General features: G+C 38.5%; 4 protein-coding genes, 1 non-coding gene and 1 pseudogene across 6 annotated transcripts; 4 read left to right on the top strand and 2 right to left on the bottom strand.

Moving 5' to 3' along the window:
- Positions 1–7431: 7431 nt before the first annotated feature.
- On the bottom strand, positions 7432–8783 carry LOC143608942 (F-box protein At3g07870-like). The gene is made up of 2 exons (XM_077083835.1): positions 7821–8783; positions 7432–7527 (listed from the first exon to the last, which is right to left on the bottom strand). Exons 1-2 carry the CDS (start codon positions 8781–8783, stop codon positions 7432–7434), a joined length of 1059 nt encoding a protein of 352 aa, XP_076939950.1.
- Positions 8784–12446: 3663 nt separating this feature from the next.
- Positions 12447–12517, bottom strand: TRNAG-UCC (transfer RNA glycine (anticodon UCC)). Its single transcript has one exon. It is a non-coding gene; the product is annotated as a tRNA-Gly (tRNA).
- A 26468-nt stretch (positions 12518–38985) lies between these two features.
- On the top strand, positions 38986–41696 carry LOC143608941 (amino acid transporter AVT1H-like). Its single transcript, XM_077083834.1, has 3 exons — positions 38986–39320; positions 39992–40602; positions 41157–41696. Exons 1-3 carry the CDS (start codon positions 39053–39055, stop codon positions 41694–41696), a joined length of 1419 nt encoding a protein of 472 aa, XP_076939949.1. The 5' UTR covers positions 38986–39052.
- Positions 41697–42939: 1243 nt separating this feature from the next.
- LOC143608946 (aspartic proteinase 36-like) lies at positions 42940–57291 on the top strand (annotated as a pseudogene). The gene is made up of 10 exons (XR_013149356.1): positions 42940–43247; positions 54060–54189; positions 54272–54519; positions 54591–54815; positions 55534–55696; positions 55807–55874; positions 55958–56051; positions 56351–56426; positions 56595–56666; positions 56757–57291. The product of XR_013149356.1 is annotated as an aspartic proteinase 36-like (transcript).
- A 5309-nt stretch (positions 57292–62600) lies between these two features.
- Positions 62601–66557, top strand: LOC143608950 (putative WD repeat-containing protein C2A9.03). The gene is made up of 10 exons (XM_077083842.1): positions 62601–62695; positions 63150–63282; positions 63367–63525; positions 63615–63701; positions 64107–64241; positions 64320–64430; positions 64534–64625; positions 65419–65524; positions 65853–65939; positions 66015–66557. Coding segments are annotated over exons 1-10 (1326 nt in total). The 5' UTR covers positions 62601–62693; the 3' UTR covers positions 66429–66557.
- A 740-nt stretch (positions 66558–67297) lies between these two features.
- Positions 67298–67768, top strand: LOC143608940 (uncharacterized). Its single transcript, XM_077083832.1, has one exon. The coding sequence runs from the start codon at positions 67298–67300 to the stop codon at positions 67766–67768; it is 471 nt and encodes a 156-aa protein (XP_076939947.1).
- The last annotated feature ends 4321 nt before the right edge of the window (positions 67769–72089 follow it).

The following is a 72089-nucleotide window of genomic DNA, read 5'->3' as shown; positions in this document are numbered from 1 at the left end:
TCCCCAGAAGCTATCCAACAATGTCGAAAAGAAGGATTATGTTTTCGGTGCCCCGAAAAGTTTTTCCCCGGCCACAAATGTTCTCCTCCACAATTCTTGTTGATTGTAGATAACGAAGATCAGTTCGCTTCCTTAGATGACCCACCCGATCAGCAGGAGAACAACGTAGATTTATGTCCTTGTCCGATGCCGCCTATTTTGGTATGTCCTCCTTGCAAACCCTTCGTATCACGGGATACATCAATGGGAAACCAGTTACGGTTTTAGTTGATTGTGGTAGTACCCACAATATTATACAACCACGGATAGCCTACGCCTTGGGTCTATCGACAAAACCATTACAACCATTTGCTGTTGTGGTTGGAAATGGCCAGCACATTTACTGTCAAGGACACTGTCCTGATGTCCCATTGCAATTGCAAAAGGCAGCCTTCCAGATTCCATTCTTCGTTTTTCCGGTTCACGGAGCCGATGTCGTTCTTGGTATCTCCTGGTTGGGAACTCTTGGTCCAATCACCGCCGATTTTTCAGTCCCAGAACTCTCCTTCACTATCAATGGCAAGCTAACAACCCTCAAAGGGGAGCCTAAGACCAAGCAGGTAACCTCCAGTTCCTTATCTTCTATGCTCCGCCACGGATCCATTGCTTCGCTTCATGCTTTAATTTTGGACTCACCTCCAAACACCCCATCCTCTACCGATCTCCCTCCTCACACTGACACCGTCATCGCCGACTTACTCACCAAATTTCAATTGGTTTTCGACATCCCACATACCTTACCACCTTCACGGCCTCATGACCATCATATCCCCTTACTTAATGATAACCAACCGGTGAATGTAAAACCTTACCGCTACCCTCATTTCCAGAAACAAGTAATGACCCAATTGATTGATGAGATGCTTCGTGATGGGATTATCCGCCATAGACAAAGTCCTTTTTCGTCACCTGTATTATTGGTAAAAAAAAGGATGGTACTTGGCGCTTTTGCGTCGACTACCGAGCTCTAAACACTGTCACAATCCGTGATCGCTTCCCAATTCCCACCATAGATGAACTCTTGGATGAACTTCATGGTGCAAATATATTCTCCAAGATTGACCTCTGGTCCGGCTATCATCAAATTCAAGTGGCACAACAAGATATCCACAAAACGGCATTTCGTACCACAGATGGCCATTATGAATTCTTAGTGATGTCGTTCGGTCTTACAAACGCCCCATCCACATTCCAAAATGCTATGAATGATCTCTTTCGCTCGGTTTTACGTAAGTTTGTCTTGGTGTTTTTCGATGACGTTTTGATATATAGTGCCTCCAAAGAAGGATCACTATGCTCAATTACAGTTTGTCTTTCAAACTTTACGTGACAATCACTTCCATGCAAAGGCATCCAAATGTGTCTTTGGGGTGACCGATATCACGTTTCTTGGCCATCGCATATCCGGCAAGGGGGTAAGACTAGAACCCGAAAAAATAATGTCCATTCAACAATGGCCAAAACCAAATTCTTTTACCACGTTGCGAGCCTTCTTAGGTATTACCGGGTAGTACTGACGATTTGTCCCTCGATATGCACACATAGCTACACCACTAACCGACATCCTCAAAACCAAAGATTTTGAATGGAATGATAAAGCTGACACCTCTTTCAACACCCTCAAAACTCACATGTAAAACCTTATCACATTGGCACTTCCAGATTTTTCTCAACCATTCGACCTCACCACAGATGCCTCGGGTTATGCCATTGGAGCCATACTTTCACAAAACAACAAACCGATTGCCTTCTTTTCAAAAAAAACTTTGCCCAACCATGCAAGCCCAATCCACTTACACTAAGGAATTGTACGCTATTACCGAATCCGTTCGAAAATGGCGTTAATACCTCTTGGGTAAACACATTTTAACTCAAACAATTCATACTCCGGAGCAACAAAAGTGGATCACAAAACTCCTTGGATATGATTTTGAAATTCACTTCAAACCAGGAAAGGAGAATACAGTGGCCGATGCGTTGAGTAGAGTTCAAATTCCGGCTCTGATGGAAATATCTCATGCAACAGCACCTTGGTTAAATGAGATAAAACAATATTTCACAAAAAACCCCATTGGCGTTGAATTAATCGATAAGATCACAACGGATCCAGCAGCGTTTCCTCATCATCTTTACAAAGATGGACTTGTTTATGTCAGTAGGAAGATTTTGGTTCCACCCATTGGTAATATTCGAGAACGGCTTTTACACGACTTTCACTCGTCTCTTGTTGGCGGCCATTCTGGAAGCACAGCCACTTTCAAAAGGTTGTCAACCTCTTTTTCTTGGCTGGGATTAAAGAAAGATGTGATAGCTTTTGTCAAGAACTGTCAAATATGTCAAGCTATCAAGTCACCAAATCATAAACCTTATGGTTTACTTCAACCACTTCCGGTCCCGGAGAACACTTGGCATGACATCTCGATGGACTTCATAACGAATTTGCCCGCATCTAAAGGTAAAACAGTGATATGGGTAATCGTTGGCCGCTTGTCTAAATTTACACACTTTATTGCTTTACCTTCTCATTACACCGCGGTATCCTTAGCAACAATTTTCATGAAAGAGATCTACAAACTGCATGGGTTACCAAAAACCATAGTGTCAGACAGAGAACCGATATTCATCAGCAGGTTCTGGAGAGAGCTGTTCAAACAAATGGGCACGAAATTGTTGCATTCAAGTGCTTACCACCCCAGACTGACGGCCAAACCGAAGTGGTTAACCGCTGCCTTGAAGCTTACTTGCGAGCGTTTGTTTTTGACACGCCTTCTAAATGGGAAAGGTACATGTATATGGCAGAATTTTCATACAATACTAATTTTCACAGCTCCATTAACATGACACCGTTCAAAGCACTTTATGGTCACGAAGCTACTTCCATTCATGATTATGTTCCGGGGACCAATTCCAATGCTTCTATCGATATGTCTCTCTCAAATCATCAAGAAGTCTTACCAACTTTAAAAAATTCTTTGGAAATTGCAAGGGCACGTATGGTCAAGCAAGCAAACAAACATCGGGTGGATAAAGAGTTTGAAGTCGGAGATTGGGTATACTTTAAGCTTCAATCTTACCATCAAAAAACTGTAATCGACCGTGCAAATCAAAAGCTTTCGAGAAGATTTTTCGGACCATACAAAATTCTTGAACGTATTGGAAAGGTTGCCTACAAGTTGGAGTTGCCACCATCGTCAAAGATCCACCCCGTTTTCCATGTTTCATTGTTGAAGCAAAGTTTTTGCCCAATAGCTTCGAAAACGGGTAATATTGAAGTATTCAATGAGGAGGCAGTGTCATTCTTACCTGAGGCCATTTTGGATAGGAGAGTTGGGCCAGAGGAACAGGAACAATTACTAATTCAATGGGAAAATCGTCCGTTGGAAGAAGCTACGTGGGAAGATAAAAGTGTTCTACAAAAACAATTTCCGTTTTTTTCCGACGATGAGGACAACGTCGTTCTTGAAGGGGAGAGTGATGATACGGCCAGCCCAACCACATGCAGGAGCAGGCCGGTCAATGATTAACAACCAGCCTATACGTGACAGGAAGAAGCAATTGGATTAAAAGTCAAGCCCACCATCATTTAGTATTAAGCCACGTTTATTTTGTTAGTTTGTTTATGTTGAATTGTTCAAGTTAATTGCATGCATGTAGGGTAAAGTAGTGGTAGATCATGGCTAAGAATAAGGGAAGGGACATAGTGAACATGTAAGCATGCATGGTGGACATGTATTCTCATGCATCTTTAAATACTTGTAATTGTTGCATTTTGAAAGATATCAGAAAATTGCCCCAAAAAGTCTTGTTCTCCCTCTCTTTTCTTTGGAGTGTTTGCCTACTAAAAAAGGCTATACCACTATCGATAAGTTTGGTCCTTCATTGAAACGTTTGTTTGCACTTTATTCACTTTTTTTGTTGTTCTAAGATAATAATCACATACAGAGTAATAAGACCACATAAACAAACATATATTGTGATTTCGAACTCCAAGTCGGTAAATATGAGGAATTAATATTGACAAGTAGATCAAAGTTGGTTATTTTCCTAATGACATTATGTTTCCTAATTGTTTTGTAGTCCTAATATTAATTATGTGAAATAAAGGTACAAAAATGTATTGGATTACATCGAAACAAAGGCAAGCGGGCAACAAGCTGTGCCGCTACCCCTTTTTGAATCGCAAAACCCAATCTTTTGTAGTTATAATTCGTAATGTCTTAGCTAGCAAGTTATGATTAGTCTACATAAACTGAGTTATGGTTTGACATTATAAAGCACGAGATGCAACTAAGTTATGGTTGATCAATAGAGAAACAGAGTTATGGTTTGAGAGATTGTAAACAATGTTTTGGTTATGTTTTCTAACTAATATACGTGAGAGTTTCGTCTTGGTGAGTTTTATTAATTCGTCATTGAATTGGTATCAAAACGGTTTCGCTCTTTGAGTTTATGATCAAAGTCTATCGATAAAAAGGGTTCAGTTAAGTCGTGATCGAGGAGGAGATCGGCAATCAAGAGTACGTTCCAATGGTTGTACCGCTTTGTCAGAGCAGCGCCGCGAGTACTGCTACAGCGGTAGCGAGTAGGCTGTTCGTGGGCAACAACTCTGATTGGAGTTTTGCAAATCCGGTTTTCGAAAGACATTAAAGACTTATTGACCGGGTGAAAGTAGCATTCTGATCTTGAATAGCAAAGAGCGGTCACAAAAGTCAAAGGGCTTAATTTTGTGGGGGCTACCATCGTAACCAGATTCGAAAAATAGAGCATGCACCTCAAGTAATCAAGCTATTGTGGTTTTATTCTTTACCTTTGTTGCTGACAAGAATTGTAAAGAAAAAAAAGTTGGTTTAATTTTTATTTTCTTTGTTTTTAATTTGGGTTCAACTAGCTTGGGGTGACCTTTGACTGTTTTTATCTGGGGTTAGACAGGCTGGTTCAATTCAAAGTTCCATATAGAGAATGTATGATCGACTCAATATTTAAGATCAGGTGTAACCACAAGAAAATATCTAAATATAAAACTCTATCCGATATGTTACGTAAAAGAAGCGTTTTATGTACAGGGATAACTGGATAAAATGATTAAACTGCTCCAAGTAAATTTAATAATCATCAAGAGTTCAGCATATGAAAAAACTCACGAAAAATGGATAAAACGAAGAATTAGTATATATACAACTATTATGAAATGACTGAATCCATCAAAGACAAGGACTAATGCCACATATTTCCCAAAACTGCAGGGCTTTAAGCATCCATGGTTCTGCTGATAAGATTTTATGAATAGAATACATCATGGAGTTCACAAATTAAGAATATCTTAAAGCACATATTGCACATCATGAATAGAGCTGATCATGAATACAGCCATCATCAGAATGAGCTAGCTTTATTTGTTCTTGATTTGGTAAAAAACAGTTCTAGCCATGACAGTGCAACTAAGCCTCAACATTCACACTTATACCCTTTTCTATCCTATGTATACTTTATGTATAAACGGAATTTTAATTCGATGATGACTGAAAAACCAACGGGCTGTTCTCTCGCAATTTACAGGAGGTCAGAAATTCGATCCATAAAGACACTGATCAACAACAGTTTGGCAGATATTTGATCAAATGCAGTGATGACTGAAATACCAGTCGGTTGTTTTCGTTAAGAAAATATTTAATTTGATCCCAACTAATAAAGTTGAAATCAAACTTAATCCGAAACAAGTAAAGTTGATAATAAATTCAATCTGAACGAGTAGAGTTGAAATCAGACTTGATCCCGACTCTTCAGGAGCTGAAATCAAACTAATCGATCAGAATTAGCTCACGTTTATGAAAGTGCGAGCACGCTCATTTGACTATCTGAGCCATCACATACAGATCATTTGACAGGCTGTGATGTGATAGTAGTTAACATATATGGATTATCCAGAGGGTTTCATGACTAATCGAAAGGCCACAAATGCCTTACAAGAAATGTCATTCCAAATGATCAAGGAGTTGTGAAAAGCGTAATATATGCCAATACACCAAACTCCACGTTACGAACCCTTTCATGAGTGCAGAAACTATCGGTAACAGGTGTGACAAAATCAACAACCAGATGTACCATCTAACAAAACTAATAGCCAAGGCAATATTCAGCTATGACACATCTGCTGCAAAGTGATCTAATAGTGAATTTCCAAATTAAGGCTTCTGATTGTTCGTAAATGATGAATTTAATTGTCATACAAAGGTGTAATAGGCGACCACATAACCAAAACTCAGTTTCTCATAGTATTGATTGTCTAGTTTGAGCAAAGATAAACATTAAACAAACTAGAACTGCAATACCAAAAAGAGTTCGAAAACTATATACATACCAACTTTAGATATATGAGCTAGGTACATTGTTCACTAAAATTTAATGATGCGACAACTGCTACTTTGTCTTAGATCTTTCCCAACAAATAATTCGATCATATAAGGAATGTACACTCGACCCAATAAGGCAATAATGATGATAATATGTAACCACAAGAAAAGATCCCAATAAAAAACTACATCAGATTGTTAAATATATGATTCATTTTGTTTGCAGGGATTCTTGGATAAGATGGTTAAACTGATCCAAGTAATTTTGTAATCACCAAGAGTTCAACATATGCTGAATATAGATAAAACCAAGAATTGAGATAATAGTATTACACAATGACTTAATCCATCAAAATGTAAGATACTAGGAAGCTCAATGAATTGGAAGACATAAACCCTGATAAGATTTTAACAGCTGCTATTTACATTGATTGGAGAATTTGGAAAGATATTTTAGTTGGTCGTCAAATAGAATGATGTGTCGAAGAGCGATTATAATGTATAGTTGTTCATATCTTAGTATTACTCGTTTTAGAGATGAAAGTGTTTCCTAAAATTAACTATTCGAATAATTACAAATGATTATAGCAAAGGAATAAGTCATTACTACTCAAAATCAAGATCAGGTGTAACCACACAATATCCCAGTATAAAACCATTTTATGCACAGGCCCGGATAACTGGATAAGACGGTTAAGCTGCTCCAAGTAAATTTATTAATCATCAAGAGTACAGCATATGCTGAAATTGTCTGAAAAGGTTTATAAACATAATACTGAATCTATCAAAGACAAGATACTAGGAAGCTCAAAGATAGATCCCTAATAAAATCACCACATCAAAATGACAAACTTGGTCCTCCAGCTGGATCTCCCTCCAATATCTGAACAAAAAAAGAGAGTTGAAGCGAGTGAGTGCCAAATATTATGCTTCATATAAGGATTTAGCGAAGGGTCGTGATAAACATAAGTAACAAATCTCAAAATATAATATATAGGTTTCGATATACTTATATATTGGCATGTCAAACTTCTAATTAAACTCATTTCAAAGATTTGTCATCGACTGAATATATTCTATGTTTCATGAATAAATCAACCAAAATAGCATCCCAGTCAATGATGGGCAACCCATTTTGCTACCAAAAATGTACCAATATTCCTTATTAACAAACCGTTTTCATCTGTTGTCAGCTGGTTCTAGCTAGTGTGGAACCCGTGAGCTTTTATGTATTGGGTCCAGGACTAGTAGAATTTCCCTGGATTAACTGCTGATGAGTTGAGAGTGAGAATGGAGTTAATACATAACTAATGCAAGAGAAGTAAATGAAGGTCAAATGCGGATAAGAAATCAAAAGTCAAAGTAAATCTAAATTCTCTACGAAATGATAAAAAGAAAAAACAATTGGAATATATAACTAAAAGAACTCACCATGGCACTCCTGTCGTTATCACTTGTCCCCTTCGGCCTCCCATTAACACGGGGAGATATGAGGCTCTGAAAAAATGCATGGGCTTCAATATAGTCCCAATGGCAATTATTTTGGCCTGATGTACCAGAATTCAGTGTGCTGAAGTAGTGTACAATGTCGTACTTCATCTCACGATTACGTCGCAGCAACACATCCCACGATTCTTTCACACCGTAGTCTTTCATTATCCACCTGTCAAGGCGAGAATGCTGGCATAGATAGATGCAGAGACAATCTTCAGCAATCCCCAGCTTGGTATTAGAGGTATACTTGTATCTTGTATCATCGGGTTGGGGGATTTCTTTAAATTCCTCTTTAGCTAAATCGAAAGCAATTATTTTGTACTTCTTTCCATCTCTTACGATCCAGTGAAGTGCACCATTGCATAAGATACCAACCTTAGTAACAAACCAGCTATACTTCACCTTTCCAATAACTCTCAATTCATTGGTTTTCAAACTCAACGCTTGAACACATTGTTTATTCCCGTCTATCCAGGTCCCTACGATGACCTTGTAATCATCTGTGGAAGAATCATAACCAAAACCCCAACATAATGGTGAACTCACCATTCGAGGAAATGTGAGTTGCACTACTTCTCTAGTTAACGGATTCCATACAGAAACTTTACCGTTATAAGTAGAGTCGAAGACGGAATCAAAAGTGATGACGCATACGAGGCCATTAGAAGAGCCAAGAAGCTTGTGATTATCATCATCATCTGTTAAGACAATTCTTTTTCCAAGCTCATTGTTGCAGCGGTCTTCACTATAATTATGGTTGAGATGAAGCATGATGAAACGAGGACTTGTGATTAAAGAATACCATGACTTACGCACGCTTTTCAAACGGAGCAGATCCTTCACATTTGATCGAACATGTATATGCTCAACCAAATCCATATCATGACCAATCACTACCATTGAAACCCGGCAAACACGAAATGAAAACCCTAAACTTGTCGGCAATTAGGGTAGAACATATATAGAGAGTAAATCCCGAGGTTCTTTATTTTCTACACTCAATTACAAGCAATTTACATTTTTGTTCTTGTAGTTTGGCTAAAATTCCGTATTTCGTCCTTCGTTGAAACTATTCAATTACTTTTGGTCCTTTTTTCTATAAATGAGGTTTAAGTTTGTATATAACTGTTTATTACATTAAGTGTGAAGATGATGACGGAACATAAATAATTAATACAAATGGCATATCAAGTCATTCATATTAAATCCAAAATTTTCACGATTTAAAATAGCGAATTTCTTTTTAATCTTTATGGTTTGTAGGACTTCAACGCAAGATTCCCCCCTCCCAAATTCAGATGTTTACAGGTTTTGTCTTTACCAATAGACCACCACCTCATTGATATAATACATATACAAAGTTAAAGGGTCTCAAAGAAACTGAAGGAAATAGAGGGGATAGTTTATAAATATTAAGGGTGGCAAAACAAACACAAATGGGTTATTTTGGGTCGATTTAGATAACTTTTAACTTGAAATGGATCATGATTGATCAAAAGAATTTTGCAAGAAGGTCAAGATGGTTTGGGAAAATACTAGTGGCTTTGGTTATGGGGTAGAATGGGTTTGTTTATAATTTAGAATGGACTAAAACAAACTTCATCCAATTTTATTTCATACAAAACTCTCGGAACCGAATAGAAACCGAAAAATCAAAACCGAAATCACTGAAACCGAACATATACCAAAACTGATCAAAATGAAAAAAAGCAAAACCGAAGCGGAAAAAACTGAAAAAAACCGAACCTGAACCGAAACAAAACCGGGGGTTTTTTTTTAGTGAGGTTTCAACCAGTTTGTTAGAAAATATATTTGGTTTAAATCTTGAGATTCCTTTTCTAAGTTTGACATACCTAAAATTGTGGCATTTTCGAAAATGTATTCAAATGATTTTAGTAATGAAGAAAAAGGGTGTGTTTTCGTGTGATCGTATGGCATTTTATCACACTTTAAAGGAAGATGATAATTTGCAAAATTGGGTGAATGTGTGACCTTGCTCATGTAATGATGAAAACCCGAAAAAACACCACTTTTCCTTCGGTTTATCGAATATTGAAGCTAGCGCGATTGCAACCGCAACTATTCAAATATCCTTTTTCTAAAATCAATACGGGTTTGCGTAATCGAAAGGGTGATAAGTATTTGAACAATGATTTAACTTGTGCAGTCAAAAGATAAGCGTTCGATTAAGTTAAAGAACAGGGTGTAATGGCTCGGTTTCAAGCTTTCAAAAACCGAATAGGAGAAATTTGCACCCCTAGTATCGTGTTTCTATTTTTATTTCGTTTACATTGTATGAAATACGGTAAAAACAAAATTTTTGAATGTACCTCTGAGATTCATGTCTACTTCGCCATTGAGTTAAATCATGTTGGAATTAGAACCTAGCTTGTGGATGGTTTTTGATTCAAGAGGTGCTGGCTTTACACAATTTTAAAGTTTAATCCGGTGAGGAATTTAAAGATTCTGCCTAAAAGGTTAACGAGGAAAGAATTTATGTTGGGAGAATCTAAGTGAAGATCAAAGGAGGACTGGTGTTGCTCAATCTGATGAACATAATAGCAACCAAGGAAGTGGCAATGCGAGTTCATACAGGGAAGCATTGGTCGGGGACGGGGTGGTTGAGGACTTGAGGTGGTCCAACTTGGGGTACCACAGTCCACAGCAACACAATCCACGGGGAGTTTCTAGGTAGGAAACAAGGATCGGTGTTTGTCGGGGATCAATGATGGGCCAATGTTTCAAGTTGAGTGGATCCATGTGTGTCTAGACTATAGTCAGGCATATAATTGTTGGCAGTAATTTCATGATAAATCCACTTTTCAAATTATTTCTTTTTCCAGTGAATACATGCAATAAATGTTTTATCAAGATAAAATGTTTTTGACGTGTATCTTGTTTAAATTAAACACATGCTAATCATTAAGTTTCTTAACTCGGGCATATATGCGTATAGTCATCGATACCGTTACTATATTTAAAATACATTCTTGCTTAGAATGAGGTGTAGAAGGGGGTGTGGTGTGTTCATGGATGTTGTGAACTAAAAGTATATATGTTAGCAAATATTCTTGCGGAATACGTTTTGTTTGTACTTTACAAGACGATACATTTAAACTCATCATCATCATCATCATACTCAGTAAATCCCACCGATAGCAAAATTATGGTAGGGTCTGAGGAGGGTAAGATGTTGACAGCCTTACCTCTACCCCATTGGAATAGAGAGGCTGCTTCCAGTGAGACCCCCGGCTCTATAGTGGTTTTGCATCAAGCATTGGACATAAGGCACATAACACTCAACCATCGAGACCCAGGCCGATTGATACATGTACTCTTGTCTTTCGGCTATCAACGCCACCACATGATGCCTGATTAACCTTCCGTCATTTTTAACGCTATTTTCACGAAATTAGTAAAATAACGTCAAATTAGTGCAATTTCACTTTTGTCCACCCAAGGGCCCACGCATATATGCATTATATGCGCACACCGCAAGCAGGGCTAACGATACATTTAAACTTTATGTTGACAAGGGCCCACGATACATTTAAACTGATTATTGTTTTTCTACTTTCATGAATTCAACAACTTTATGTTGACACAAATATTTTGAGCATGTATTTCAGGTTAATACTAGTACGTCTCGTGGAAGGCGTCAGGTAGTTATTTGGCACAAGCAGTATTTGGCGTAAGGAACTCTGATAAACATATATAGCCTTGTTCAAGTTTGTTGTACATTTGTTTTTAAAAACTTATGACTTCTGCTGTGATTGTCAATAAAGAGGCCTTGTTTTTGTGTATATCCAACTTTTCGTCGTGCCCCGGTTTTGGGGTGCCACGGCCACGTTCATTGGACACATATACATAAAACTTTCACCGCAGCACATGGGCGCGCAACCTTGTTCTAATAAAACTTGACAAATAATCTGTGATAACATTTGTTTTTAACGTTTTGGTTTGGGATAATAAAGTAAAGATTCTGTGTTTTTTGACACAAAATAATATTTTAGTTAATGAATTTAGTTATGTTAAGTAACATAGAGACTCTGAACAAATATAGGGGCGTTAGTATAATCCCAGTGGAGATCAGCATATAATTGGAATGGAATGGGGTCCCTGGAAAACACAAACCTGACTGATCTGCATGGAAGAAACTCTCGGATAGAATATAATTTCATATGATTAGTCCGTCATTGTAGTTTTAATTACACCCATCACAGCCCAACTTCATTTTTCCCTTCTTCTACAAATATGATTATATGAAAATTATAAACCCATATGGACTGATAAGATCATATAAACGAACATATCATCATGTTAAGACAAGCTTGTGCATGTATATTTGTTCATCTTGTAAATTCAGAGCTATAACCATCATATTAGGAAACCGTATTGTAACATCCGAAATTTCAATATTTTTATATATAACTCAAAGAACAAATGAGGATAATAGCATTATACGGTATGCATTATAAAAAGTATAAACTATAGGGATTCGAAATTGTTTTAAGTTTTAACAGAACTAAAGGGTCTAAAAGACTTTTAGAAAAATAATTTTCATGCGTTTGCCGGGAGTCGAACCGGGTCTATTGCTTGGAAGGCAATTATCCTAACCGTTGGACTACAAACGCTATTTCTTTATGTTAAGTGAAACCTATTTTTAGAATCATTATGAGGATAGACAAGAAGAAAGGCCAAAACTTGCATAAATAGTTTCTTCATATGTTTGTAAAGTAAAAACTTAATTATGTAATTCATATTATGGCTGAAAAGTCTTAAAGGTATTGTGGATTGTTAATCATCTATCGTAGTATGTTGATATACTTAGAAGATTAATTATAAGTCGGTCTAAATAGTCGAGTTAAACCAACTATTCTAAAGCTCATACGTAATGTCTCTCTAAAATCATGATGATTTAATTACTTTCCTTACTCGATTGGTTTTGGTTGTTATATTATAAGCGTGTTTCGCTATATATAGTTTACTTGCTTGAACTTTGAGAAGGAAATAATTATTGTGATGATTAGCTTCATGTTTATCCAAAAGCTATGAATTTGTATATGTTCATATTTCTTGAAGTGGGCATGATAGATCTTTCACTAGTTGTAAGTGGTTCTCGCTTTGTGACATTATGTGGAATCCATGAAGAAAAAAAAAACAAAATTCAGATTCTTTTTCATTCTCATGTTGCTTCTTTTCCGTCATTTAACATTTCATTCTATGTGATAATTAAAATAGACAACTATGTTAACAAGTAAAACAAGCTATTATTGTTTTACAATATTGTCAAATATATAATAATAATAATAATAATAATAATAATAATAATAATAGTAGTAGTAGTAATAATAATAATAATAATAATTATTATTATTATTATTATTATTATTATTATTATTATTATTATTATTATTATTTTGTGAAACTGTGAAAGTGACTTGGAATGTTTGTATAGTCTGATTATTATTATTATTATTATTATTATTATTATTATTATTATTATTATTATTATTATTATTATTATTATTATGTGAAACTGTGAAAGTGACTTGGAATGTTTGTATAGTCGGTCTAGACGATTTATATGACCCATTTCTTAACTGTCCGATTTAATATTTATCCTGTGAATTTCATTTTCTTTACATATATGTTCCATTGTCAACCATATAAAATCATGTCATATAAAATGGTATGAATCAGAAATTTATGATATGTTTTTTTCCTTCTCAGATCATGAAACTAACGTACTGTGGAATATTAGATTCACAAAACATCATGAAGTGGAGCTTTCAGAATCTGTTCTTCCCTCTATTGTGGAGTGATTGCACTTATTGTTCCATACATAAAGAATAAGAAACTTTGACATTTATTTTTATTTAATTTTAATTATGTTTATAAGTTTTTAGATAAATACTCGATTTGGTAGCGATTTGTAGAATCACTTACAAATTTATGTTCGGTTTATATCATATTCCTGTTTTGTCGAATGTGGTCATGATTTAATAGGATAATATTAGAATAATAATGATCCATTCCATTTTTCATTCCAATAATTCGTAAAAGCCAAAAACCAGCCCTAAAAAGAATCGAACTCAGGACCTTTAAAAGACTAGAATGTTTAAGGGATGAGGAATTCAATACCACGCGCCACCTTGAACTCTTTTCTATGTGTTCACATCTAAAAATTTTATGGGCTTAGTTGAAAATTTTTAAATATATGTAAAAATTTAAAACTAATGAGTTCGCGTGAACCTGGTGGGCTCTATGTGGGGTCCGCCCATGGTTATGACGTATGGGCAAAGCTTGAACAAATGTTTCCTCGCCTATATTTGGTTTTATTTATTTTACTAGTAGGTAACTTTTAAACTTGATTAGTTTAACCAACCACAAAAATGAATGTTTGTTGCATTGTTTTGTCATATGTATGTCCTTTTGTCACGTTTGTTGCAATATCGTGTTCTCAATAATCAAAAAATTATCGTTTTGTTCGGTGGCATCCAACATGTAATTAAACATGGAATTATTCTATTAGCATCATATATTTCCATATGGAATAACATCATGCACAAATAAAAGTAGAATGAAATCTAACAGATGCATTAACATCATGCACAAATAAAATTGTTTTATGTGCGATATACTTATGTGTGTTTTGATTCTCTTGAGGTCATCTCGAATCTCTTTTTATATATAGAAGTTTCTATATTCTTTTTATTTTACGTTTTGCTTTCTTGAATTACTTATATGAACTTAGATACCGTGTATAGGTTAGGCATAACAAAGAAGAATATTCTTCCGATTTCGTGCTACATGTTGTCAATCCATATACAATGGAACAACTGTTTGCTTTTTAAGGACGGTTTGAGAATCAAGTTGATTAATTTTAGGCCCCATTTTGTACATTTAGTTTTTTGTATTGATTCGGTTATGTATTTGGACCGATAGGTTATTTTGTACGTAGTTGGGCCACGGTCCATTGTAAAGAAGCTCATTGGGCATTGGATGTGTTTTACTTCTCATGCATGCTTCCTATAAATAGGAAGCATGCCATGAGAAGTAGGCGTGGAAAATTCAATAGAAAACCTTTTGGCAAAAATTCTAACTCTTTCTCTTCTCATTTCTCGGCTCTCTCTCTCTCTCTCACACTTTTCCTTAACCGAAAATAAACTCAAGATCCGAGACCTCTTGGTTGCTTAGTGTGATTTCCGCTAGCACTAAGTTAGGTTGATCCAAAGACGTTGTTAGATCCACCCGAATAGGGACCTACAATTGGTATCAGAGTTTGGGCTCACTAGTTGAGGGTTTTTGGATCACAACCTTGGGTTTTGATCTTAAAAAGAAGAAAATAAGTGTTCAAGTGTTCTTGACAAGAAAATCTTCAAAAACAAGAAAAATATCAAAAAGATAAAAAGAATCGGCAAACACTTCATAAAATGTCTTAGAAAGTGTTCTTGGTGAAAGTTTAAAGTGTTAAAAGTGGTGTTTACGGGCTTCAAGGTTGTTAGTTTGATAAGTTAAAATTTCGCTTCGCACAAGCATTGTACCAAACCTTGTACTTGTACTGACAAAAGTGGGTGAAACAGATCCCAAGAAAGATTTGCTTTCAGAAAGTTAAAAATCTTTTCGCTTCGCTTGGATCCCTTCGCTTCGCTTAGGATCCCTTCGCTTCGCTTAGGATTCTTTCGCTTCGCTTGAAGCTGTTTCGCTTCGCTTGAAGCTGTTGTGTGTGTTGACTGTTTTGAGGATTAAGCTTTGTTGAAGGCTTGTAACTACTTAGACCATGGCCAGCATTGATTCAGAACTATTGAAGGGTTATTTGCTTTTGGAAAATCAAGTGGGAACACCTCAAAAACCTCCTAAGTTTATGACCTTAGATGATAACTTTATTGATTTTAAATGGAGGTTCATGAATTTTATCTCATTAACTGAAACTGATTTGATGAGATGTTTTGAAGAGGGTCCTCAAGTTCCAGTAACTCGCACTGATGCTGGGGAACAACCTAAGGCACCAGAAAATTATGATCAAGATGATATGGATAAGTTAGCACAAGACAAGAAAGCGTATCTGCTGTTGACAGTCTGTCTTTCAAATGAGATCACAGAGACTCTACGTAAACACAGAAGTGCCAAGGGATTATGGGAAGCTCTTGTTGAGATGGTTGAAGGAAATGCTGAAATTAGAGAAAACAAGAAAGCACTGTTGAAGGAAGAATTCAACATGTTCAACCATCGTCAAGGTGAAGCTGTGCTCGACTTAGTGAAGAGGTTTGAGAAACTCATGGTCAAAGTAAGAGCTGCAGGTGTTAACATTCCCAACACTGAGGTCAATCACAAGTTGATGAACTCTTTGCCTTACAGTTGGAGTGTAAACACAATAATGATCAAGAGAACCACCAATCTGAATGGGATGACAAACAGTGAATTGATATCCACTATCAAATCATTTGAAATGGATAAACAGATGAGAATGAACAATCACATGAATTCTCTGAATCAAGCCAGAGTGAGTACTACATCTTCAAGTGTGCCAACTGCTTTTGTCAGCAAAACCCAACAGAATATGTATCTTGTGACCAATCCTAAGTACTCACCAAGTGTTCCTTCACAATCAACAGCATTCATCTCTACCAGCAACCCATCAACTCCATCCAGTGCAAGTTCGTTTCAAAAGGCAGTTGACAGTGCAGTTGCTCAAGCTCTGAAGGCACATGGAATTTCTGCAACAAAACCTCAAGCAAACAAGCCCTCCAGCTATTGTGAAGCCATTCCCATGCTGAATGACTCAAATGTGACACTTGTGAAAGCTTTTCTGTCTTGTCATGAAGAGCTATTGCAAGGGAATCTGTTACCAGCTCAGTTTGAGATAGGTGATTTGAAAGACATCAATCAAAAGAACCTTGAGAAAATGGACATCAAGTACCAGATGGCCATGGCTGTGCAAAGAGCCACCAACTTCATCAAACCCCACAGGAAAGACAGCTTTAATGATTCTGATCGAAAGCGAATTGGTTTCGACAAGAGCAAGCTTCGATGCTACAATTGTGCAGAAATGGGCCATTTTGCCAGGGAGTGCACAAATCCTCCCAAACCAGTAAACGATATTCATGTGACAGAAGTAACGGATGAAGAGAATGCGAAAGCTGATGGAAAGAGGCCTGAGGAACATAAGCCAAACAACTTAGCTCCAAGAATCGGGAATCGTCCACACCAGGGCAGCTCAAGCTCAAACTCAAGAGCCCTTGTCTCTCAAACAGAGGTCCACACTGGTATGGATTGGGATGAACAGTTTCAAGAACTGCAGAATCCTCTTAATATGGCTGGCATGGTTTTCACTTCAAACAATGAAGCCTCTTCATCCTCTGCTGCTGGTTCAAATGCATCGCACCTTGATGAGGTAAAACGAAATCTTTGCACGGAAGCTTGTGTTAACAAGGTTACATACTATAGATACTTACAAGACGAAGTTTTGAAAGAAAATGCAAAACTTCGTCAGTTGAACACTGAATATGTAAAAGCTGATAAGATCTACATTGAAAAGATCAAAACTCATCACGATGATGTAGCTAATCTTAGACTTGAAATTTTTTTAGAAAAACATAATGTCATTTATTATAAGGACATAATTAATGATTAAAAGAAGAAATTAAGAAATTAAAACTCGAAGTTTCTGATAAGAAAGAAAAGGAAAAACAAGTCGAAAGGTTTGAGGCATCATCTGAAAATTAGATGATCTTATTAGAGCCCAGAGAAGCTCAAAAGTTAAAGCGGGGTTGGGGTACGACTATACCGCCGTACCACCACCATTCAATGACAACTACACCAGCTTGCCCTACTTTAGCTATAATACTTCTCCTGATGAAGAAATGGCATACGGAGTTGGTAGGATACCAAAACCTGTGACATTTGTTCCCGCAGTATCTCAAATTGTTGCTCCAATCCAATCATTTGATAAATCAAACGTTAATGTGTCTTGTGGAGCAAGTGATATAAATAATGGTGATTGTGGGAAGGTTAATCAGGGTTTTAAGCAAAATGGAGGATTAGAACCACGTTTTGAGTCTTGTGTGGGTATAACAAAAAGTATTAATAACCCTGTCTGTAACAAAGTTTGTGAATCCATGTTAGGATGTTTGATGTCGGAATCAAAAACTGTATTTTGTGAAACTACAAGTGAAGACAGTTGTAATGATGTATGTAATGAAAGTGAATATTCTTCGTCTGATTCTGAGTGTGAAACAGTTTTTGATGAAACAAAAGAAGCTAAAGTTGATGTACGAACAAGTTCTAGTTGCACGTCAACTGATCGTGATTTTGAGAACTTGAGAAAACAAGAAACTGTTTTTGAAAATGAAAAACCAAGCACGTCGTGTAAATATGTGCCTTCAAAGAAAACTTCATTTTCACAAAATACTGCTTATAGTAATGGTTCTCAATTTTATGATCAATTTGATAGTACCTATTACTACTCTGGTCAGAAACCTAGGCAATCAAATTACTTTGCATCTAATCATTCAAATGTGTTCTCAGATAGAGGTTATCAATATGTTAACCCTACCACATCACCTTATCCCACATGTTTCAGTGATCAACCTGTCTATGATTGTAACAAAAGAAAATGTTGTTTTGTGTGTGGAAATCCGTCTCATCTTGCGAGACATTGCAAGAACTGGCATAAGCAACAAAGAGACGCTAAATGTAAGTTTGGTCAGACATTTGCTGAGTTAAATTTTAACCTAAGAAAATGTCTTATCAAACTTGTACCTCAGCCAGTAAGACGGATTCAAGAATTAAAAGAACCAACAAACCCGAGAAACCCTTCTGGCTAACACAAAGAGAAAGGAAGCGGTTAGCCAAGGGGTCAGAAGCTGAAAACCCTAAAAACCCCTCTAAACCATTTACCAAAGAAAACAAAGAAGATTTGATAGTTAAACCCAAACCAAAACGAAGGCAATCAAGAAAACCTTTTCAGAACCGAGGAAATCTTAACATAAGTTCCTCGAGTGATTGCACTTCAGATTCAGATTCTCCAAAAGATTACATTTTTAAGAATCATAAAATAAAATTGGGTGATTTTCTGTTTGCTTTTCCCGAGACAAGTTCGTCTCGGGGCCCTTCTACTAACTAGCTGCTCATGTATGTAGGGTCAGCCTGGAAGGCCTGTCAACAGTATTTGGTACTTGGATAGTGGCTGTACTCGACATATGACGGGAGATGTAACACCATGAAAATACCCCATCTAGTTTTGGGCCAAAAATGTCAAGATTAGAAGTTGAAGGGCTAAAAATGCCAAATCTGAAAGAAGAAGGACTAAAATGAAATTTCTAAAACTTATACATCTTCGCGTATCGCGAAGATGCAAAGAAGGACATCTTCGCGTATAGCGAAGATGCTGGCACACATTTCAACGTTATCCAGTGACGTGGTGACACGTGGCAGCCTGGGGTTGACATGCAGAATTGCGGCGCCGACTTAAGCAACTTCTCGTATCGCGAAGATGCTCAGGCAAACATCTTCGCATATCGCGAAGATGCACAAAAGCGGCTATAAATAGGGTAGCCACGAACACAGCCCATTCATCCCATTTTCACACTTGTTTTCACACACATAACCTGGGTAATCATGCCAAGGGTGTTCTAGGGTATCGAGGGCTGTTTTCGTGAAGAACCGGGGTGTCGTTACGCTGTTTAACGTACTGCTGATCTCGTAATCAAGATACAAGCTGAACTGCTGCTGAATTTCTCATCTTTTGTTCTCGCCTAGCCGGATAAGGTAGGATTAGGGTTAAGTAAGCCTGTTATATATAGTTATTAATACCTGGTTATGGTTATAGTCGTTAAACTGTAATTATTTTTCAAGTAATGTTTTATAAAGCAAAGACGTTGCTTCCACGTGAAGTGATGTTATCAAAATTATTATTTTGACGGGCATGTAGTAACTGGAAGGGGGGGAACATAAGTAGACTCTTCTTGCCTGAGGAAAGCAATTCGTACAAATCCCAATCAACCGCGGGACCCGTTTGCTTACCTGGAGAAGTTTGTCAACGTGATATCCTTTATTAGGCCAAAGCGTGCTTTTCCAAACGTCATATGTAAATCCAAAGTATTTTCATAAAACAACTATAACTATACTAAGGTTAGGTCAGACATTAAGTCTGCTGATCAGACCTCGAGTCTGCTGAACTGAATCAGACATTAAGTCTGCTGATCAGACCTCGAGTCTGCTGAACTGAATCAGACATTAATGGTATGTTTGGTTGGAGGTAATGGAATGAAGGGAAAATGGAATGGGAGAAGGAATGGAATGGAGAGTGGAATGAAATGGATCATTCCATTACTTTGTCTTGTTTGGTTAACCTATGTGAATTAAATGAATTATTACTTAATGTTGTTTGGTATCCAAAAAAATTGTATGAATGAAATAGAAATAATAAAAATACTCCTATCCAAAAATATTTTTTAGCAAAAAAAATTATAAAATAAAAAATCAATGGCGACTGTGGTGGGGTTAGCTTTGGTAACGAAAATGGTGGTGGTAGTGGCGGCGGCGGCGGGGTGGTGGTGATAGCATTGGTAGTGATGGTGGTGGTGGTCAGGCAGTGAAAGTGGTGGTGGCGGTGATGGTTAGGCACGGTGGTGACAATGTTTACGGTGGTTACAGTGACAATGGCGGCGGCGGCGGCGGTGAGGGTGGTTGCACTGGTGGTAGGGTGGTGGTGGCGGAGGCGGTGGTGGTGGTGGTGACGGTGGCGGTTAGGTGTTGGTGGTGGCGATGGTAGTGGTAGTTGTTGTTGTTAAGTAGTGGTGATGTTGAGAAAGTAGGGTGTAGAAGGAATGGAATGAAAAAAAAGAAGGGGGTGGGAAGGAATGGTTTTGATGGAATGGGATTCCATGTGTAATGGATGATTCCATTCCATTGAGCAACCAAACACCACTTTTTTCATTCCTATACAATGAATCATTCCATTCCCCCTATCATTCCTACATACCAAACGCTACCTAAGTCTGCTGATCAAACCTCGAGTCTGCTGAACTGAATCAGACATTAAGTCTGCTGATCAGACCTCGAGTCTGCTGAACTGAATCAGACATTAAGTCTGCTGATCAGACCTCGAGTCTGCTGAACTGAACCAGACTTCAAGTCTGCTGATCAGACTTCGAGTCTGCTGAAACTGTAACAGACTTAAAGTCTGCTGAATTATACCAACTAGGTACTTATGCATACCTATTATGAATATAGGTTAATAGCATACTGAAGTCAAGGAGGTTGATATTTACTACTGATATACGAGGTGAACACGTTAACCTTTTACTGTCTGAACTGATTTTACTCTTGTAATAGACAGGTTGTTTATTACAAAGAGTCTGATAAATGTTTGCATGAGATATAATCTCTAAAATCGTCATAATACAAAATAGAAAATAAAAGGCAACTCAGACCGAATACACATGTGTCTGGATCCAAACATAACTGATAATTAAAACCAAGTCAGTCATAACCGGTTCTCCAACAGGGTTATATAGCCTAGGGGAAGGTTGTCTCCGAACAGGGGCTATATACTCGGGGAACCTTTGAATTGTGTGTGTAGGGCAGTGGTACAAATCCCGGGAATGGACAGGCGTTCCTGCTGAGTTTGTGAAACAGAAAACTATGTTTGTATTTACCGACTGTTATAAATGTTTTATCGAGTCAACGTTTCACCAGCATATAGCTGACGTGTTTTTCCCACCTAGCAGGTAACTAGATGACTATAGATGATATACAAGGATGGGAGTTATTAAAAGATCGGTACAGATGGCTCGTTTTTGATAAATATAAATCCTTGTATAATTAATATTATGATTTTGTAAAACTGAAACTCGGGTGTTTAATTCCCGAGTAGTTTTGATGCTGTAAATTAATATTTTCATATTTAAGACTTCTGCTAAAATAAACCCGCTACTCTGATATATTTACAAAACAGGTACCAACTGATGGTCACACTCCTAGGCCCTGGATCGGGGTGTGACCGGAGATGAGTCCCTGTTGTTTGACATTATACCATTCGATGGTGGACATGTCTCCTTCGCTGGTGACATAGGAGGAGAAATCACGAAACAAGGCAAGGTCTCAAATGGGACATTGACCTTCGACGAAGTCAATCTTGTGGAACAACTCAACCACAACTTACTCAGTGTCTCTCAAATCTGCGATAAGAAATTTTCAACTCTTTTCACTGCAAATAAATGTCTTATTCTTAAACCAGGCTTTAAAGTTCCTGAAGAGTGGATTAGGATGCGTACTCCAAGGCACAATGACGCTTATATTCTGGACATGAGAAGCAATTATTCCATGCGGACTGCTTCCTGCTTGATGTCCAAGGCCTCGGAGAACGACTCATCCTTATGGCATCGTCATCTAGGGCATGTCAACTTTAAGAACTTGAATAAGTTGGTTAAAGGTGACCATGTGAGGGGCTTGCCTGTAAAATCTTTTCATTGTGCTGAAAAATGTTTATCTTGCTCTAAATGCAAACAGCACAAACTCCCTCACCGCCCTAAGACTGTCAATTCCATAAACTCCACTCTTCAACTGTTGCATATGGATCTTTTTGGTCCCGTTCAACCAATGGCAATAGGTCAAAATGCCTATTGTCTGGTTATTATTGATGATTACTCGCGTTTCAGTTGCACTTTTCTACTATGACACAAGGATGAGACATCTCAGTTTCTTATCAGATTTATTGTGTTGGTTGAGAATCAGACGGACAAAAGCGTCAAGTGCGTTAGAAGTGACAATGGAACAGAATTCTGCAACAAAGTAATCAACGAATTCTGTCACAACAAGGGGATTCTTTGTCAATTCAGTGCACCCTACACTCCTGAACAAAACGGGGTGGCTGAACGACGAAATCGTACACTGGTTGAAGCCGCAAGAACCATGCTGTCATACTCCAAACTTCCTTTATTCTTCTGGGGGAAGCCATTAATACTGCTTGCTAACTCAGAGTCGTGTGTTGCTGAACAAAAGACTGAATAAGACACCTTATGAAGTCTTTTATGGAAACAAGCCAAGGGTTAATTTCTTCAAGACATTCGGATGTCCTTGCACAGTGCTTTAGTCAAATGTTGCTACAACTTCAAAGTTTGCTGAAAAGGCGGATGAGTGCTATTTTGTTGGTTATTCCGCTGACAAAAGTGCTTATCGTGTCTTCAACAAGAAATCCCGAGTGATTTTGGAGTCCTACAACATTGATTGGCAAGAACTAAACCCTACCGATGCACACAATGATCCTGATTGGAGGTTTAATTATGAAGGCTTGTTCAGGCAGTTTCGAGGAATGTATGTACCACCTTCTGCACCAGTGATGTCTCCTGTTGTTTCTGCACCAACTCCGACAATTGTTGATCAGTCAATTTTTATGCACACCGTTGTGAAAGGTCTGACAGATATTCAGATTGCTGCACCTACACCTGCACTTAATGCTCCACATGTGGCTAATCAACCAGTCCCGGTAGTCAACATGAAAACATCTGCAGTCTCTACTGAAATACCCGCTGTCGAAGACACAGATGGTTCAGACACCGACTCATTTATGTCAGCCGACAATGTGGAAAACCACCAGACCAATCAACCGGCAGATCAACAAACCCACCAAATGGAAACTTCCCCAACTGATGATCCAAGTATAGTTGAATCAGTTCCTACACCTTCCTCTGAAGAAGACATTCATGGATCTGCTGAGGAAGCTATTCAAAAGAATGTGCAAAATGACACCGTTCCTATTGGAACTTCTCGCAGCACTGACTCATCGTCGGTAACTGCAATCGTCGTACCTTTCTACGACAACCTATGTGAAGGCACCATCGCTCAGGAACATTTGGTTGATCAAGAGGAAGATGCAAGCGATCCCCAACCAAATGCTATTGTCGATGTGACCGCAGTCTTTCATCCCATAGAGAGCTTGACCATTGAGCTTGAGGCAACACCAGTTGAGAGTGTCGAACAAATTCCATAGTTACCAATCCATCGCCGACATCTGACTGAGAACATCATTGGAGATCCGTCCGCTGGAATCCAAACATGCAGCACCTCTGGTAACATTAACAGATGTCTTTTTGCTTGTTTTATTTCACAGGTTGAGCCCAAGGATTACAAAGTTGCATTGAAAGAGAACTCTTGGGTTGAAGCAATGCAAGAAGAACTGTTACAGTTCAAGAAGCTAAATGTTTGGAGGCTAGTGAAGAAACCAGATCACAAGAAGCCAATCGAAACAAAATGGGTGTTCCGTAATAAGAAAGACGACAAGGGAGTGATTATAAGAAATAAAGCCCGGTTAGTTGTGCAAGGTTTTTGGCAACGAGAAGAACTTGATTACGATGAGGTTTATGCACCGGTGGCCAGATTGGAAGCAATTTGTATCTTTTTGGCCTATGCCTCGTACATGAATTTCAAAGTATATCAAATGGATGTGAAGACTGCTTTCTTGTACAGGAAAGTAAAAGAAGAAATATTTGTTAGCCAACCACCAGGTTTTGAAGACCCAAATTATCCTGACCACGTTTACCGACTTGACAAAGCACTCTATGGTCTTCACCAAGCTCCTCGTGCTTGGTATGCCACACTGGCTGATCATTTAGTAAAGAATGGATACAAAAGAGGCATTGTTGATCAAACTCTCTTTGTCAAGAAAATGAAGGATGATTTGATTCTCGTCCAAGTGTATGTTGATGACATTATCTTCGGGTCCACGAATGAGACTCTGTGCAAGGAGTTTTCTGAGATTATGCAGAAGCGATTTGAAATGAGTTCCTTAGGGGAGATGACTTTCTTCCTGGGCTTACAAGTTGAGCAAAAGAAGGACGGGACTTTAATTCACCAAAAAAAGTACGTTCATGACATTGTTCAGAAATTTGGTTTCAAGGACTCAACGGCTTTCATGACACCAATCACTACGCGTCATGTTCTCGCTCCTGATCCATCAGGAAAACCAGTCGATCAACACCTTTATAGGTCAATGATTGGTTCCTTAATGTATCTCATTGCAAGCAGACCGGACATCATGTTCCCTGTTTGTCAGTGTGCCAGATATCAGTCTGACCCAAGAGAATCCCACATGACTGCTGTCAAGCGTATCTTCAGATACTTGAAAGGGAGACCTCGTTTGGGTCTTTGATATCCAAAAGATTCTCCTTTGGAACTTCATGCTTACACCGACAGTGATTATGGGGGGTGCAACTTGGACAGAAAATCCACATCTGGTGGATGTCAATTTCTGGGAGATCGGTTGATCTCATGGCAGTGCAAGAAACAAGTCACTGTGTCTACATCCACAGCCGAAGCCGAGTACATCGCCGCATCCAGCTGCTGCTCTCAAGTGATATGGATCCAGCATCAGCTGCTGGATTACGGTTTGAATTTCTATGGATCAACGATCAAATGTGATAATGAGGCGGCCGTTGCTATTGTCAAAAACCAGGCCCAGCACTCAAAGACTAAGCACATTGACATCCGGATACATTTTATTCGTGATTGTTATGATCGCAAGCTTGTCGACATAAAATAGGTCCATACTGATTTTAACTTTGCAGATCTCTTTACAAAAGCTTTCAGTCGTGCCCGATTTTTGTTTCTCGTTGAGTCATTGGGCATGATTTCCTTTCAGTAAACTTTATCGTTTATCTTTTAATTTAAAACTGTAAATATTTTTCAAATATGTCACAATTTTAGAGGGAGAAAATGAGTTAAGTTTAACTCACCAAAAAGATTTTCAGTTCATCTTAAGAAAAGCAAAAAACAAATCATTTGATTTACCAAAAAGATTTTATATTACTTTTAAGAAAAACTAAAAGGAATTGTCCCGTTTAGAGGGAGCTCCTGCTTAGAGGGAGTCGGATAATTAAAATTTTCAAATTTTGAGAAATTGATCCGACCATTGGAAAGTGATAGTACGTTGGTATGTAATGATTCTAGCGCGTTAAAAGAGTAGAACAAAAGACTACAAGATCATTCATAGATGTGTAGGTAGGCTTGACAAACAAAAAAGAGTCAGGTGATATAAACTTAAACTAATGCCGGTACTAGTGGATATACAATTATGAAGCGGTTGCATGATTCCGTGAAGTCATATTCATGAAGGCAAAAATGTAACTATACATGTCATACCCAAGCCTCTCTTTACCTGATCACAGTCGTCTTATGAAAGTCAGTGTCAATTTTAATTTTCATTGAGTCAAGAAAAGAGTCAAGTAAAAAGTCAAGAAAAGCAAGAAAAAGAAAATAAAATAGTCAGAAAACAAAAGAAAAGAAGTCAGCAAAAGAGTCAGTTCTAGGAATTTTAACTTCTACGTTATTTCTTCATTTATTTTGATTCAAGCCTTGGACTTTCTCCTGCGCGATAATATGGTATTATCCGACCTGATTGTTAAGACCCTGAATCTTCTGCTTTGTTTTATTTTCTTTCTTTTGTTCAAGCCTTGGACTTTCTCTGCGCGATAATATGGTATTATCCGACCTGATTGTTATGGCCTGAACTTCTGCCTTATTTTAATCTTTCTAGATCGAGTTAAGTGTACAAAGTTTCAAGTGCACAAAGTCAAAGTGTCAAGTGTGTTAATAAGATTACTGTGATCAACTAAGAAAGGTCTAAGTCAAGTTGAAGTGATAAGTTAACACAAAGTAGGCCTGAGATATGATGGAATCAGTAACATGTCTGATTAAGTGGGGACCACATAATCACCGTGCCTAATTGTACTTTAAACATATCATTTCTGGCATCAAAACACTTGTCAAGTTAAAAAGGAGGACAATATCTACAGTCCATGATGAACTTGTGTCACAATAATTTCAAAATGGTAACGCGATTTAGGGTTTTGCAAATCAATATGATTCCATATCGTGATCATTCTTTGAAAATTAATCAAAGAAAATACTATGTAAATTAATTTAATATTATTGATTTTAGCTTTAAAATGTTTTAAATTTTTAAGTATCTGCATAGTTTAATTTTTAATTTTTATTTACTTTATTTTATCTTATCTTTAATTTTAATTTTAATTCTATTTTTTATTTTATTTTAGTGTCTTCTTTTATTATGTTTTGTTTTGACAAAAGAGATCGATCGTGCACATGTTAACAGTTAAGGACCGACAAAAGAAAAAAACCTTATAAATAATCATGTGCTCGGATTCGGTGGGTAAATGTTTTTCGGGTTTGAAAATGCAAATATTTTTAAAGATCGAGGACTGAGAGTGTATTTTCGGTGAATACTCACGATGTTTTGACCTTATCGCGAGATAGGCTGACCCTATATATATGGGAAACCTAAAATATCTTTCACTATTCACCAAACACTTTTAGGTTTTACTCTCATCTCTCTCAAATCTTCAAACTCTCAAACCCAGATCTTCTTCCATTTTTCAAAGAATCCGGCCCTCATAATCACAACCATGCCATTGAATCCAGAATATCCACCTCCGGTATAGCTTTACAACATCATATATCTTTCATCTTCTCATCTCTAGGTTCCTCAAGATCGAGGTGACGGTTCTTATGAACCGTCGGCTGGATATTTGAACAGATCTTCCTAAATTGGGGTTCATATTATGTTCAGTATCTGATCTTAAAGGCTTTAGATCTCGATTACCATCTTTATTAATTTTTAGGTTTATTGTAAAGCTTGTAGATCTAGGTTCATTCATAGGTTCTATAAGTTCAAATTGACCGTGTAAACAAGGAGGTTTCATGTTCAAATTTTCCAGAACCCTAATTCAGATATGGGCGACTCTAAAGAATAGGAAAAAGGAATTACACAAGGCTGCTAAGGAAATTTTTTTCGCTTAAAAAAGTTTCGCTTCGCTTGAACATGCGAAGCGAAATGATTTCTGTTTCGCTTCGCTTAAACATGCGAAGCGAAATGATTTCTGTTTCGCTTAGCTTGATCATGCGAAGTGAAACAATGTCTCATGCGAAAAACCCATACTTAGCAAAATTTTCAGAGGTCTCAAACAAATTGCTACTGATCTGTTTTTAATCAAATAAACTGTTTGTTCTAGTGGACTGTTTTGAACTTGATCTTTGCACTTTATGAACTAATTAACTTATAAATTGACTAAAATTGACTTATTAACTTATTAAATCTAAAATGTACATAATGATAGTATTAAATCTAATTTATCTAATATGTAAATACTTAATGCCTATGTATATATCTTGTTTGTTTTGTTTTTGTCTTAATGATGATTCTCATGAGCTCTTGGCTTTTAATTTCAGGGTCATAACAACTTCTGTGTTCTCGAGTTGCCTAAGGCAAAGGCTGATAAGGTGTTCACTCCTATGGTCAAGGGGCTCAGGCAATCACCTCTTGCCTATGCTATCACTGCAGATCCAGCCATTTACTACAAGTGGGTCTTAGATTTCTGGGCATTGGCTAGGGTTGCAGATGATTCTCTGTCGTTTACAACAACCGTTGCCAGACAGGAATTGACTATTACCGAAGATGACATTAGAAGGGTGTTAAAGATTGATGACCAGCCCGATTACAAGTATGAGAGAGGAAACAAAAAGAAGCTGGAAGGTTTCGTTGCTTAGATGGGGTATTGAAGAGCTTAAAGAAGAGTCATCTGTCACCATACTAGAGATTTCTCTTCCACATTATCACTCATTGTTTCACAGACATTCGAAGTGGATTTGATAGCATGAGTACAGACTGGGTTCGTATTATGTCCGCATTGACCAACAAGGAGAAATTCAATTACTCAAGACGGATATTTTTGTGCATGCTTGCGAACATCAAGAGCGGGGCTACATGGTTGATGTACCCGAGATTCGTGCAGCTGTTGTTAGATGATATGATTCCATATGTTCAAAGGCCGAGATTCAAGAAGGCAAAGGACAAGAAGTCACACCCCGAGCCAATTCATGTACATGAGATCAAGGTGTCAGTTTTTGGTGTGTTGTTGAGCACCAAGGGCAGAGGTCATCAGTATACGGGATCACGACCTAGGCCCAAGTTTGGTTTATTTGAAGAGACAGAGCCTGCTGGGGAAGAGGCGTCTGGTAAAGGTGACGGTGATGATGAACCCGTAGTTGAAGGTGAACAAGACTCATCAGATGAGCCGGCCGAGGATCGAACAAAGGCCAAGCATGATTTGAAGAGGAAGGCGGCTGAAAAAGGCAAATTGATAGAACTTGAGGAGGAGGAAGAAGACCAGCCGCCCCTGAAGCGTTTGAGGAGACTTGGAGACTCCCAGATGTCAACCAAGTCTCATGTCAAGTCTCCCTCACAAGACAAGCCCTCAGACCAACCAAAAATAACCAAAGAAGCCCTGGCCCAAGCCCTTAAAACCCTAGATGTAACTAAAATACAAATCCCTACCTACAAGCCACCAAAAACCAGAAAGAAAACCAAAGCCAAGAAAACCAAGACCCTACTTCATGACTCACATGAATCCTCACCTAAACCGTCACCAACAGACCAACCAATTTCAACATTCCTACCCAAAATACCTTCCTTACCACACTCACCACCATAACAACAAACCCAACCTGAACCAACTCAAGCCTTAACACCACCTACACAACCAACCTCATCCATATTCACTTCATCAGTCTTTAGCTCCCCAATACAAACAACAAGCCTATGGAGCAAAACCATCCTTACTTCCCCAACCCAAACCGTCACACCATCCACAATAAAACCAACTCCACCCACCACTATAACTCCACCAATCCTTACTTAAGCCATCACCTTACCTTTGCCAACAACCTCACCACCCGCAACAACCACCACCCCACCATCCACCATTATCTCACCCAAACCCATCTCCCGAGGGATGTCTTCGATAACTCCAGTGTACGTTGATCCTATCCTCGATAGGATCATCGCACTGGAGGAATCAAACGCTAAAAGGGCGGAAAGAGAAATAGTGCTCCTCAAGCTCATCAAAGATATGAAGCAAAAGGCTCTTGAGGATGAAAAGGAAAAGGTAGATCTGAAAGAAAGGATCCGGGTGTTGGAAGAACAGAAGGCAGCAAGTGATGAAATTGCTGAAAATCAGAGGTTATTGACAAACACCTTCCACACCCGAATCCAGAATCTACAGGCTTTAATGAACCGTCAGGCCTCTGAAAACGCTAATTTGAGAGCAGATCACGCTAGACTTGGAGACAGACTGGCTACACTTGAAAGAGATTTACCAAGTGCTAGTGCTCTCAAATCAAGCGTCAACAAGAAGATAGAAGATGCTACGAGAAGGTGGGATGTTGAAAAGGAAGCTACAAACTCAAGAGTTGCTAATTTGGAAAATCAACTTGCTTCCTCCACCTCTCTCGATACGCTCAGAGCCGAAATGGAGAGTGTTCAAGGGAAACTAAAGATGCAAGATCGTCTAAATGAGCTTCAAGTCAAGACGAATGAAGAAATGGTGGGAAAGTACCAAGCGGCCTCAAACCTAATGGGTATTCATGAAGATGATTTTCATGGTCTGGAGGATAGGCTTGACGCTGTCTTTGGAACTTGGAGAAGGTAGGGTGAGACTTCTCAAGTTGGTGGTTCACAACCTACCGCAGGTCCCTCTGTGACCGTGCGAGGCGTACAGGCTGTTGTGTCTGAAGAGAGGCGACTGTTGGTCGGTTAGTACAACAAGGCGGCCAATCTAGCGGTGTTGGTGGAGGTTATGATAGTGATGAAGAAGATGATGGTGATGAAGACGATGATGATGATGATGATGAAGAAGAAGATGACGATGACGATGAAGTTCATGACAGCTTTGATGATAATGATGGTGATGGTGGCAACGGTGGTGGTAGAGATGGAGGGGCCGGGGCGGCAGGAGGTGGAGGTGGAGGTGGAGGTGGAGATAACACTCAATCACCTCCACACTCTCAACACGATGCTCAAGACCCTTCTAACCCGGTTCAGCCAGCAAAGTCAGAGAGGATGACTCATTACTTGACAGCTTGTATAAAGATATCATCTCTCCGACTGACAATACAGGTGTGATCGTTGATTTTATTAATGCAAATATGAGCTTTGAGGAATTCATCGAGGGAACGGGAACGGAGAAGGCAGTAAATGAACAAGACGATGACATTAACTACTCGCCAAATCCGGATACTCCATCCGCCAAAGAAGAAGCGAAAGACGCACATTGTCTCAAGCTGTGCGTTTGCCCGCGTGCTCAACCATCCGTATCATGACGACTCGCTGATCGTATATGCAAGGTATGATCAGTGGAATAGCGTTTGGGCCATCAGACGTTACAGCGGGGACCTCATCTATCTCAGTCATCACGAGCTGAAGACTCTACCTGAGCTTGATCTGAACTATCTATAGAAAACTCTAGGTCATGGTGCTACTGGAAGTACGCTGGAAAGTTGGGTCCCGACTTATCTACAACGTCAATCGAGAGTCAACTACAAGGACCTCGAGCCGAATAAGGGTCGCAAGTACAAGAACCCAAAAGAAATAAACCCGGCTACCGGAGAGCCTCGCACGATGTGGAGATACAAGGCTCCAGCAACGAATCCTGTCATTGGCCATCCGCCAAAGAAGAAGCGAAAGACGCACATTGTCTTAAGCTGTGCGTCTGCCCGCGTGCTCAACTATCCGTATCATGACGACTCGCTGATCGTATATGCAAGGTATGATCAGTGGAATAACGTTTGGGCCATCAGACGTTACAGCGGAGACCTCATCTATCTCAGTCATCACGAGCTGAAGACTCTACCTGAGCTTGATCTGAACTATCTACAGAAAGCTCTAGGTCATGGTGCTACTGGAAGTACGCTGGAAAGTTGGGTCCCGACTTATCTACAACGTCAATCGAGAGTCAACTACAAGGACCTCGAGCCGAATAAGGGTCGCAAGTACAAGAACCCAAAAGAAATAAACCCGGCTACCGGAGAGCCTCGCACGATGTGGAGATACAAGGCGCCGAAAGAATGTCACGAGATTTATCATGGCAAGCCCTATCTTCCCAACACTCTCCGAGACTTCATCGATTGGGAGTTCGACAACACAACCGGCGAGGCCGTCATTCATTGCCGTGACATGCACGAGATCAGAATGTTTGACGAGCATGAGCTTATGGGACTGCACATTGAAGATGTCAAGAAGCTCTATAACAAGCCGTTGGGAACCGTCGAGGATTTGGGACGTCAAAATACCGACCGGATAGTGGAAGCCTTCAACAGGTTCGTGCGTAGACTTGTTGAACTTCCACTAACCGAGGACGAATGCTTGGTATACGACACCGACGGGTTCCAATACTAAAGACTAGAGGAAGATTGTTAGGCCCCATTTTGTATATTTAGTCTTTTGTATTGATTTGGTTATGTATTTGGGCCGATAGATCATTTTGTACGTAGTTGGGCCACGGTCCATTGTAAAGAAGCCCATTGGGCATTGGATGTGTTTTACTTCTCATGCATGCTTCCCTATAAATAGGAAGCATGCCATGAGAAGTAAGCGTGGAAAATTCAATAGAAAACCTTTTGACAAAAATTCTAACTCTTTCTCTTCTCATCTCTCGGCTCTCACCTTTCCTTAACCGAAAATAAACTCAAGATCCGGGACCTCTTGGTTGCTTAGTGTGATTTCCGCTAGCACTAAGTTAGGTTGATCCAAAGATGTTGTTAGATCCACCCGAATAGGGACCTACAATTAACCAAATCGATAAATAAAATAGAATCTTGATATCCTTTTTGTGTTGTGTAATGACTAATGGTTGTCATTTTAACTGAAAAATAAAATGGTAATATAGTTATTATTAATTTAAGTGGTGATTTCACAACGATGCAAACCCGACAAGAAAATAATAAACTTTTGGGTTGCTATGTGTTTAACCCTGATCGTGATCAAGTTGTATTGAAATTAAACAAGTCACTAAAACTTGTTGAAAGGGGAAAAATTAAATGTAAAAAGAGACAAAAATGATAAGTGTGAGAATGATTGTGGTCACACAAAAAAAACCATAAAAGTAAAAAAAATCATAAAAAATCATAACTCAAAATATAAAGAAAAAAAGAAAAAAAAACTAAAATATTTCCCCCGTTTTTCGAGTTAAAAAAACCACCAAAAAGACACAATGTCGAAAAAAAACAAAACAGAATGACGAAAATAAACAAAAAACACAACGATAGATAAGATATACAAAATAGATCGCAAATTATAACGCAGTGCCGAGCAAATTATAACACAATGATGAGTAATATAACACTAATATCAAGTACAAAAAACACAATGCCAAGAAAAAATACACAATTAATGACAAAATTAAACAAAAAACACAATGATAAATAAAAAGACAAAATAATCTTTTTTCCTAAATATTGTGTCTTTTTTTTAGAATGAGCAAGACTGTGAAAACATTTTTTTTTACTTTTTTTTTTTGAATTATGATTTTTTTAATTAATTTTTTAGTATTTTTCATAGGAGTTTTTTCTTCTTTTTTTTTGGGTATCATAAAAAACCAACTTACATTTTGATTTTACTCACAAAAGTCCCTTTACTCTTTTTTGCGTATTAAAGTCCCTTTACTTGTTTTTTAACATGCTTGTGAAATAACTTGAAATAGCTTATTTATTGCTCAATGGACAATTATTAATATCTTTAATTTTGAAACAAATTATTTTGAGATAAATTAAATAGATTACAAGACTCAATACAATTTACTTCTTATTTATATTCATCTTCTTCTACACAACCACCGTATCTCCGGTCACCATCTCATCGGCTACCAATTCGCTTTTCATGTCTCCTTCCGTCTCATTTTGCAATGCTTCAACGGCCATCGCCGCTCATGGTCAAAATTAATCTCTATGACTCGGTGCACTCACCGGCTGGAGCAGATCTACTTCTTCGGCTCCATGATTGGCGCGCTGTCGGTTGGTCCAGTAGCCATTTAAGCGACATGCGTCTTCCTCGAAACACAATATGTTTAACTCGTTCTCTAGCGAGATTCCGCCGGAGAACTCGAATCGCTCCTAATATATAATGTCGGAGATCTCGAATCACGTTCATGGTGGCTAACTAATTTACCTGTGTTAACAGACTTAGACGTTTCCGGTAATCATTTGTCTGGTAAAATTCTTATTAAGATTGTGAAATTGATGCGATTGGAGAAGCTAATACTAACTGGTTAAAAGACATTAAAAGTCTGTTTCCAAAAGCAACTCAGTAACCATAGGGTATCGTCTTCTTCACCCTCTCAGCTGTTAGGATTTTCAGGCGTCTCGTGGAAGGAAGAAGGTAGAAACCGCCATGGTCTACAACTACCGTTTCGTTTCCTTATTGTTCCGGGGTTAAATGTTTGGTTAACTCCTTTAATTTATTTTGTTCAAGCACATCCACAAAAATGCCCACGTAATATTCTTCTTTTCTTTTATAAGACACGCAAGTTTAAAGTAAAACCATTTACCGGTGCTTCCGGTTTCAAGTTAATTTTTTAAAGAAACTTCACAAATATGTTTAAAAATATCAAGTGCAAGGACTTTAATATGTAAAAAAGTATGGAGGGACTTTTATGATCAAAATCAAAAGGTAGATTGGTTTTTTATGGTATTATCCCTTTTTTTTCCCACAAATTTTTCTCATCCTTCTCATTTTTGTTCCCCTTTATAGAATAACATAACCCTGTTAAAAGCTAGAATAGTAAAATAAAAAACATTGTAAATTAATTTAAAATGTCAACTAACAGTTCAAGAGATAATAAAGGAACTCGCCAAGTAGTTTTCGACATGTTTAATTTGTTGAGAATTGTATTACAAGCTTGTTAACCCTTTTTAAACTGTTACACGTTTGACAAGTTTGGATAATGGGTCACATGAGTTGTATTCTATTAAAATGATCTCAAATGTGATTATGTTATGTTGATCGTCTTACCAACAATTATATAGGTAATCTCTGGGTATACCAATATTAAACTGCTAATCTTACAGATTTATGAATAACTTAATTATATAATGTTAGGATAAGTTGTGCAGAAGAAATTAACGAGATCAGCAGAGGCTCAGGGGGGTCATTTAGCAACCATAGAAGAGAGAGGAGGGACATATCGACCAAGGAATTTATTGTGTAATTTGATTGAGGTTGGATGTTTCTACTATTGTTTAGAAGTGAAAGAATGAGAGAAACCAATGTGAAATGATTGTTACCTTGGAAATAATTGGCGGAAGAAATTGGAAGTAGGTGCTACAATCAAACGGGGTGAAGATCAACCAATTAGGCCAAAAGAAACACATTGGTATTTCAATAGTTACGGACAACATTATGGTGGCTATATGAGGTAGTGCCCTAGTCAGAAATGTCGAACCAGTTATGGAGTATCAAACTATAGAGCCGAAGACTTTAGGAGAATGAAGACGTTAATCTTGATGAAAAAAAGAATTAAGGTTTAGTTTTGAATAAGTTAGGTTTAAATAATTATAGAGTTATATTTTGTGTCATGTTTATTGGATAAGATTAATTTAATAGTTTACTAAGTTTTGTTGGATTAAGTTACTTCTTTTTGATGATTGTTTAGGTATAAAAGGGGCCATAAGGAGTTTTATGTGTTGGGCCTTACATATATAAATATAAAAGAGTCATCGAGAGTTCTAAAAAAAATTGTGTCTTGTTGTTCATGCTTAAGATATTATTTAGTTGGATACTTTATTGGACTGGATGATAACAGTTAATTACTTGGTTACATTTTGTTGTAGAGTAATTATTTATATAGAAGTAAAAGAGAAAGGTTAGCGCCACATATTCAATTTGATTATTTTATTGTTTTTTTTTTTACTTTCAAAGTATGTTTTTTGGTTTGTTTTATTGTTTGTTTTTAAGCTATGCTTATACCCAACGAACCTATCAAATACTAACCATATTTGCGTCTGTTTGCCGTTTAACGCTCGGGTTTTACCAACGTCCAGTTTTTACCGACCGAATAAAGCCGCTCTATATGTTTTAATTTCTTTTATATGCATATGCTAATAGTCACTTTATTTGTTAATTTCACGAATTTATCTTTTGTTATTAGTTATGGTACCGTAAAACGTAACCGATACCAGCTGAATAGAAGTCGAATCACCGTCGCAATGCTCAGGTTTTACCAACTGAAAAACGTTGTTTTAAGTTAATTAAATTTTTATACAATAAGTTATATGAGCGTAGTTACATTTTTTTGTTTTTTTTTTCTAATATATTAATTTGAAGAATCTGTGTTTCAGTTTTAATCCGGTAACGTAATGAACGCAGCTGATACTGACAGAGTTCGCATTAGCTTGCCGCTGCAACACTTAAGTTTTACCAACATAATTTAACGCAACGCGCACGAGAAATCATTAGCATATAGGTAAAGGAGCCTCTTGGCGCCACATAAGGGAAATAAGTTCCATGATTTATTTTTCAAATATATTAGATATTTATGAAATGCAAACACAGAAGTTTGTTTTACATGGGTGGCTAAGGTGTGTTCGTTAGAAGTTGTTTTTCTTCTTTGCCCTGGTTCGATTCTTGGGAAAGTTGCATTAACATTTAGCTTTTTTCTTTATTGTGTCGTTAACCAACTGACATCGAATTTATTTTTTTGTTATTTTTTTAAGCGATTGAATTCGCGTACTCTCACCACCTCAACACTCGAAACAGATAATTCTCAGGTTTGAACAACGTCCGGGTTTAGTGATCACGCCACCCCATTGGTCCGCCTCAAGTTTTATAATTGTTCGCTTTAGTTCCGGTATCGTGACGAATGTAACCGAACGAATTTTTTTAGTTCCGGTATTGTAACGAATTTTTTTTAGTACCGACTACATTCATGTAGACTCACCACCTCAACGATCGCGACCGACAACGCTCGGGTTTTACAGACACCCAATTTTAACGAACGACGACACCCCATTGGTCCGCCTCAACTTTTAGAATATTTTTAGTTCCAGTACCGTAACGGGCACGATGTATACTGACCAAATTCATGTATGCTCACCGCCTCAACGATCGCAACCGACGACGCTCGGGTTTACCAACCGAAGACATATGTTAATTTTTTTATAATTCGTTATATATGTGCTGCTACATTTTTTGGTTTCTTATTTTAAGAATTCATTTTTTAGATTTACTTCCGATACCATAACAACTGACCAACTTCATGTTAACTCGCGACTGCAACATCCGGGTGTTACCGACCAGTTTCCTCGCACAACGCGCAGATGAATCACTAGTTATTAGTAAACTGCAACAATAAAACATGTAAAGTAATAATAAATTAATAATTATGTTACCTTTTACAAGTAACGTAATTATTAATATGTTTGTATTTTGTAGTAGCAAAACGCGGTTTTGGCAACCTTTTTTTTTTCTTATGTTCGTATGTTTTGAATTGAATGTTTAGCCAAACAAAAATCTTGATTTAGGGATGAGCAAAATCGGTATTAGTACCGATTGATACCGGTATCGAATCAATAATGGTACCGAACCGGTACCGATTTGGTACCGTCGGTACCGAATCGGTACCAAGATTTTGAGTTTTCAAGACCGGTACTGGTACTGATATTTCCCGAATTTTATCTTAAATATCGGTATCGAATCGAACATTTCGTGTACCGGTACCAAAAACTTACGATTTTCAAGATCGGGATTTTCGATACCGGTACCGAGCTGATCCCTACCTTGGTTGGGTGATAAATGCTTACGTTGAGTATAAAATGTTTGACAAGTGACTATTTCTTTAGTGATTTTTTTCAAGTTTGCTAAGTTGTCAATTTTAGTCCCCTAACTTTAACTATTTGATCAGACCCCTCAAGTTTAACAATTTGGTTAAATTTGATAAGAAAATAATTAGTATTGATAAAATGGGGTATTCCGAGAATACTTTTATCTACATTTTAGTGTAAGTTTTAATCAAGTCGTTTCCATTTCTTTACGTAAATGGGCTACTATAGCCATTGACGGGCCTACTCTTTGGGTCGGGGTGTACCATCCCTTATGAAAAAAAAATAGTGCTATAATAGTGTTAAAATCCAAATGAACCCTGTGAAATTTTGACACCGATCCATATAGAGTGTCGAGAACAACCCAATGAAAGTTCGAGACCAATTCTAATAAAGATTTAAATGATAATTTTTGCAAATATAATTATATAAATGTAATAAATTTGAACTTTTAATACCAATTTAATTTTAAACCCAATACCCAACCCAATCAATCTCAACCCAACTTTTAAGTCCAATACAGAATTAAATTTGGATTTAATGCCCTATTTAAACGATAATTGTATTTGTTTCTTTTGCAAGAACTTGCTTAGGAATGTTAAATTAGATGATGCTATAGTTATATTTCAAAATGAAAACCCAGTAAAGTACAAATTTAGGGGGTGTTTGGGATTGCTTATTTTCACTAACTTATAACTTATTAATTTTTTGAAAAGTAATAAGGTCTTTGTGATTGCTTATATTGTGAGAGAAAAAGTTTCATAAGTTATACTTTTATAACTTATTAACTTAATAAAAAAATATAAAGAGGTAAAATATGAAATCCCAAACACCCCCTTAGATATATTGTATTTTAGTTATGCATTTTAATGATCTTTCACGTACTTTTTTGGTTAAATGATATTTTATTGATTATCTTTTCCTTGGTATGATCCGACCCGATTTGACTCAATCGGAACATCCAAACTGGATCGAAAAGAATTTATATACCGTTAACCCGACCTGAACTGTCATCCCGAACCAATTTTTTTTTATATATACCGAGAGTTAACTAAGTACCGACCAAAAAAATTTCCGACCCTTATAAGAAAATTTCTTGGGTCCACCACTAAATATAGCAATGCTGGTACCCTAACAAACCGAACCAACCAACTTCCCGTCGCGTCCCATAGCCATGCGTGGTATGACAGCAACTAGTTAGTAACTAATACAAGATTCTCCTGTAAGTTATATACGTGTAGACTATATATTAGTAATTAAGGTTGACATTTGATCCTTTTTACTATGTTGTTAGAGCAGTCCATACTCTTTCTCTTAAAGATTAATGGTCGTGACGTTGGATTCTCATATGGTGTGTTTCACACTTTACACCACTTTACACCCTATAAATACATCTCACGTATCACTGTCCGAGGTACACTCAACCAACCTCAAAACAAATAGAATCCTTGTGTTACATAACCATCTCCAAACTTTGATGAGATATAAACCATACCAGAAAAATGAAAATGAGCATATGTAATGCGAAGAGTGTCAAACAATCGATAACCGGCTCAACTCATGACGCAAACTCGACCGTGAAATGGGTCGATTGTTGTGAAACTTGTTTGGAGGATGGTAAGAAGTCGTGCAAGTGCGGTAAGGAAAACATTGATGAAGATGAGCTGCCGTTTGAGTTGAAGAACGAGTCAAATGACGAGCAAGGTCGTCCACATGAAGCCGATAGTTCTTTCCTTCATTCGGTCGTGAATATGATTGGAATGCTCATAGGTATCTCTTTATATAACTTTTTTTCATTTTCCGCTTGTAGTAATGAGTAAAATCGAAACACGACCAAAATAATTAATAAAATCAAACGAATTGTTTTTAACTTTGTATTTTATTTGATTCCACATATAGTTGGATTTATAAACTAAAATTGGCTTGAATCCACTCACGCTCAGGCACAAGGTTTACCAAATTAACCATGCAACCAACTTTTCCAATAACCGAACTAACCAAACTATTTATAATTGAAACAAATCGTTTCTGAAAATCTAAAAACCTATAAGGTACAGGTTCGGTTTAGATGGTAACCAAACCAATATGACTTTAAAATTTAGTATGATCAGATGATGGAACTACATGTCCTGAAGTTTATTTTTTTCTCTATTACAAAGGTCCTAAGTTTTCTTCTCTTGTTTTTTTAATCTCTCTCTCTCTCTCATATTTTATTTTAATTTTTTCTACCTTAGAAAACATGATCAACGTTTATCGTCTGTTACCTTATTATATAATAAGAAATCATAAAAATCTTAAAGAGTGTTACATGTACTTGATTCATCATCTAGATGTATTAAGATTCTAAAATGGATATTTTTTAATATTCACTAGCACCACTTTATGACATAAATATCATATCCATATATAATTACTAAGCATTCACTAATGATGTCTAGCAGGTCTTGGGCAGCTCGCAACACCACATGCACTAGAAAACGGAGGGTGGGTTTCTTCATTCCTGCTTATAGCCCTCGGAATCGCATCCGCATACACCTCTCACTTGCTTGGAAAATGCCTCGAATCCAACCGCAAAACAAGAAACTACACCGATATAGGCTACCACGCCTTCGGGACCCATGGTAGAGCCATCACGACCATGTTCATTTACTTGGAGATCTTTATGGCACTTGTTTCCTACACCATATCATTACACGACAATTTGAACGTGGTCTTCATGGGAACCGGTGTTCGGTTCCCGTGGGCCCATCATTTGTCGACTTCTCAAGTATTAACCATGATAGCGGTGTTGGTGGCATTGCCGAGCCTCTGGCTGAGGGATTTGTCATCCATTTCGTTCCTTTCGACTGGCGGGATTATTATGTCGATGATGATTTTTGTGACGGTGGTGTGCACGGCCGTATTTGGAGGTGTTTCAGCTAATCATGCTATCCCGGCTCTCCGGCTAGGGAATATACCGCACATCTCTGGCTTGTATATTTTTGGATACGGTGGTCATATTGTTTTCCCTGATATACATAGGGCTATGAAGGATCCATCAAAGTTCACAAAGGTTGGTATTTCTCACCCTAACCCAAAGGGCATATTAGTCAATTCACATTATAAAAAGCTTGAAACTAGAAAGACCTTACAAACTTGAGGCTAGATTAGGCTCATTTAATAAACGAGTTCGCGCACAAGTTTCTCGGTCTAAAAAATGTATTATTTGTATAAATTTTAATAATATTTATTTTATATAGTAAAATAATTACAAAGTGATATTTTATGTATAAAATTCTGATAAAAATAACTAAACAGTTTGTATTTATTTTTATATATAATTGTAGATATATAAATAATTGTAAATAAAATAATTAACAATTTAATCTATAATGTGCTCGAATTTGAAAAATATTGACGAATCAAGCTCGAGCCATAGGCATAAACTTCAAACAAGCCCAAATCGAACTCGTGAGTTAAATGAGATGACGTTGAGCTTGGATGGACTTGAACATAAATCGTTTACACCCGACTGAATCATTAACGGATTAAAACCAAATAATACATTATTGTTATTATTATAATAATACTTATTTGAGATTGTAATTCAATTTCTGTCATTTACAGGTATCAATAGTAAGTTTCACATTTGTGACATTGCTCTACACATCCTTAGCATTCATAGGTGCCAAACTATTTGGCCCGGAAGTAAATTCCCAAATTACCCTCAGCATGCCTAGAGGACTTGTGTTCACTAAAATCGCACTATGGGCTACGGTATTGACACCAATGACCAAATATGCACTAGAATTTGCACCCTTTGCAATCCAACTTGAACACCGGTTTCTTTATTCCATGAAGTCACAAACCAAGATGATCATAAGAGGCACCATTGGCTCAGTTTTGTTGCTACTCATACTCGTTTTGGCCCTAACCGTCCCATACTTCCAATACGTGCTAGGCCTTACAGGCTCACTTGTGACTGCAGCAATTATACTTATTTTCCCATCGGTTTTCTACATTAAGATCTTTTGGGACAAGATATCGAGGCCGGTGTTGGCTTTTAACGTGTTCCTCATTTTAATCGGCTTTGTTCTTGGAGTGTCGGGTACCATCTCGTCTTTGAAGTTGCTTGTTGGAAGTTTTGAGAGGATCCAGGCGACTTAGTACGTAATCGGATATGCTTGTTGTATGTTCCATTTGACTCTACCCGTACTTTTAAAAATGTGTGAGTTGTAATGGAGTCTATCTATATTGCCAAATGAGTCTTAATTAATAATCATTTGAGCAAACGAGTTCAAATGTTTTAGTTGTCATGTAAAATAATGTGTATCACTTACAAATAATACAAGTTTTGCTTGTTAATATCTCCATCTTTTCTTTAAACAACTAAGTGTTACACCCTATAGGAATTTTCAAGGGTTCATTCTCTCGTACTTTTTTGTTTTCTTTTTTCTAATTCATATTTTTTATATAGATTGAGATGATATTGTGTAATAGTGTTAATATGATGTTTGACTTGTCCACCTTATCATCTTTAATTATCACTATATATCTTATGTTCACATTAACTATCTTGTTTTAACTCTTCTACACTCCATACAATAGAAATGGCATTTGATAAACATATCGGTGCATAGTAAAACAACTAAGATGAAATAAGGTGTATATAAAATGTAGGGCCATCTTCAAAATCTCGAATTCACATAACGTACAAAAAAACGGCCCTGCTAAAATGCATCAATAAGGCTATATAAAATCTTAAATTTCAGTTAAATCTTTTTTCCTATTTATGTTATGGTTTTCACTTTAACTCCCACCAAAGTTTAAAAAAATATTAGCTAAAACTTTATTTAAACTAGTTTCCTTAAATTTTATTTATCTAAAATTCTTTTTTGCTCTTACCATTCATAATTATTCAAGCTAACATACAAGTGTCGGTCCTAAATCCTAAACATTTATGCATATAGAAAAAACCATTTTCTTATAAAAAGAAAAACGTTTGAAAAAAAAAGGAAAAAAGGCTATCCCGAGCCCACTCGGGTTTTCGTTACACCGTGTGTTACGACAGAGAATCATGTTCTTGTGGTGGCACAACGACTATCAAGTGGCAGCAAGCGGCATGGTTTTCCAGAAAAACGTCCAAACTAAACTCTGAAACCAGCATAAGCCCGTTAAAACAACATAGTCTGACAAAAACAAAAATCTCCAAATTAAAAAATGCGATGGCCTAAACATAAAAAGAAAGCCATCTTTTAAAAAATAAAAAACAAAAAATTGACTTGGCCCAAATGCTTTAAATCTTTAACTAATAGCCAAATTCCTTTAAACTTAAAAGCCCCGTCTCACGAGTCAGTCGTCCTCGTCGTCTTCGTCCTCGTCCTATTAATAATACTTTTCCGACGTCAATTTCACTTCACGTCGCCGGCATAAACCACCACCTCACCTACACGTCACACCTCCACTCACCATCACCATGCTTCTAGTCTCCACCTTCATCTCGTTTCCACTTATCCTCCTGATCTCAATTTCCATTAATACTGCAAACAGCAGCAGCAATGATTTCCGCGGCGCTGTGTTCGACGTGAATTCAAAATTCGCCGGCAAGGAACGGTCACTCAGTCTCTTCAAAGCTCACGATAGCCTCCGTCACCTTCAGATTCTAGCTTCCGGTGTTGATTTGCCTCTCGGTGGCACCGGTCGTCCTGATGCCGTCGGGTAAATGATTTTAGGTTATTGTTTTGTACTTCGTTACCACTTTTAGGTTTTTTGAAGCTTGTTTAGTTGTTATTAATGAGAATTAGGGATTATTTAGGGCTGGAATTGAGTTACAATAGTCTAGAGTTTTATCTCTAAAGCGCGAGCTAGGCTCATTTAGAGCGCTATCTTTTAAACCGGGCTCAGCTTGTTTATTATTTAATTAATTTTTATATAATTATTCACATATATATATATATATATTTTGAACGGCCAATGAATAAAGCATAGCTACCCGGGGTAACCCAAAGGCGAAAGGCAACACCATACGCCCGTGATTGTAGACAGCGCTGGCTAGCCCAAGCCCACCATCTCCCGTTCCAGGAAAACCCACCGTCTGAAGGCCACTGTGGTAAAACCCGGTTGGGATCGGATTTGAACTTGAGACCTTGCAGTCTCAAGCCCAAATCTTCACTTCCCCTCTGAAGAGGTAGGTCCCAGCAAAGCCCAGTTGGACCCGCAAGACTCAAACGTCTGCGCAGAAACCAACTGGATCCGCAGGACCAACCATGCTCAGAGACGTGACGTCCTTACGCGCAGTACGCAAGCTGTTCCCGCAGGAAATGCCTCCCAATGGTGAAGGACTCCGCCTGTCCCCGCAGCCTCGGATACAAGCCATCAGGGAAGGCCACCCGCGCAGCAAGGCTACACGCACAAGGCACTTAGCTCTCAATCACTCAGTGTCACCTGAGGGAATGAGCAAAGCCGGGAACAATCCCGCACAAGGGCGGGAGGGGGAATACTCCCGCCCAAATAAGCCAGTCCGTACGATACGGGAAGATCTTCTGTACTGTACCTGACGAGGTATGGGAAAAAGATCTGACTAAAGATACGACAGCTTATTGACAACAGTATGGCGAGCAGCATGCTCCTGTACTGTGTCACTATTAGCCGCTGCCTACTCACCAACTACTGCCATACCACGTGCGTAGCCGGCAGTTGGTGGAAAAGGAATAGTACACAGCAGGCCTGGTCACTATCAGCCGCTGCCTACCCACCAACTACCAGCAGGGCACGTGCGTAGGCCACTGTTGGTGGAACAGGAACACTGTTGCAGCCGGCCACACCTCCTTGGAAACCTACCTTCGGCTATAAATACCACAAATGGTATGACCATCCAACCTCAACATCTTATCTTGTATCATCATATTATACCTGATATCTGCTCTAGCAATCTCTTAATATACATTTATATTTAAAGAGCAATTTAGTCTGATTCTCACGCCGGAGGGTGGTCACAAGGAGGAACCCCCCCTTCTCAGTGACGAGCTCATGGTGTCTGTTTTGCAGGTTATCAGAAGAACCATCTTTACTGGGTCTAACCCCTCGTGGGAAACAGCTATCTAACCCCCAGGTTACCAGTAATCTGCCCGGGGTCCGGTTAGTGTTTCTTCATTGGCGCCATCCGTGCATAAAGCTAGAACTTCATTTTTCTCCAGTTTTTTCAAACTTCTAGAAAGATGGTTAAAGAAACTCCGGTAACCACAACCCCAGCTACTGGGGGGAATACCGGTTACACAGTTTTTACAAACACTACCCCGGCTACCCAAGCCGGGGCAAGTGAAGTAAATTTTACGAACACTACCCCAGCTACCCAAGCTGGGGCAAGTGCAGTAAATAATCGCTCACTGGGATTCACCGATACCCAGTTAGAAAAACGAACAAGACTCCCCCGCCAAACACTCGATGAAGTTAAGGCATGGGCGGAGGCACGTCAGAGGGAATTCCAAGCTGAGTTGGACGAACGCTTGCATTCCGTCCAACAGGCTGACGAATTCGAAGATTACTTGGATGACTCGGAGGAATCCGACTCCGACGCGAACCCTCGTCATAGGGCAAAAGGGAAGCGTAAGGAAACGGATTCCCAACCGAGAAGGCATTTTGGACAAGCCTTCAAACCAAAAAGCACAGGTGGAAGTCCACGAGACTTCTCCAAAACATTCAGACCAAATGTTGCAAATGCAGGAAAGTCCAAATTTGCAAGGGACATTGCAGAAGCAATTGCCCCAAAAAGTGCCAAACAAATGTCCAGCATAGGCACATATGATGGTATATCTGACCCAGACGATCATTTGAACAGATTCATAGTGGGGGCAACCGTCAGTAGTTGGACGGAACCTACATGGTGTTACATGTTCCAAATGACGCTGGTCGGGGCTGCTAGAGCGTGGTTCGATCGTCTACCGGTCAACCACATCTACGACTGGGCTGACTTCCAACAGAAATTTAGCCAACACTTCAGCCAGCAACGAAAGTATACCGAGGAACAATGGACAATCCTCAAGTGCATTCGAGAAAAAGATGAATCTTTGCTAGACTTCATCACTCGCTTCAACTCGAAGAAGCTAAGCCTGGGTAATATCAGCGAAGACCTTGTTCGCGCTGCTTTTATTCAGGGCGCGAACGACCCAGAGCTCATCCGCACCTTAACGGGTAAAGATGGCATGCCATCCACATGGGATGCCATCATGACAGCAGCTAAACGCTTTGCGGAAACGGAGAAGCAGCTGGGTAGAGATCTCCCACAGAGCACAAACCTCTACACCCAGAAAACAAGAGAAGACAACGTCCTTACCGCCCGATTAAACAAAAAGCGAAAGCTAGGCATTTGGCAGTCAAGGGTAAACTTTGACACCTCATCCGGCTTGCAACATCGGTTGGGCGGAAGGGATAATGTACATACAAACAAGAACTCCAGATGGACGCCGCTCACCAAAAGCGTCACCGAGATATTCGCCACCGAGGAGCTCCCATGGCCAAAGCCTCAAATAATCCGACATCGTCACAATGCTGATCGGAGCAAATACTGTGACTTTCACAGGACAAAAGGCCACAACACCGAAGAATGCATAGACGTAAAGGACATGGTCGAAGCATTTGTCAGAGATGGGACGCTCGCGCACCTCGTGGCGCAATGAACGCTGAGCAGGCTGATGCGTGTAGAACCCCAGCTGGGGAAAACACGAATAAAATTCCAGCTTCAATGTGGAGACTACATGCTGCGTAAAGAACGAGATCCCGAACCAGGTGCGTATCGGCTCGATGGCACTCCCATCCCAACATGGAAGGGAGCTCAATTACGCAGTTTGCATGTAAATCAATTCCAAATTTGTAAAAAGGCCAAGAGCCACTTCTAATGGAAATGATTCTCCTTAAAACATCGACGCTGATGATTTTACATTTATACTTTTATGAACTATCAACACTAATGCCGGTCTTCACCGCATACATAAGTGTGAAAGTCGTTGCGTGGGGAAGGCGGCAAAACCCGCATAAACCCAAAAAACGACAAACCTTCACGCAGGTCAGTTGAAGGGGAAAAGTTCAGTCCCATTAAATGAAAGTGCCGGTCTATCCGCATGAATCATGAAAAAGGGAACTGAACACTAACCTATTGACAACCGCGCGTCGAACGGTTAATTTATTCAACACGGATATGCCGGTTTTCACCGCATAAATACGTGGAAAGTCGTTGCGTGGGGAAGGCGGCAAAACCCGCATAAACCCAAAAAACGACAAACCTTCACGCAGGTCAGTTGAAGGGGAAAAGTTCAGTCCCATTAAATGAAAGTGCCGGTCTATCCGCATGAATCATGAAAAAGGGAACTGAACACTAACCTATTGACAACCGCGCGTCGAACGGTTCAAAACAGAATTTCTAACAAAAGGATAAGGAAAACCTACACGCAGGTCAGATATGGGTAAAGTTTAGCCATCCTACTAAGTGCAAGTGACGGTCCTAACCGCACAATCACGAAAGAGGAAGCAAAACTTCACACCTATTATCTACCACGTTCAAAGGTTTAACTTATCCTCAGAAAAAGATAAGGAAAACCTACACGCAGGTCAGATATGGGTAAAGTTTAGCCATCCTACCAAGTGCAAGTGACGGTCCTACCCGCACAATCACGACAGAGGAAGCAAAACTTCACACCCATTATCTACCACGTTCAAAGGTTAACTTATCCTCAAAAGATAAGGAAAACCTACACGCAGGTCAGATATGGGTAAAGTTTAGCCATCCTACTAAGTGCAAGTGACGGTCCTACCCGCACAATCACGAAAGAGGAAGCAAAACTTCAACCTATTATCTACCACGTTCAAAGGTTAACTTATTCTACACTTGGAAAATTGCTAATTTAAACTAAAGTATGCAAGTCATATAACGTTTATAAAGCAAGGAATCCAATAAAAGAAGCGGTCTTACCCGCACAAAGATTTATATTTCACAATGATTCATTACAAGAATGGCCGGGTAACTACCCGCCTACAAGAAAATAAATCTATACAAGCTAAATCTATCCTAGCAATGGGAAGGGATCTTCATGATCAGGCAACAGGGCCACTTCCACTTGGACCAGCACCATCAGTAGAGCGTGGCAGTTCAAGGAAAGCCTTAAGGATAGCTAGCCCATCATCAGCAGCAGCAACTTCATTCACCTTCTCCACCACCGGATGCGGGAAGGCGGCGTACTGATTCACTGCTTGGTCATAAACAGCTTCAGTATCAACATTGTACAAAGGGAAGTTGGAAGGCGGGATGCCTTTCTCAACGAACCCTAGACCAAGCAGGAAGCCGACCTTTTCCCCATCCTCGTGAGAAGCGTTGAGGGCTGCGCTCATAGCATCATCGTAAAAGGTCTCAGCAAAGACCCGATGCACAACCTACAAGAAAATATACAAGTATCAAAACCTTTTCTATCTACAAAGAAAAGCGTAAAGACATGAAAAACATACCTGAGACAACGCTTCTCGCAGAAGCCATTCCTTGGCAACCAGAGCTTCTTGGAGGGCAGCTTGAGCTTCGTTACGGGCGCGATCGGCTTCACTCTTGTTGAGGTTGGCAAGCAACACTTCTTTAGCCGCAGCCTCTTCGACGCCCTTCAGCTTACGCTCAGCATGGTCAAGCACCCCCCTCTGGTCCAGGATTTCTTGGAGCTTTTTGGCGTCTTCCATCGCCAAGGCATCATGAGCCTGCTGGAGAGCCTCTAATTTGGCTTTAAGTTCTTCATTCTCCACGCGTAGAGGCTCAGCAACAGCTTCAGCCTTGGTGGCCCTCTCGGTTGCGTTCCTTGCAGTTTCCTTAGCCAGCCGAAGCTGTTCATTAACAGCTTGGGCAGCCTTGGAACGGGCCTCGAGTCGTGCCTGAACTTCAACCTCGAGGGCCTTGAAGGCCTTCTCCTTTTCCGCAACTACGGCGGAAAGCCTTTGGTTCTCCTCCCGGACAGCCCGCGCCTGAGCCACTTCTTTAAGGCGAGCTGCTTTTAACTTGTCGTTTTCACGACAAAGCAGCTCGACATGCGGCTGCATCCGAGCCAGGAGAACCCGAAGCCCATTGGTTAGCCTACCCTCCTGGTAGCTAGCCATGGCTTCCCCCAACGCACCACTGGGAGCAGCGTGGCGAGCCCATTCCACGCACTCCACAGGGGTACGAAGGGTTGTTCCTCGGCGAATGTTCCATCGTGGAACATACACTTCATTGGAATCCGACACTGCAAAAAACATAAAGCAGTTAGGAAAAGATGATAAAGAAAATATATATATATAATGGGCCAAAAGAACCCTACGCACCTATAGGGTCAATTACAGGCCGATAGCCGCCGAACCCATCACCTGAACCCAACGGAAATCCATCCAAGAGGTCAGGCAGATGGGAAGGTGGCAGAGATTGGCGAGAAGCCCCATGCGTACCTGATGGATCGGCCGTCGTTGCCGATGGCGGGGGCATGGTAGCAGCCGCCGCGGTCGCCGCCGCGGAATCCGCAGCAATAGTAACCGCCGGCTCGGTGAAGGATGCTGTAAAAATAGCACTCACAGCCGGCGGTGACGTCATCTCAGCTGGAACAGTCGGCTCAAAGGAGTGAGCAACTGAACCAGCGGAAGCAGGCGTAGGCGCCTGGGTCGACGCCTCAGGTAGGCTGACCAAGCCTACCGTCATTGGCGGGGAGGTACTACTCTGCACTCCACCCTGGAATGCGTCAACATCCACGCCTGCGTAAAGAAGATAAGTGTTAACGATATCAAACTATGAAGATAAAAGTTAAAGATAAAGTATGTACTTACGGGTTTTCTTGAGCTTGAAAGTACGGACGGGCGGGGATGAACCCGATGGAGCCGGCCTCTTCGCGCCGGTTACCGTTGTCATCCTTGGCTCTCCGGAGGTGACAATCGTCGCAGCCTCCGGAGCGGCGGTCTTATCACCACCGGGATTCCCCGCCACCTCTTCGCTCTCGGTCTCCGAATCAGACCGAGGCGCCGGATCGGCAGTGGAGGCCACCTTCTCCTTCCCCTTCGCGCCAGCGGCCTTCTTCTTCCGCACCAACGGAGGACCATCTGCGGATTCCTCATCAGAACATACGATTAAAGGAATTCCAGCAGAGGTTTCAACATTGAGGGGTCGAGGGTCGAATAGCGCCTTACCTGGCCGACGGGCGCTAAGGATCTCATGGCCTTGCGGATAGACCTCCACGAACCGATCCGCCGTTTGTTCCAGGATGGGCAACTCGTTCTCGTCCAGAGCACGAGTACCCATCCGAGCGGGACCGTCAGCCTCCCGCGGGTTCAGGAGCGACTGCAAGTCGTTCCCCTCTGAAATAAACAGGAAAGAAGTTAGAAGAAATTCAAAATCAACAAAAAGAAACAAAGCATACCGTAAGGAACAGAATTCGAACCGTATTCGAGGACGATTGGGATCTTTTGCGCATCGGCAGCCTTCCACACCCGGCTCATCCCCAGCATCACCATCCCGGACTCCGCAAACCGGTAAACCGGAGATTGGACCCGAGATATATTCGCAAACCATTCCGCCTCCTGGTAGTTGGAGGCGTGAAGGCTGGGAAGTGTTTGCCCGTTCTTGAATTTCATGGCAATGGGGATGACGCGAGCGGATATGAAGAAGAACTCCCGCTTCCACGAGCGAAGACTGCGCTCAGTCGCGCAGATCTTTAAACCCTTAATCCGGGTTGTCAACGTGTACCACCCCTGGATACACCTCCAAGTATAGAAGGTCATCAGGCGGTCGACATAGGGCTCGATGCCCAAAATCCGGCACACCCACTCGAAGTGGTGAATCTTGGCGATCGCCATGGGGTGCAACTCGGTCAAATGAACACCGTGCCTCTCGAGGACACGGTAAACAAACTTTGTCAATGGGAACCTAAGATTCCCATACACAAAGAATGCAGCATATACCCCGATCTTGCCTCTGGGGGCATCGTACACCGTCTGGTGGGGTTCAGGAAACTCAGGCTCGAGAGACTCGAGCATGAACTTCCTGACGACGTACCGATACAGATCGCCAGGCAGAGCACACTGGCAATCGCCAGCAGTACTCTTGTCATCGACTGCAGATTCGAGATCACGAGACATCTTGTAAAAGAAGAAGAAAACGATTTCGGGAGAATGCTTGCCTGAAAAGGTGAGTATTCGCCGGAAATCGCAAAGAAGATGAAGAGAAGAGTGAAAGTGTGGATTACAAAGAGCCCTCCACCCCTTTATATACTAATCGCAATTAATGCGATGAAATTAATGCGGAAGAGAGAGAAAACGAAGGTGCAATGAAACTATGACACGTGGCAAAAAGCAAGCTGGCAACAGCTGTTGACAGGACGCATACCATTAATTTCGCGGCCACGCGCCCGAAAAATCGCCCCCACGCGCCTGAAAAAGCTTCTGGAATGACCATGTACTGTCACGTCACCATAACTTCCTGCACGATCTGACACAGTCAGAAGAAACCGTCGCACGACGTTTCAGAGTTTTGGACTGTTCTTTCCACCAACTCTTCGAATTTCAAAATTCAAATTTCAAAAAGATTAAAAAGTAAGCGGGAAAATACCCCTTACCTTGGCAAACAAGTAACCGTAAGACGGATGCGGGTACAGTGTTAAGGCAAAACCCTTCACATACCTAGCACCCGCAGGGAATTGAAGCCAAGAACCTTGGCAAACAAGTAACCGTAAGACGGATGCGGGTACAGTGTTAAGGCAAAACCCTTCACATACCTAGCACCCGCAGGGAATTGAAGCCAAGAAAACCTTGGCAAACAAGTAACCGTAAGACGGATGCGGGTACAGTGTTAAGGCAAAACCCTCCACATACCTAGCACCCGCAGGGAATTGAAGCCAAGTAAACCTTGGCAAGCAAGTAACCGTAAGACGGATGCGGGTACAGTGTTAAGGCAAAACCCTTCACATACCTAGCACCCGCAGGGAATTGAAGCCAAGAAAACCTTGGCAAACAAGTAACCGTAAGACGGATGCGGGTACAGTGTTAAGGCAAAACCCTTCACATACCTAGCACCCGCAGGGAATTGAAGCCAAGTATACCTCGGCAACCAAGTAACTATAAGACGGGTGCGGGTACAGTGTAAAGGCAAAACCCTTCACATACCTAGCACCCGCAGGGAATTGACGCCAGGAATACCTTGGAAGTAAAGTAACCGTAAGACGAGCGCAGGTACAGTGTTAAGGCAAAACCCTTCACATACCTAGCGCTCCGCTGGGAATTGAAACCAAGAAGGATCTTCTGGGCAATGCTTGCGGAAACGGAAATAACATCCCCGCATAGCGGGAACGTCGAGAACTACGTTGTTTGAAGCTCCAGGATGGAATTGGTGGTTTTAACATAATTGATCACTATGTTCAAAACTAACAAAACCTCATGGAGAATCCACACAAGTGGGACTCAACGCTCCTGACTTGCGAGGAGGTTACAGACCTACCCGCATCATACCCAAAGACCAAGCAGGAAACTCGGGAATTTCTGCAAGTGACAAGGACTTCCGCGGGAGGAATCCCCATGGAAAACCTTAAAAAACCCTTTTTAAAACCCTTTGCTTAAGTCCAAAAGTTCACCTCACTTTATTAAACACTCATGAGAAGAACATTGGACTGGGGGGACTTGAAGAGGTAGGTCCCAGCAGAGCCCAGTTGGACCCGCAAGACTCACCTTGAAGAGGAACGTCTGCGCAGAAACTAACTGGATCCGCAGGACCAACCATGCTCAGAGACGTGACGTCCTTACGCGCAGTACGCAAGCTGTTCCCGCAGGAAATGCCTCCCAATGGTGAAGGACTCCGCCTGTCCCCGCAGCCTCGGATACAAGCCATCAGGGAAGGCCACCCGCGCAGCAAGGCTGCACGCACAAGGCACTTAGCTCTCAATCACTCAGTGTCACCTGAGGGAATGAGCAAAGCCGGGAACAATCCCGCACAAGGGCGGGAGGGGGAATACTCCCGCCCAAATAAGCCAGTCCGTACGATACGGGAAGATCTTCTGTACTGTACCTGACGAGGTATGGGAAAAAGATCTGACTAAAGATACGACAGCTTATTGACAACAGTATGGCGAGCAGCATGCTCCTGTACTGTGTCACTATTAGCCGCTGCCTACTCACCAACTACTGCCATACCACGTGCGTAGCCGGCAGTTGGTGGAAAAGGAATAGTACACAGCAGGCCTGGTCACTATCAGCCGCTGCCTACCCACCAACTACCAGCAGGGCACGTGCGTAGGCCACTGTTGGTGGAACAGGAACACTGTTGCAGCCGGCCACACCTCCTTGGAAACCTACCTTCGGCTATAAATACCACAAATTGTATGACCATCCAACCTCAACATCTTATCTTGTATCATCATATTATACCTGATATCTGCTCTAGCAATCTCTTAATATACATTTATATTTAAAGAGCAATTTAGTCTGATTCTCACGCCGGAGGGTGGTCACAAGGAGGAACCCCCCCTTCTCAGTGACGAGCTCACGGTGTCTGTTTTGCAGGTTATCAGAAGAACCATCTTTACTGGGTCTAACCCCTCGTGGGAAACAGCTATCTAACCCCCAGGTTAACAGTAATCTGCCCGGGGTCCGGTTAGTGTTTCTTCACCCTCCAATGCCTAGAGCTCATTGGCATTTACATATATAATAATAACTATAATTTTATAGATAATATACATTAATTAATTATATTTGTCATAACTTATACTAGGGCTGCTCAAAGGGCCGAGTTGAACTGAGCGAGGGCTTGCCCGTTGCTTGGCTCGTTTACAAACCGAACTGAATCGATCGTCTCATTTACAAATCGAGTGGAAATTGAACCGAGCCAAAATCAAACTAAGCATTTTTCGATTGAACATCGAGCGATTTCAGTTAAAATTTTTCAATAAGAAGCAAATTTGAAATTGTAAATAATATATCCGCAAATAAATTAGTATTTTTTAGACAAAAGTATAATAGATTGTAAATTTCTATACAAAAAGAAGTTTGAAGTGAGATATAATGAACATGTAAACAAATTTCTAGTAATCTGAAAAGTTGAAGCGAACAAATGAAACTATGAAATTGATGGAATGAGGTAAAATAAAAAAAGGTTTAAAAAATTGTATATTTATATTTATGTGTGTGTATCTATATATTTATATAAATAACTACTTCAAGCCAATCGAACCGAACGTACCTTTGCTCGCCGCTTGGCTCGTTTACAAACCTAACCGAAATCAAACGAGCATTTTTGAGCGAGCAACGAGCAAGCGTCGAGCGATTTGGACAGCCCTAAATTTTATACATAATAATAGTTATTATATAAATATATTAAATAAAAGTTAAACAAATAAAAAGCTTGTTTAAGCTTGCAAGCTGGCTCGAGCTCGTTTATTAATTGAGCCTCAACAAAAGCTCGAGCGCATTTAAGTTAGGCTCGATTTGAGTTCTTAACATGTCGATATCGAGCACTCGGCTCGTTTACACCCCTATATCTAACACTGGTTTTTGCAGGTTGTACTATGCCAGAATCGGAATCGGAACACCACCAAAAGAATATTATGTGCAAGTAGACACAGGAAGTGATATAATGTGGACAAACTGTATAGATTGCAGAGAATGCCCTAAAAGAGGCTATCATGGGGTACTGTTTTCTTGATTTCTCTATATAAAATGATATTATGCATATAATGCTAATAGTTTTTGTTCTACAATGCTTCAAACAGCTGGAACTTACACTATACAACCCAGAAGATTCATTCACAGGGAATGTGGTTACATGTTCTTCAGCGTTTTGTGCAGAGATCAATGGCGGTGCGGTTACTGGTTGTAAAGCTAATGCAAGTTGTCTATACTATGAGAATTATGGTGATGGGAGCTTCAGTGTTGGCTACTTTGTAATGGATGTTGTTCAATATGATAGTGTGTCCGGTGATTTGGAAACTAAGCTGGCAAATGGAAGTGTTATATTTGGGTATGTTTGTTATTGTTCTACTTATATATGTAGGGCTTTTGTACTGATAATGTTTATTATTTTATTAACAGGTGTGGTGTCAGACAATCTGGTAACCTAGGGTCCTCTGACGAAGCACTTGATGGGATTCTTGGTTTCGGAAAAGCAAATTCATCAATCATTTCACAGTTGGCTTCATCTGGGAAGGTTAAAAAGATGTTTGCACATTGTTTAGATGGTGATAATGGTGGTGGCATTTTTGCAATTGGGCATGTTGTTCAACCAAAAGTTAATTCTACACCTTTGATCCAAGATGAGTATGTGACATTTCACTTTTTTACTTTAAACCGAGCAAATGATCGAACACAATTAAAATGGCGTGGTTTCTTGTTCTTGTTTGTTCATTAAGAAAATGAACCTTTTTGTTCATTAGCAGTATAAACAAATGGCTCACGAACGTAAATGAATGAACATAACTGAGCTAAAACCTATTAAAAGCCAATGGGAACAACAGTGTGTTGGTTGTTGGGTCAAACTTTTTCAAAACTAGACTAAATTTTAATGAGCCTAAAAAGTTTTATTGAGTATATTAAAAAACGTAAACGAACAAACTTAAACAAAGGTAAACTGACAAACATAAATGAATGAGCGAGACATGTGTTCATGTCCGCTTATTTAACTAAATGCACAAAAAAACTTGTTCAGGTTCGTTCGTTTATAAATAAACGATCTTCCCGCTGAATGGTTCCTGAACATTTCACTGAACGTATGGTTTGCTTACAGGCCTAGTTATTTGATCCATGCTGGTAGATTGTTACACCAAATTGGGTCTAAAAGAGAGCACTATGCAACATCATTGACTCCATTTTCACATGTTTATACGCACACACATATCTGTATACTTTTGTAGATACAATGCATAATTATTCTCTGCATCAAGGCATCCAAAATGTAAACATGCATGCTGAATATATTGTAACTTCAAAAGTTTAGTGCCTTAGATATTATTGCGCATGCTCACTTATAAATTTATAGGCCACATTATTCTGCAAATGTTACGGGAATTGAAGTTGGTACCCTGCTTTTAAATCTTTCAACAAATACTCATGATACTGGGAACACGAGAAAAGCGATAATTGATAGTGGTACAACATTGGCTTATCTTCCAGATGCAATATACAAGTCCTTGGTGAATGAGGTGTTTTTTTAATGCTTTAAACATTTACTCTTAGTTTATCTTTTAAAAAAATTTGCTTTAGACTTTTAGAGTCATGTATTTTGTTTATATTTATACCTCTTTCTGTTTAGATAGTTGCAGGGCATCCTGAGTTGAGATTAAGAACACTTCAGGACCAATATGCATGCTTTGAATACTCAGGAAGGAACGCTGTTATTGTATAGAACTATGTTTTCATAAACTAAAAGGTTTAATGACTTTTGCAAATTTTTATTTCTACATTGGCAGTGTTGACGATGGATTTCCAGCAGTTTCTTTTTATTTTGAAAATTCACTTTCTTTGAAGGTTTATCCTCACGATTACTTGTTTGTTGTTGTAAGTATCTCTATTAATGCAATCTGGTTATTCTTTGGTCGTGCATGTTATTTAGGACTAAACTTCAATACTGCTCTTTGATTATATGTGTTTTGGAACTTTTAAGTTTTTTGGTACAGCCGTGCAGGTCATAATTGTTTATCTTTTAGCAAGTTTTTATTCTAACTAAAGAAGCTAGCTAACAGATAATAATCATAGTAATATTCTAGGAATTGAGTATAATTAGGCAGGTCTATATATCACATGCTAATATACCTTATGCTGAATTAATAACTTCAGCAAGTATAAAAATCTTGCAGGAAGATTTCTTATGTTTTGGTTGGCAAAACAATGGTCTGGATTCATCAAGTACAATGGACACAATTTTATTGGGAGGTAAGCTCTCTGTCTCTCCCTCTGTATAACATGTTTGTGTGTGTGGCTCTCGCAGCTCTCTAAAACTGATTATAGATTGAACATCCCTCTATATATGTATGCTGCAGTATGCATCTTATATTATGACATTTGCAGTATTAATGGACAGTTTCTTTTTTTGGTTTGCAGATTTGGTATTGTCAAATAAGCTGGTATTATATGATCTTGAAAACCAAACAATTGGATGGACCGAGTATAACTGTAAGTTATGATTTAGTTTTATTAAATCTGTTTTTGTTTTTTTACAATACCAAGACTAACTATTGTCTTTTTTTATTTTTATAATTCCAGGCTCTTCAACCATCAAATTGAGGGATGAAATTACTGGATCAGTGCATTTAGTAGGTCCACATCCTATACCATCTGCTAGCACCCGGATTGCCCATAGTTATTTACTCACTTTTATTAATCACTCTACTTCACGGTCTTATATTTGATTCTCGGTAGCGGTTAATACACGATATATATATACGGTAAAAGAAATAGGCAAACATAACATAGGTATTGAATCCATTGTTTAGTAGCATGTCACGAGTCAAAGATGCCATCAGATATCATCATCATTGAATTGAATTGAAGCAAAAAAGGTAGATTTTGTGAACAATTCACAATCTGGTTATGGGTTTCTGTGAAAGGTGTGGAGTTTTTGGACCTTTTGAGCTTGTCTAGGCATTGAGCTTGGCTTGTTTTGAGCTCTATTTTTAAAACTCGAGCTCAGTTTATGACTAATTTTTCAAGCTAGAGTTCGGTTTGCTTATCATTCGTTAGTATTTTGTTACTTCATTTATATACAATTGTATATATTTCATTATGTTCCCTAGTCTGTAGAACCAATACCATAATTCCAATCTTAATATTAGTACCTAGTAAGTAGAGGTGCACAAATCGGTTTTTTTAAAAAAACCGGTTTGGTTAATAACCGGACCGGTTTTTCTTTGCCTGGAAAAAAACCGGTTTTTAAATAACCGGACCGGTTTATTAACCGGTTTTTTTGGTGCAAAACTCGGACCGGTCTAACCGGTTAGGACCGGTTTAGAAACCGGTTAGAACCGGTTAATAACCGGTTTTTTTAATTAACCGGTTTTTTTTTTTTAAATAACCGGTTAATAACCGGTTTTTTTCATAATAACCGGTTTTAAAATTAACCGGTTTTTTCCATAACCGGTTCAATAACCGGTTTTTTCTCTAGAACTTGTAACCGATATACGAACCGGCGGTTACTAAACCGGTCAAACCGGTTTTTAAATAACCGGTTTTTGTAAAAACCGGTTTTCGGTTTAAACCGTTGAACCGGTTCACCAACCGGTTTTTTTGCCCATCTCTACTAGTAAGGGTACCATGGACATAATATACTGAAGATAAAGTCTTAATTTCTAAACTGTCTATATAGAGATGTTCAACGAAACCGGTTCCTGGAACCGAACCGGTGGACCCGAACCGGTTCTTACCCGTTTTTTGTAGGAACCGGACCCTATCTGATTCAACCCGATGATCCGTGACCGGTTCTTGCATTTCTGAGTGGGGGGGTAGGAACCGGAACCGAACCGGAACCGGTTCTGGAACCGAACCATCCGGAACCGGTTCCTAACCTGTTCTAGCCGTTGGATCGAATATAGCCGTTGGAAATCGTTTTTTTTGGCCGTTTTTTGACCGTTGGGGTCAAAAATAGCCGTTTTTTAGCTCCCCCAAGCACCCCACTACTAGTATAAATAGGTATTTGGTGTCATGGGTTCATCACAACACTCAAAACGCAAACCCGAACGCAAAAAAATACAAAAAAACGCTATTACAACGTTTTGAGTTCTCTAATCTCTTGTTTTCTCTTCTTCTATATTCATATTTGTTGTTATGGCTGCCTCACAATCATCGGTTGGTCAAGGTTCCAACGGGGAACCAAGTTTCGTTCGTATTGTACCTCATAATCGTAATCAAGAGATTTGGTGCAATTGGGATTTGGTTGAATTGAGTGACCATTCATTGAAGGCTCGGTGCAAGTTTTGTGGGATTTATTTAAACCCACTTTCGAATTCAAATTTGAAGAAACACATCGAAAAACCGTATTGCAAGGCGTTGAAAAAGAACGTCGATTCGCAACAAACGCAAATGGATAGTGAAGGCGGAATATTTACATACCAAATTGATCGAGTTCAAGATCGTATGGCGAAGTTTGTGATTCAAGAAGCTTTGCCGTTTAGCCACTTCGACAACCCTCGCTTAACCGCCATGATTCGAGATACGCTTCAACCACAATACACTCAAGTAAGTCGTCATACTCTTAAACGTTATTGTTTAAAATTGTGGAAGAAGGCCAAAGAGGTACTAATTGCATATTTTGAAAATATAAATACGGGAATAAACTTAACTAGTGATGTTTGGTCGGCTCCACATGGTCTACCCGAATCTTATCTTTGTGTTACCGCTCATTGGGTAGACCTGTCATCGTGGGAAATGATGAAACGCACCATTGCTTTCGAACTCTTTGAGTATCCACATACGGGAGATAATTTGTTTGAAATTTTAGATTATGTTATAAAAACTTATAAACTAGAAAATAAAATATTTTCAATGGCATTTGATAACGCGTCGAATAATACATCGGCGGTTGATAAATTAAAATTAAAATATACGCCGATTTGCAATGGTGTATTTTTTCACTTAAGGTGTGTTGCACATATCATTAATTTAATCGTGCAAGACGGACTTGCTTCGGATGAGATTACATCGGTTATAAACGATTTTAGACTAATGATACATGAAGTTTTTAAGAAAAGTAAAAAAAGACAAATGGAATATAGAAAATTTTGTAAAGATACGGGAAGAAAAGCTTTGGGAGCTAATTGGGATGTACCTCATCGATGGAATTCCACTTGCATAATGTTTCAAAGTGCTTTGAAACAAAGAGAAACTTTACAAATGTTTCATTCTAGTCTTGCCGAGAATGATTTGGCAATCCCCTTTTCAAATGAGAAATGGGAAATTATCAATGACTTATCGACTTTTCTTGAAGTTTTTAAAACATCAACTACGAAACTATCGGGAACGTATTATCCGACAAGTCCCTTGGTTCTTTCGGAGTTATTTTTAATCGTTAACAATCTTAAAGAATTTGAAAATAAAAGTCCAATGTTTTCAAACATCATATTACCAATGAAGTTTAAATTAAAAAAATACTTTCTTGAATTGCCACCGGTTTTTACTTGCGCCGCCGCTTTAAACCCAATGTTAAATGTTACGGAGGTTGAATGTGTGATAGACGAAATTTTTTCAGCCTTAGATATGCATGAAGTTGACCCAAACTTTTCAACAGAGGCAAAAAATGATTTTAACTTGAATTTTAAATTTATGTATGACTTTTATTTAAATAAATATGGGTCAAACATACAAATGCCTATGCCGGAGGGGGTCTTCATCAAGTTCAAGTGCTACTAGAGTACGAGATCCTATGATTAGCCTTATGAACACCATTCGCAACGTAACGGCTAAAAAACAAAGGGGTAACACCCCTTCAAGCGAACTAGGAAGGTATAGTGCAAATGATTACTCTACCGGTTTATCCGAAGAGGAATATGGCACTTTTGATGTTTTGGCTTGGTGGAAGGTAAAGGGAACCGAGTTTCCGATTCTTGCCACCATGGCCCGTGATTTACTAACCGTCCAAGCTTCTACGGTAGCTTCGGAATCCGCTTTTTCTCTTAGTGGCAGGGTAATATCGGTGAGAAGAACAAGACTAAATTCGGAGTCGGTGGAGATGTGCATTTGCTTAAAGGATCACTTGGACTCAATCGATCGTATTCAACACGTAACCACTCTCGAAGATGAAACACCACTTGATGTTCGAGTGCACGACGAACAAGAAGGCATTTCTACAAGTAATTCCGAGGAAGAAGTTGTGATCAGTGGCAACCTTCAGTAGTTGTCATCAGTGGCAACCTTCAGTAGTTGTCTTCAGTGGCAACCTTCAGTAGTTGTCTTCAGTGGCAAACATCTTCAGTAGTTGTCTTTTCTTCATCAGTTAATTGTTTATTTTTATGTTAATTGTTTTTTTTATTTTTCATATTATACAAATACGAATCGTAGTTTAGAATCCAAATCGCAAACGAAAAACGAAAAAAAAATTTTTTTACACTGTAACCGGTTGGAACCGGTTACGGTACAGGATCTGGGTTAGGAACCGGTAAGAACCGGTTAGATAGGTTAGGGGTCCGAGGGTGGGAGAACCGGTTAGGGAAGCCTGGAACCGGTTTAAAAGGGGGTTTTGAATATAGGAACCGGTTAGGAACCGGTTCCGGTTCCTAGTCCCAAACCGTTTTGAACATGCCTATGTCTATATGTTTATTCACTTGAGCAATTCAGTTTCACTGTCAACATGGTAGCCAAAACTGAAGATAAGGAAGACAGTCAAAATTTACCTTCTTCATTGCTTGATAATTTCATTATCCAACATGGATTGAGCAATTCACCAATCAGTTTGTTTGCAGAGGCCAACCAAATATCATTCCAAACAATTCCTTTTAGAGGTGAAGGCAGGCTGTACTTTCTGTTTCATGATTTCTAATTTGTTTCTTCAATATGATATCATTTTGAAACCCAACAAACAGTCACATATTTTGAAACATCAATGTATTCCTTTCGTAAACCTTTCCTGATCCGCTTTATGTTCAATCTAACCGACCCACAGCACGACTTTAGCACCTAATCAAATAAGGCACTTAGATCCAATAAGAAACTTATGAATATGGAATCACAATTTGAACTCAGCTAGTTAGAAATTAGCAAACTAGTAGAGCTTAGGTCATGATATAACCTAAGAATTGAGAACTATAAATGTCTTTTTTAAATGTCTTTGCATTCTAATTCCTTTTAACAAATGTATAACCAAACAACATATGGATTTTAATGGAATTCATAAATTCCAATTCCATTTCCCATACAAATTCCAATTCCAATAAAATCCACGAACCAAACGCACCCTAAATAAGGGAAAAGTATATCAATCTTGTGACCCAACTCATGATTGTCTAGTATTCGATGTTAGTTTCACTATCTCTTGTCACCCAACTACTCATTATTAGACTATGCATAGTGGGTGACAAATGGTGGGTTTTTCGGGCGACAACACTGCCCTGGGGCGATTGGGTGGGTGGGTGGGGGGGGGGTATAGATAGATTTGTCATCAGTTTGCGTGATGAAAATAATAATATTTTATTTAATGGGGGTGATTTTTGGCTTGAGCACCACTACACCCCTAAATTGAAAATAGCTCATCTGCTGACGTGACGTCACGTGTGGAACCCCCCCCCCCCCCCCCCCTTCCAAATTTTGTAGTCATTCACTATAGACAACCTTATCAGCTATTCACTTCTTCAACTTCAAGATGAGACCCAGTTGCATTGAAGATAATATGCATGGCAGGTAGTAAGGAGTTTACAACTAGTAAAGATGCAACAAATTATAAAATAGGTTCAGATTGCTCGATATATGCACGACACGTGTAAGTTCTTTTTAAATAGGGTCTAGAAAATTTTAAGGGGGGCGTTTGGGTAATCTTTTGAAATTTGATTATTTGATATTTGAAAAGGAAATGCAATTTTGAAAAGCTCTATTTTAAAGTTTTTCAAGCTTAAAAATAAAGGTTTATCAAACGCCTTTTACCTTTCAAAAATCAAATAAACAATTTTTAAAAGTTCACCAAAATACCCACTAAGATAGCTTTGCAATATCAAACAAAACGAAAACTTAAACAAAACCGGTGAAAAACACTTTCCTTGGCTCATCGATTCGGCATTTGAGGTTAGTCAACAACTTGAACCAATATATTAACTAAAGAAATCAACAACAGATTATTATGCTTATAATAATATTTGGAATGAAGTGTTTGTAGTTTGGGTATAACCAGAAAAGTGGGACGCCAGTAACGTGTGAAATCATTTTCGTCAGAGCCCAAAAGAAAAAAAAGATCGTCTTTGGATGAAGAACAACAAACCCTCCCGACTCACACTCCAATTCCATTAATAATAATAATAATAATAATAATAATAATAATTCACCCACGATAATTCACGAAAACCCAGCCCCCAAATTCCTCGATTTTAGACACTTCAATCATTCATAATCTTTTACGTTTTTCCACACACTTTCAATTCAATTCAATTCAATTCACCTTCTTCAATCAATCTCCTAACCAAAATTCACTCCTTTTCTTCTGGGTTTCTCATCTCGTCAACGCCCATGTACGCTCATCCTCTCAGAATCCCTAATTTTGCCTTTTATTTTACCATTTTCTGATTTTGGGTTTTCTAATTTTCACTCATTAATGTGAAATTAATATATGGGTTTGAACGATTATGATGAAATAAGTTCTGGGTAGGTTAAAATTCAAGAATTTGCTAACGAAACAAGGGCTAATTTTAATTTCACCAATTTCTGATTTAGGGTTTTTTTTTTCATCAATTAATATGTGGGTTGGACGATTATGGATGAAATAAGTTCTGGGTAGGTGGAAATTGAAGAATTTGTTTACGAATTAGGGTTAATTTTGCCTTGATGCTTAATTTCACCAATTTCTGATTTTGGGTTTTTTTTTATTCATCAATTAATATGCGGGTTGAACGATTATGGATGAAATGAGTTCTGAGTATGTGAAAATTGAAGAACTTGCTAACGAAATTAGGGGTAATTTTGCAGGGATTACCGGATGCCTGATAATGAAGTTGATGAAATTGATTACATAGCAGATGAGATTGATGTTTTGGATTTTGTGATGGATGATGTGGAGGGAGGTGGTGGTGTCTTTGAAGTTGTTGATGATTATGATATGGTTAGTTAATATAGTTTGTCATTGCTTTTACTTTCAATGTTGTTGTATTTACATGTTAATTATTATTGTTTTTATGTTATGAAGGTGACGGATACATCTTCGGCTCAAGCTAGAAGAGGTAAAGACATTCAAGGGATTCCATGGGAGCGGTTGAAGATAACGAGAGAAAGTTACAGACGCACACGATTGGAACAATATCAAAACTATGAAAACATTCCGTTATCAGGTGAAGCTGTTGACAAGGTACAACTTTAATGATGCTGGTTATGCTATGCATGCTTGTGTAATATATGTGTGTGTTTATACGTGTATATGTGGTTTTCTGTGTGTAGAAATGTAAGCAAAAGCAGAAGGGTGCCAACTACTATGAGTTTTTTCACAATACAAGATTGGTGAAGCCTACAATTCTTCACTTTCAGGTAATTGGTGTTTCGTTCATTGACAATATATAAAGGTGACATTTTTATTTCACTTATTAATGGGTTGAGGCTTGCTATGTTTTTTAATCTGTAACGGGTATAAGTTATCATAAAAAAAGAAGTGTTTATGTAATTAGTCAAAGTGTGTTATTAATGCATAAAACCATTTAGCTTATTATTGAAACAATACAATATTTTATTCATATTTAACTAACTTGCTATATATACGAGTATTAGAAGACTAAAAAGTGTTTCGGACCGAGTTGACAAACTAGTCGAATGTTGCCCAACTTGTATTGTTTATTTCTAAAACCATTAAAATCCTTCTATCCAATGCTTGAGATTATTATTGAAATAATATAACTTATGTAATTGTGTTTTTAATGGGTTCATATTATTTTTTAGTTAAGGAACCTGGTGTGGGCCACCTCAAAACATGATGTATACCTCATGTCTAACTACTCAATGATGCACTGGTCATCATTATCATACAATCTGACCGAGGTCCTTAACTTTTCTGGTCATGTAGCCCCTACCGAGGTAATTTCACTTTATTGACAACATTTTGGTAATTTTTGTCTTCATATTTAATTTATTATATGGTTTGTGGTCATCTAGAAACATGCTGGGAGTTTGTTAGAAGGTTTTACACAAACGCAGATTAGTACTTTAGCAGTTAAGGATGATTTTTTAGTTGCTGGAGGGTTTCAAGGAGAGCTTGCTTGTAAGGTATTTGGAAGTATAATTGTGTAATTTTCTTATGCTAAGTTTTAATGGTTTGTAAGATGCATTTGTAGTCTAATATTCTTATTTCTTTTGTTAAATGATGCAGCGGTTGGATAAACAGGGAGTAAGTTTCTGTACAAGAACAACTTATGAGGAAAATGCCATAACGAATGCGGTTGAGATATATGACAGCTTGAGGTAATGTCACAAAACTTTTTGCCCAAAAATGTTATTGGTTCATTATAAACGGTTGGTGTTTCAGATGTGGTTACAAACTTAAAAGTTATAAAATTTGTATTATTTTAAGAATAATGTAATTTTTTGTATGAAATGATTTAGGATACTATGCATTAAAATACACTTTGGGTGGCTTTCGAATTTCGATTAGTTTGAGCAATTTGGATATTATCATTAGCAATTGTTTTTTATTTTGCACATAACTTGCTAGAGGTCAAACATAAGCTGAAAACACCTTTTCTCCAAAGAAAAATTGAACTTTGTTGTAAGCTAGTGTTTATATTTTGTATTTCATTAGAAGTTTTTTGTTGAGTAAACTGATTCAGGTTTCTTAATGAATTAAAAACACTTTCGGCAGTTTTGGTTTGTTTCGAGTCATTTTGAACCATTCTTTTTTCCCATATGAGCTATTAGAAATCAGACAATCCCCAAAACATTTTTCGTCCGAAACTTTTTAACTTTGCATCGTTCCATTGAATATTGGCTTGTTTTTTAATAGATTCATTAATTATCACTTCTTTATTGGTTGTGTGGAAGAAAAATAACATTTTTAACTATTTTTCTTTAAAGATAAACTTTTGGTGGATCTATTTGGGTTATTTGACAGGTTCCTTTTTTAGCTATTTTGTTGGTTTACCACTTAAAACATAACACCAGTTGACCTACATATAGTCAAAATGGCCATCTTAATAAAAGCTCATGAATCGTGATCGTGATTGGTGTTGACATACTGATAACATGAGTTGTTGTGCAGTGGTGAAATGCATTTCATGGCATCAAACAATGATGGTGGTGTGAGAGAATATGATATGGAGAGATTTCAACTTGTGAATCATTTTCGTTTTCCTTGGCCAGTCAATGTGAGTTTCTTGCATAACGTTTCAAAATGAGTTGACCCTGAACACTTAGTCAGAAAGTTGTAAACTTTTTTTATGTTGTGAGACATAAATTCTGTTGCAAACTTGACACCAGTATCCTCTTTTCTGCTCTCAAGATTTTGTGGTTTATTAATTTTCTTCTATATTATTTGCTAAGATCTTGAAGTGGTAAAATGGGTTCGGTTGGGTTGTCAAAAAGTTAAAAAAAGAAGAATTTATAGAAGACTTGAAAGGAAGTCATAAAACTTAGGTTTGTCACGAGTGATGTGATTTATATTTCCACTATAATCGATTCCTATTGTGGTTTCAGCATTCATCAATGAGCCCTGATCGCAAGCTTATAACCGTTGTTGGAGACCATCTTGATGGACTTATTGTGGATTCTTCAAATGGAAAAGTAAGATATTATACATGTTATGTTTTTCTATTATTAATTTTCGTCGTCTTTAATAAAATTATATCTTGTTTGCAGACTGTAGCATCTGTTCAAGGTCACCTTGACTACTCGTTTGCATCCGCATGGCATCCAGACGGAACCCTGTTTGCTACCGGGAATCAAGACAAAACATGCAGGGTATGGGATTTAAGAAACCTCTCAAACCCGGTTTCAGTACTCAAGGTCAACATGGGGGCAGTTCGGTCAGTTCGTTTCTCATCAGACGGTCAGTTTTTGGTGGTGGCGGAGCCTGCTGATTTTGTTCACATTTACGACACAAAACTAAACTGTGAAAAAAGAGAAGAAATCGATTTGTTTGGGGAAATATCGGGTGTGTCACTTAGTCCTGATGATGAGACGCTGTATATTGGAGTGTGGGACCGGACTTATGCTAGTTTGTTACAGTATAACAAACGGCATAAGTACGGTTACCTTGATTCTTTTGTGTAGGTCTAGGTTTAGTTAGCTACTACCTAAAAATAAGATTTCTGATATGAGTTTTGGTTTGGTGTTTGTAATGGATGCTGATTTAGTTTTGGTTATATATTGGAGTATATGATGAATTGAAACCATGGGTGTCATGTATAGGGGTTGGGTTTTCTTTGGAAGTATGCAAATCAATGTGCTTGCTTATTTTAAAATCTTTATAAAAACCGAACGTGTCATAAATGGATTCGTGGGCTAATCTCTTTAGTTTGGGCCTTAACTCCCTGGGTGTTAATGCTGATTTGGCAAAGGTTAATGAGTGAGGAGTCACTCACTTTATGGGTTAAGGGGGCGTTAATGGTGAACTAAGGTTAAAATGTTAACAGGCTTTAAAATTCTTTGGTCTCATAATAATTTAGGATTTGTTTTAAAACTAAATTGAGCGGGTTAAACCATTTTAAATGGTGTGAATATATACTCCATGACCTTTGAAGGTTTTACGGGTTGATGTGTTTCTCTAATTAACTTGTCTAAAACAGTGGCAAATCATGTGGTCACTAAAAAAGTGGTCGCTTAAAACAGTGGCAAATCACGTGGTCGCAAGCTAGTAGCAAAAATACAAACAAAAACAGTCACTAAATTCGGTTGCAAAACAATCTGGTGTTGCAAATCAGTCTGAAAAACTAGATTACCCGGCGTCTAAACTTTCGGTTACAATAGTAAAAAACAAAAACAGCAGAATTGCGTAAAATGCGGTCGCAAAAAGATAAAAAAAACTGTTTACGAGTAAAATTGCAGTCGCAAATATCCAGATTTGAAGAATTGTGTAACAAATTTGGGTTTTAATGTTTGTGTAAGCTGTGAAGTATCTGCTTCAGAAACCAAGCATCAGAATGAATGTAAACGCTGTTAATGGACATGGATTCATGGCATTAGATGTTCTTGATCATTGTCTGCAGGATATCAAAGCATTAGAAATCCGAACTCTACTTATGGAAGCCAACTTCCCGAGAGCTAAATCGTTTCAAGCATCAATCGAACCTATTTCGTCACAAAATGTTACGAGTCATGATAATAAACCCAAAGGATTGATGTCAAGAATATGGAGCTGGTACTTGAACAACAACGGAAAGTGGTTAGAAAAACAACGCACAATTCTAATACTCGCAACAATAATAGTGGCCACAACATCATTCTACTCGGGGCTACACCCTCCGGGAGGCACGTTCCCATTCAATGATTTTGTGATAGAGAACACAATAATATTGGTTTTTTCTCTTATGATTCTTGTGGTGTTGCTAAGTGGGATTCCTTTGAAGAACAAGTTTTGTTGCAAAAGGAATTCAGTGTTTAATATAATATAACAACCTTTCTTAAATTTTTAGCTTTAAACATATACAAATTATTAACATCTAAAGTCTAAACTACTCGATTCAACTTAATACACTTTTATAATGGTTTTAATGTTAGTCTATTTTAATTTTTTTCATATCAAACAAAAATCCAAAAATATTTTCAAAACTATTAAGATTCATCAAAATCTACTCAACGAATAATTAACTTCACTCATATAAATAAGAAGTAATTAATTTTTAAAAGGTATTCATGAGTCTTAATATGACCCGCTTAATCAATTTTTGTTCTCTTTACTTCAGCCCACAAAGACCCAAAGGCTAGTTACTTATAATCCAAAATAACCCAAAATCCCATGATGAAGACCCATTGTGGCCCAAATTTTGATAATTAGGATTCTTTTGCCGGGTCTAAACGTCTAATTATGAACTCAATTTAACGTTTATTTGTTACTAGCGCCCCCCCCCCCCCCCCCCCCCCGCACGCGCGCGCGCGGGTACAGAGGTTGTTTTTCGTTTGTCGTCTCCAATATTGTGAATATATAGTTTTGGATTATAATTTAGTTTATTGTAAGCAAGTTTGTAATATACTCGAACCTATGTTGATCCATTTATTTTTTGTTATGCTCATTTATGTTCAGTTTTGAATGAAACATTGAATGAATCATCTACATTTGTGTTCATTTTAGTGTGTTTATTTATATTCGTTTAAGTTTGTTTGTGTTCGTTTACGCTTGTTCATATATGTTTGTTTACCTTTGTTCAATTTTCTTTTACGTTCGTTTATCCGGAAAAACTCGTTAATTATTCTGGAAGTTAATGATAATCAAATCAAAGTTCACCCATGTGGTATATTCATATCATACTATATGAACATTTCATGAATTGTTTAGTTAAATTTTAAATGAACGAACGTTTAACCCAGGTTTGTATCAGCGACCATTAAGATCAAAAACTAAATCAGGCATGCTTTTATAAATGTAAGATAGCATAGTATGCTAGTAATATGCCATCAGTAATAATCGTTCTAGGCCTGGAATTAAGGTTGGCGTGGTGGTGATGGTATGATTGATGAAGATGAAAACGGGTTGACCCGGATAGGGTTAGCTAACTTAGGTTTTGTGGATTAGGTACTAAAATCAAAGTTCACACCTAGTTGTCTATGTTATAATCATTAGTTTGAAATAAGATTACACAATTTAAACAAAACGAGTTGTTGTATCCCGCGCGTTGCGGCGTTAAGATCACCAAAAAAAACAAAAAACAAAAGAAAGAAAACCTTTGTCACCAAACTTTAAAATACAAATTTAGATAGCAAAATAGATCTTTTAAGACCAATGCATCTTAAGATGCACAATGTACGTTTTGATTTATTGACATAATTATAAGTTATCAACTCATATTATGAATGCATGGTGATCAAATAGATGCTTTTTCTACTTTCCAACCTATGAATTGCATGATTCAAAAATTTCGAATTCTTATGGTGTTAGTGGGGTTGCATTCACCAATGAATTGTCCAAAGCTATTGACGTGGAAAAAGGCTTTGGGCTTTATTATGGATGGTACAATGGAGTCAAGCCAAGCATTATATTTTAAAAAAGAAAATTGACTCAAAAACTCGTTAAAATAATTTTCTATTGGTCGCGTATCCAAAGCCTCTACGCAAGCCCTATATGTATGGATCTAACCCTCGTTTGGTGACCAAGAGTCCAAGACGTTATCATACTAATCCTATTACAATTAGGATACTAAACCAACGTGACCACCTTGTGAACTTAGGTCCTTCCATATTCACCGACTTATGAATACAGTCTAGAATTACCAACATTCCAACAATGAGGACCTTGGTAATTGATAAATAGAAGGGGAGACTACAAAGTTTACAAATGAATATTCTTTCTATTAACATATGTGAGATCGGGAGTGCTTTGAAGAGAAAATGTTTTGAGGAATTAATTTTTTTTTGGGTTTACAATTGACTCGAATGGCGTCTACGTATTGATTATTATGCTATTATAAGTTATGGGGACGCTTTCAATCCGATGTTACTTTGTCAAATTCTTGGTTATTTTTGTATTTTTGGGATTTTAATGCGGTTTGGGGTGTGAGAGAAACAATGGGCATTATTTTTTGAATGACAATTTGGATCACTAACGAGTTACTGGCTTACACGATCATCTTCATTCATCAAGCACGGAACCGTGTGGTTGTAGGCTGGCACGTCTACGAATGGAAGCTCGTGCATTAGTCCACCAAATCAATCCCGCTTGACAACCACCATCAAAAGAAACCCTACCATATGTGAGAAAAACTATAGCCCAACGTAAAACTCTTATTTTGCCACATGTAGGTCTGAGCCAAAACCCTTACCAAGGAAACAAAGGACATTGTTTTTTTTTCAATTATTAAGGTATTGTCACTTTCTATGCCCTCTTGGCGTCTTCTACAGCACCTGCTGCACCTCAAATACAAAATTATAAATTAACAATATACATATATTAAAAATATAAATAAAGTATCAATAAACTTGGCGGTTCAAAAAAATATATATATTAATATTAATAATATATATTAAAGAGAAGTATGTACTGCACTACTGCTTGTGGTAGGAAAAAGACATGACCAGGCCAAAAATATTATATTTCCTTTGAATGCCAATCACACAATGGTAGCTACAAGCCTACAACCCTTGAATTATCACAGGACTGTTGTCATTATCTGAACATATTTTTGTTGTATATAGAAACTACTATTTCTAAGTTAAGTGAGAACTAGACATGAAAATGCTAAAAACTATTTCCATTGTCAACCGCACAATGGAAGTTAACAACCCTAGTCTGCAACGCCAATCACACCACGCAAGTTAACAACCCTTAACGCTAGTAACGTGACATGTAAAATTCATATATAATTTTTTATTTTTTTCGATATGCGTCTATCGTAGCGACAGCGGTGTCTCTCCCAAATGGTCATAAGACCTGACGTCCCCATTACCCAAGTTCGGATTTTTTTCTTACAGTGATGGCACATAATCATATTTCAAAGCGCACAGATGAACCTGCAATCAAATCCGGGACCTCCCAAAAAGAAACCCCAATGAAAACCTCCCAACCGTCACACCAAAGTGGTCATGACTCAAATACAGTAACATAATATGTAAGAGCATTCCCAGTGGGTTCTCCAAATTATGTGAGGGAGTTCTTCATATTTAGAGATAGTTAAAAATAGTTGTGAGAGGGAGAGAGAGAAAATGTTACTGTTCATGATTAAATTTGAAGAAACACACTGTTCATCTCTATAATTTTATAATGTTTTTTAAAGTGGTTGTGAGTGAAGGAGAGAGAAAAGATAATGATAAAAGTATAAAAATATATTATTTAATTGAAAATGAGAAAGAAAATATAGTGTTTTTAGTGTAATTATAAAGATGAAGATGGAGAATAGACTAGGAATGCTCTAAACTCCACATATTTTGTATAGTAACTTCTCACATGGTCTTAGTGGGAGCCAGGTAGAGGTGCACAAATCGGTTTTTTTAAAAAAACCGGTTCGGTTATTAACCGAACCGGTTTTTTTTGGCCCGGAAAAAAACCGGTTCGGTTAATAACCGGACCGGTTAATAACCGGTTTTTGTATGTCAAAACCCTAACCGGTCTAACCGGTTAGGACCGGTTTAGAAACCGGTTAGAACCGGTTAATAACCGGTTAACCGGTTCTTTTTTAAAATAACCGGTTAATAACCGGTTTTTTTCATAATAACCGGTTTTAAAAAAAACCGGTTTTTACATTAACCGGTTCGTTAACCGGTTTTGGATCTAAAACTTGTAACCGAAATACGAACCGGCGGTTTGTAAACCGGTCAAACCGGTTTTTAAAAAACCGGTTTTCGTAAAAACCGGTTTCCGGTTTAAACCGGCAAACCGGTTCCCCAACCGGTATTTTTGACCATCTCTAGAGCCAGGCAGGAGCCTCTTCATCTTAAGATAGAGGAAATCAGAAATGCTTGTCATGGTCTAACCTTTCTAGACCCTACGAATAGCTTTTGCAATAAGTAATATCTTACTGGATCCAATTGTTGTGTTCAGGTGGTGGTTGTCGATGGTAATGGTGTTTGGGTTGAATATTCCGGCAAAACAAAAATTTGAGTTTTCCAGCCAAAAATGTTTTGCGGCGACTTAACAAATTAAGAAATCGCCAGTCAATGTCCATTGGTGAAAAATATGTTAAATGATGGGACCACCAACAAACATTTTGTTAGTTGAGACTTATGACACGCCAATAGTTGAGATAATTTAAATATAATAAACCTAAAACTAACTAAACAAAATGA

This window comes from Bidens hawaiensis, unplaced genomic scaffold, assembly GCF_021521415.1.
Source record: "Bidens hawaiensis isolate Kalapana, Puna unplaced genomic scaffold, B.hawaiensis_p1.1 tig00419463_1, whole genome shotgun sequence".
Taxonomy (NCBI): Eukaryota; Viridiplantae; Streptophyta; class Magnoliopsida; order Asterales; family Asteraceae; genus Bidens; species Bidens hawaiensis.
This window is presented reverse-complemented; position numbering and strand designations above follow the sequence as displayed.

Excerpts from the sequence above, each read along its gene's own strand:
- LOC143608942 (XM_077083835.1), bottom strand. The coding sequence starts at position 8,783 with ATGGTAGTGATTGGTCATGATATGGATTTGGTTGAGCATATACATGTT. Across the intron at positions 7,528-7,820 it reads ATAACGACAGGAGTGCCATG|CAAAATGGGTTGCCCATCAT; the intron begins GTGAGTTCTTTT and ends CATTTTTGGTAG.
- LOC143608941 (XM_077083834.1), top strand. The coding sequence starts at position 39,053 with ATGAAAATGAGCATATGTAATGCGAAGAGTGTCAAACAATCGATAACC. Across the intron at positions 39,321-39,991 it reads TATGATTGGAATGCTCATAG|GTCTTGGGCAGCTCGCAACA; the intron begins GTATCTCTTTAT and ends GATGTCTAGCAG. Across the intron at positions 40,603-41,156 it reads ATCCATCAAAGTTCACAAAG|GTATCAATAGTAAGTTTCAC; the intron begins GTTGGTATTTCT and ends TGTCATTTACAG.
- LOC143608950 (XM_077083842.1), top strand. Across the intron at positions 63,526-63,614 it reads CAGGTGAAGCTGTTGACAAG|AAATGTAAGCAAAAGCAGAA; the intron begins GTACAACTTTAA and ends TTCTGTGTGTAG. Across the intron at positions 64,626-65,418 it reads GAGATATATGACAGCTTGAG|TGGTGAAATGCATTTCATGG; the intron begins GTAATGTCACAA and ends GTTGTTGTGCAG.
- LOC143608940 (XM_077083832.1), top strand. The coding sequence starts at position 67,298 with ATGAATGTAAACGCTGTTAATGGACATGGATTCATGGCATTAGATGTT.